We start from the raw sequence: 72,089 nt of genomic DNA on the forward strand, positions 1-72,089 counted from the left end.
GAAGTGGAAGTATGACTACTAAGAAAATGTTAACACGATGATTATTTAACTCGCATGAAGATTGTGAAAGAGATTCATGAACACAATGAAGTTTTGAGTTTTTATTCATACACTTGTTAGTTTATTTGGGTTATATGTTTGATCATTAGACTTAGATCGACACTTATTAGACATTTGGAATCTTTGGAATATTGATTGAACTTTTAATTGAAGTGATTATTTTGTGATTTCTACATTATACAATTTTGTTTTTATTTTTTAATGTAAATAAATGATACTTGTAATTAATTAAAGGTAATATGATAAACGTCAATGGCATTTAATTTGATGTGATTTTTGTGGCAAAAAATATGTGTCACTAAAGCTCAAAAGTTTGTACTGGCAGATAAAAAAGTGCCACTAAAAACCTAAAAACATTGTGTGACACATTGAAAAAGTGCCACTAAAAGGCTTTAGCGTCAGCGCTTCTTGTGGCACTTTTTTTGTGTGCCGCTCATTCTTAAAAGGTTCTTTAGTGGCACTTTCTTGTTTTTCTGTGGCACTTTTTGCATGCCTCTAGATGGCATTTTTTTGTAGTGTTTGCAGGATCTATACACTGAACAATGGCAAGACTCTTACCAAACCGTTCCCTTAACCCCCGACCAGGTAGCCAACATACCTCCATATAGACCATGGAGATATGAATGGTGAAAATCTTTTATTTTATATAGACAGTAAAATAATGCCAAGACACCACGGACAAACGATAAGGAAGAATCACCTTCAACATAAGAAACTAGTAATTAAATTCATTAATACAAAACCAATTAAAAGTGCAAAAGATTAAAAATAAAAATTATTACACTAAACACTTGTCTTCACCAAGTGATGTAAGAGACTTAGGCAAACATGGCCATTGATTGTCAAGAACTCTTACGATCAATCTTGGATCCCGAGACGACTCACACACTCTACGATGGACAATGGATGATGGTGGTGGATGATGGTGTTATGGTGGTGGTGGGTGGTGGGCGGTGGGTGAAGTGTGAGAGAGGTGGTGTGCCAAGGGATGAGTTGCAAGAGCTCCAAACACTCCTATTTATAGGCTGAACAGAAGCTCGGGCACGGCCCCGTGTCCATCCGAATCTCTCTCTTCATTAATTGCAATTCACAATTCCAATAAATGCGCCTGCAGGAAGTTGACCACGGCCCCGTGTCCGCTGGGCACGGCCCCGTGGTGGGCAACAGAAGCTTCTATGGGTTTGTCTTTTCTGCTGGCACTTGGGCACGGCCCCGTGCTCGCTGAGCACGGGGTGTGTTCAGTCTTTTGTCTTCTTTGTTTTGCTTGGGAAGATGCTGTCGGGAGGTCGGGCATGCTACTTTTGTTCCTTTTCTTGTATTTATGTTAGATTTACCTGTCTTTTTGCTTCTTTTGTTAATTTGAGCTCATTTAATCCTGAAAATACAAAAGGAAGACAAAAGCACACTTTTTCCAACATTAGTACTAAAAAGGGTTAGTTTTATGCCACAATTGATGTAATTTATATGTTGCATTTTGTGCTAATCAAATACCCTCACACTTGAATCTTTGCTTGTCCTCAAGCAAAACTCTTTATAATGTGGATTTTTTCACTCCCAAATGGAATGGGTAGAAGAGAAGGTTTTTGGGCTTGTCATAGAGTGTCGGGATTTCCAAGATTCTTTATTTAGGTTTTATTTTTATTTATTTACAATCCTATTCGTCATGATTTATTGAAAACGTTTCACAAGATAAATTACTTATTATGGCATAACATACATTTTTTAAAATTTCATTTATATACAAGTTCACATACCTCACGGGGGATCACTCAACACTCGGCCGAATGTGTATTTTTAGTGAGTCACTCGAGAGCGGCATGGAACTTACTCCTACCATAAACTTGCCAAGCAATCAATCCTCCTCCTTTTTAACTATATACCTTTGTAAATATCAAGAGGACTTTTTGGGTGAAGGGTTAGGCTTGGGCCAAAGGTGGGTGGTTGGGTTAGTGGTTAGTAAAAGGGCGAAAAGCGTAACAAACGTCGGTTTTTGAAAGACTTTTCATTTTTCACATTTTTCCATTTGTTTCAAACAAAGTTATTTTTGATGAACTTATTTGTTTGTTTAGTTTCATTAAAATATATTTATATATATATATATATATGTATATATTTTCAAGTCATAAGAAAACCGAACGTTGTTACTAAAAGAAAGGGGTAAAATAAAAAGGTTTAGGTGGGTAAAAAGGGTGATTGTTTTGGGTTAAGAAATGAAAAGGTTTAGGCTCAAAGGGGTTAACTAGGGGGATTTGGGGTAGGTGGTAAAAAAAATGAAAAATAATGGTGTAGAAAGAAATAGGGTCGCACCTTGAGTTGAAAGTGAAGGTGCTGTAGAACTCCATAGTGCACTCGTGTACCGATCGAAGTCGAGTGGTTAGGGCAACCCTTAGTGGGCCGGTAACGAGGTTGTTAAACCGGTCAAGTTGGTTCACCATGGCTAAGAGGTCCGTGCATGCTTGCCTTGGGTATTCTTCCGGTCTTGTTTGAAGTGTGTCATATCTAGCCCTAGCATCGAGCTCATTCGTGTTGAATCTTGTGAACTTCTTCGACATCTGAAAGAATACACCAAAAGTTAGCACGAAACAGTGAGATTTTCGGAAAAAACTGCAAACAGTGGGCTGGACACGGCCCCGTGCTCAGCGGGCACGACCCCGTGTCCAGGCGTCTGTTACTCTAAAATTTTATTTTTCGATCCGGTCCTGAAAATCTGAAAATTTTTGGCCAAGTAGGTGCGGTTTCCCGCGAAAATGAAACCCCAAGTGCCGTTTTTCCCAAAACAAACCGTTTACCCCTTCAATTTTATCTTTTTCGGTTCAAAAACAAGGGTTTGGGTTTTTTTGTGAGAAATCGGGCAAATCTATCAACAATACAAGTGGATTTACTTCCCATAACACTAATCTAAACTAATGCTAACAGATTTAAGCAAAAATTTGAGGTTTGATCCGGATGAACTTCAAGAACCCTAGATTTTTCCCCAAATTTTGATGTTTTAACTACATGCAAGTGAATAATCTAACTACTAATGATGATAGAATCATACCTTGATGTTGTTAGAGTGAAAGGAGACGTCGAAAATCTGCGGAAAATCTCCTGGACCAGAGCGTTTTTCGGGGAAACGGGGCGTGTGGAATGATGTAACTGTTATGAAAAACGGGTTTTATCCCGACAGTTGCGCGGACACGGCCCCGTGCCGAGCAAAATATATTTTTTTAGTGCTCGTGTGAGTGCCCTGTTTTCCCAAAAACTTGGTTAGAAGACTTACCGGTTTCGATGTTTACCTGCTTGTTCGTAACGTACCAGGTATGATGTTGATGCCTTTACTCGTCGACCGTTTGAAGCGAGATCTCTTCCTCCTCATCCTCAATGGATCCTTGATAGAGTTTCAGCCATTGGCCATTGACTTTGAATGGAATTTCATTCCAAAATTTAATTTCTACTGCACCGTGAGGAAAAATATGGGTGATGGAAAAAGGTCCTGACCACCTAGATTTTAGTTTTCCCGAAAATAATCGAAGTCGTGAATTAAACAATAGAACTTGATCTCCCACTCGAAATTCATTAGATTTAATGTGTTTGTCGTGTAAATTTTTCATTCTTTCCTTATAAATTCAGAGTTAGAGTATGCATAATTTCTTAATTCGTCTAATTCATTTATTTGACAAAATCAATTTTTTACCTGCAATTTCTAAATCCAAGTTTACATTTTTTTTGCCCAGTAGGCCTTGTGGGCTATTTCTACCAGCAAATGACAACTTTTTCCATAGACGAGCTTATATCGGGTTGTGCCTATAGTGGTTTTATAAGCAGTTCGAAAAGCCCATAAAGCATCATCTAATTTATCGGCCCATTCCTTTTTATTTAAACCTATGTTTTTTTCAAGTATTCGTTTTAAACCTCTATTAGTCACTTCGGCTTGTCCGTTTGTTTGAGAGTGATATGCTGTTGAGACCCGGTGATAGACCCCATATCTTGTTAAGATTTTTTCGGGTTGATGGTACAAAAATGGGTACCTCTATCACTTATTAATGCTTTAGGTGATCCAAAATGAGAGAATAATTTTTTCAGAAATCTTACCACGACTCTTCCATCATTTGTTGGAAGTGCCTCGGCCTCGGCCCATTTAGACAAGTAATCGAGTGCCACAAGTATATATTTGTTTTCCTTTTGACGGTGGGAAAGGTCCCATGAAATCGAGTCCCCACACATCAAAAATTTCACAAATAAGATGCCATTTTGTGGCATTTCATTTTTGGAAGAAATGTTACCTGATCTTTGGCAAGCATCAAATGTCTTGACAAGACTTTGCGCGTCTTTGTAAATGGTCGGCCAATAAAATCCTGAATCAAATACCTTTCGTGCGGTACTTGCGGCACCATGATGTCCTCCATATGGACCTTCATGACAATGGTGGAGAATCCTTCGTGCTTCGTTGCCATGTACGCACCTTTGGATGAGTTGGTCGGCACACATTTTGAAAAGATAAGGATCTTCCCAAAAGTAATGCTTCACATCAGCAAGAATTTCTTTCTTTGGTGATGTGGCCATCCTTTGGTGACTATACCACTAGGTAAGTAGTTAGCGTAGTCGGCATACCATGGTTCTTGTCTATATTCCACCATTTCCAGGGACTCTGTTGGAAATTTTTCGTTGATTTGCTCGTGCCTGGTTGCCTCCAAAGCTGGGTCCTCTAAGCGTGAAAAATGATCAGCTGCTGTGTTTTCTGCTCCTCTTTTGTCTTTGATTTCAATATCAAATTCTTGGAGGAGTAGAATCCACCTGATCAAACGGGGTTTTGCGTCTTATTTCTTGAAGAGGTATCGGATGGCTGCATGTTCTGTATAGACTACAGTTTTAGAAAGAACAAGGTAAGAACGAAATTTATCAAAAGCAAAAACCACAGCTAGTAATTCTTTTTCAGTGGTTTTGTAATTCTCTTGTGCATCGTTAAGTGTTTTACTAGCATAATAAATCGGGTGGAAATGCTTTTCTTTTCTTTGTCCCAAGACTCCTCCAACGGCAAAGTCACTTGCATCACACATGATTTCGAAAGGTAATTTCCAATCAGGCGCTATCGTGATGGGTGCATTGACTAGCATTTCCTTAAGGGTTAGAAATCCTTGATTGCAATCCTTGTCAAAGATGAAAGTCGCATCTTTTTCAAGCAATTTTGTTAGAGGTCTTGAAATTTTCAAAAAGTCTTTGATAAACCGTCTATAAAATCCGGCATGCCCTAAGAAACTTCTGATTGCTCTAACAGAGGATGGTGGAGGTAATCGAGAAATTGTGTCTATTTTTGCTCGATCAACTTCCATTCCTTCGCTTGAGATTTTGTGACCAAGTACTATTCCCACTGTTACCATGAAATGACATTTTTCCCAGTTAAGGGCGAGGTTAGTTTCCTCACATCGGGATAGCATTCGTTCAAGGTTATCGAGGTATTGGTCTTATGAATCTCCAAAGATAGAAAAGTCGTCCATGAAGACTTCCATTGTCTTTTCTATCATGTCATGGAAGATGGCCACCATGCAACGTTGGAATGTTGTAGGGGCATTACATAGGCCGAATGGCATGCGTCGATAAGCAAAAGTTCCGTAGGGGCATGTGAAAGTTGTCTTTTCTTGGTCTTCAGGTGCTATTGGAATTTGAAAGTAACCTGAAAAACCATCCAAGAAACAGTAAAATTTATGACCGGATAGTCGTTCTAACATTTGATCAATGAAGGGCAAAGGAAAGTGATCTTTCCTTGTTGCTTCATTTAACCGTCTATAGTCTATGCATACTCTCCATCCTGTGACGGTTCTCGTTGGTATTAATTCATTCTTTTCATTAGTTATTACCGTCATACCTCCTTTCTTTGGGACTACTTGGACGGGACTTACCCATGGACTATCGGAGATAGGATAAATAAGTCCGGCGTCAAGTAGTTTGATGACCTCATTTTTAACCACTTCTTGGACATTTGGATTTACTCTTCGTTGTGGTTGTATTACTGATTTGTAGTCATCGTTCATTAGAATTTTGTGCGTGCACATGGAAGAGCTTATTCCTTTTATATCTACAAGCTTCCAAGCAATCACATTTTTATGTTTTTTCAAAAGTTTAATTAATTTTTCTTTTTCTACACTATTTAACTTAGACGAAATAATAACAGGTGAATTACCATCTTTGTCTAGAAAAGCATATTCCAAACCTTTCGGAAGTTCTTTGAGCTCAAGGGGTGAGTCTTTAGGAGACTCCTTACTTTGGGGCTCATTTTGATCAAGAACTTTAAATGTTTGTTCTATGGCGACCTCTTCTTCAACAAAGTGGTCAATCTTTTCACTTATATCGGGTGGCTCATCTTCATCTTCAATTAGGGGGTCATTGTTGCCAAAAGGATATTTCATTGAACGCTCAAGATCTATGCTCCTTTTAAATGCCCCTAATTGAAGAGGTAGATTATTAAACTTCCGGTTTTTCAAAGCTTCGTGAGTTTTTACAAATGGTCTTCCCAACACTAGAGGAGCGTCATCGAGGATGACAAAGTCGGTTGGAATAACTATTTGATTTGTTTGAACCAAGACGCCCTCAACTACACCGATTGATTTTATTACTCTCCGATTGGATAGAAAAATGGGTATTTGAAGTGGAGCAAAATCACTAATACTTAATTTTTCGAAAATGTAATTAGGCATTATGTTAACACAAAGATCCTTATCAATGGTGACGTTACTAATAAATGAATTTTGAAAAAAAACATGGAACCGGTGTAATGTTAATTTCAAAAGGGTCTTCTTTTGTTAGCGAAGTTTGATCATTAGTTAACTTAACACTTACCATTTCGTCAATTTTTGTGTTAGTGTTTAGCTCTTTTAAAAACTTAGCATGAGTTGATACTAAACAATTATTTTCAAAAGAAGGTGACTGAAGATTAATTTCTTCAAAATTAGACTCTTCTTGAGTTTTAACGTTATCGGCCTCACCTCTTTCGTTGTTTAACTCATGTGTCGGTTTTTCACTTATTTGTTCTTCCATTTTTAACTTTTCAACTATCATTTCTTTGTTTAATTCTTCTTTTGCGCGGGACTCCTCTTCCCTTGCGCGAGATTCTTTTATATATCTTTCGATAGTTTTAAGTTTTTCTATTATCCTATCGGCCACTTCGGTGATAGAGAAAGGATCGGGATCCTCAAAGCTTGAATCCGGTTGTTTGATCCTTGGTTCCTCATAGTACCCATATAAAGTAGATGGTTCGCACCATTGTCCTTCATTGTAAGCATATAATGGATAAGGGTCGAAATTTTGTTCTTCATAGTACTCATATGAGGTGGGTTGTTCACGCCATGGTTCGTCATAATGAGTATATGAAGGTGGTGGCTCATATCTTGACTCCTCAAAGTATGAGTATGAAGGTTCATACCTTGGCTCATCAAAATATGAGTATGAGGGATAAGGTTCATACCTTTGGTCTTCATAGGATGTGTATGAAGTTGATGGCTCGTACCTGGATTCCTCATAATAGTTGTATGAATTGGATGGTTGAAATAAGTTACAACATTGTACCGAGTGCGGGTTACCACAATTAGTGCAATAGTCTCTCATGTAATCATCCTCCTCATAGGTGTAGTTGTAGTCTCCTGAGTATTGATCCATAGGGATCACTCAACAGACCACAACCGAGTCTCGGGACCAGAAAACAAAAATAAAGGCGGAAACAGAGGCTGGACACGGCCCCGTGTTCAGGGTCTGTATCTCGGCGTTTTTAATAAAAGTTACTAGTCTCGTTGAGCACGGGGGCGTGTTCAGTGAGCACGGCCCCGTGTTCAGACTCTGTATCTGGACGTTTAACTAAAAATATGCAGCACGGCCCCGTGTTCAGGCTACTGTAAATGCAAACTAAACTAAAATGCAGAAAAATGTGCGCGCGTTTTGAAAAAGTTTTGAAAAACTGATTAGGCCGTCGATTTTAAGCTTTCTTAAAATCCTTGTGTCCCCTGCAGCGGCGCCAAAAAACTTGATGTGCGTGAAGTTTGTTATGTTTTAGGTATATATTTTAAGCCATTTTTACACTTTTTAGCCAAATTTTAAATTTATAAAACACAATATTTACTAACACTAAACACACATATGGGCAAGTGCACCCATCATGGACGTAGTATAGTGTTGGTAAGATACCGAGGTCGTCTAAGGACACAAGAGCTTTTAGTACCGGTTTATCCTCAACGTCTAATCAAATCAAAAAATGTTAGAAAAGGTTTTTAAACTAAGAAAATAAAACTAACTAAAATGCTGAAAAATAAAATAAAAATAAAAACAGATAGACAAGATGAATCACTTGGATCCGACTCGTGTGTAGTGTAACCTTTGATTATTTTCGCACTTTTGCACTTGTTTAAGAGATTATCTTAGTTATTGTAGTAGGCCCCTCTTTTGAAGGCGACGTTACCCTCAACCCAGTAGTTTGAGTCAGCAAGGATACAATCCTAAAGGGTCGGATTATTGAAAGATAATTAATTAAGTTATTAATGCATAATGTGGTAGGCCCCTCTTTTGCAGGCGAGGTTACCCTCAGCTAAGTAGTCTGAGTCAGCAGGGATACAGTCCTAAGTAGCTGGGTTAAAGTTTTAATAGTAGTTTAACTTATGAGGGGATCAAAGAGTTTGGACCCCCGCCATCCAATACCTTTGGGTACTGAAGGAGGTCCTAGTAAATTTGACCCAGGTCCTTTGCCGGATCTATACACTGAATAATGGCAAGACTCTTACCAAACCGTTCCCTTAACCCCCCGACCAGGTAGCCAACATACCTCCATATAGACCGTGGAGATACGAATGGTGAAAATCTTTTATTTTATATAGACAGTAAAATAATGCCAAGACACCACGGACAAATGATAAGGAAGAATCACCTTCAACATAAGAAACTAGTAATTAAAGTTATTAATACAAAACCAATTAAAAAGTGCAAAAGATTAAAAATAAAAAGTATTACACTAAACACTTGTCTTCACCAAGTGATGTAAGAGACTTAGGCAAACATGGCATTTGATTGTCAAGAACTCTTACGATTAATCTTGGATCCCGAGACGTCTCACACACTCTACGATGGACAATGGATGATGGTGGTGGATGATGGTGTTATGGTGGTGGTGGGTGGTGGGTGAAGTGTGTAAGAGGTGGTGTGCCAAGGGATGAGTTGCATGAGCTCCAAACACTCCTATTTATAGGCTGAACAGAAGCTCGGTCATGGCCCCGTGTCCGCTGGGCACGGCCCCGTGTCCATCCGAATCTCTCTCTTCATTAATTGCAATTCGCAATTCCAATAAATGCGCCTACAGGAAGTTGACCACGACCCCGTGTCCGCTGGGCACGGCCCCGTGGTGTGCAACAGAAGCTTCTATGAGTTTGTCTTTTCTGCTGGCACTTGGGCAAGGCCCCGTGCTCGCTGAGCACGGGGCGTGTTCAGTCTTCTGTCTTCTTTGTTTTGCTTGGGAAGATGCTGTCGGGAGGTCGGGCATGCTACTTTTGTTCCTTTTCTTGTATTTATGTTAGATTTAGCTGTCTTTTTGCTTCTTTTGTTAATTTGAGCTCATTTAATCCTGAAAATACAAAAGGAAGACAAAAGCACACTTTTTCCAACATTAGTACTAAAAAAGGTTTGGTTTTATGCCACAATTGATGTAATTTATATGTTGCATTTTGTGCACATCAAACACCTACGAAATATTGGACATTCTTCGTGATGTCTAAAATCAACGAAGAACCATAGCTGAAGTATGTTCTTCGTATACATTCCATTTCATTTCTCACGAAGAACTTGGCCCAAAACAAGATACTAAGCCCAATATGCATGAAATCTCTAGAAATTTGCATGGTAGATTCATGCATTTCATCATTCATGCACACATGTAGTTTAAAGATCATGACATCATCATGGTGATGACGTTTTGTGGCTCTTTGTGCTTCGTGTGTCGATCTCTGGGGTGCACGACGGAGGAATGTCGCGACGTCGGTCTTGAGCTGAATCAAACCGAGCCACATCCACACAAAACTGTATTAACAAACTCCCCCTTGAATGTTGCTGGTGAAGGTTCGCTCTTCATGTTGTAGGATCTTCAAAGTCTTCACATTTCACAAACAGGGATTGTATCAACAAACTCCCCCTTGAATGATGCTCGTGAATCTTTTGATCTTCAATACTTCAGATCCTTTTGGTGTTGATGAGTGGTCAGCTGCAACTCGATCATTTTGATCCTCTGATTGCATCAATGTCATGTCTTCATTCCATAGTCTGTCATCTAACATGTTCTCTTTGCCTTTAGCTAGCTTGGATGCTGCATCTGCACACACAACAAAGCTAAACGCTGGTGTGTACAAGGTATAATATACTTTTATTGATGTTTTAAGCCCATTTTACACAATATTCAAGTTTTAAATTTATAAAACACGATATTCTACTAACACTAAACACACACTTGGGCAAGTACACCCATCGTGAGCGTAGTATAGCGTTAGTAAGATACCGAGGTCGTCCAAGGACACAAGAGCTTTTAGTACCGGTTTATCCTCAACGTCTAATCAATCTAAAATTTTTGAGAAAAGGTTTTAAACATGAAAAATAAAACTAAAATTGCAGAAATAAAAATAAAATAAAAACAGATAGACAAGATGAATCACTTGGATCCGACTCGCCTTTTAAGTATCCTTTGATGATTTTTGCACTTTCGGACTTTTTAAGAGATTATCTTAGTTATAGTAGTAGGCCCCTCTTTTGAAGGTGACGTTACCCTCAACCCAGTGGTTTGAGTCAGCAAGGATACAATCTCAAAGGGTCAGAATATTGAAAGATAATTAATTAAGTTATTAATGCAAAAAGTGGTAGGCCCCTATTTTGAAGGTGACGTTACCCTCGGCTAAGTGGTTTGAGTCAGCAGGGATACAATCCCAAGTAGCCGGTTTAATGTATTAAAAGTAGTTTACATATGAGGGGATCAAGCCATTCGCACCCCCGCCATCCAATACCAGTGGGTATTGAAGGAGGTCCTAGTAAGCATAACCCAGGTCCTTGCAGGATCTATACACTGAACAAGGCAAGAACCTTAATAAGACATTCCCTTAACTCCCGACCAGGTAGCCAACATATCTCTATATAGACCGTAGAGATATAAATGGTGTAAATCTTTTACTTTATATAGACAGTAAAGTAATGCCAAGACACCACGGACAAATGATAAAGAAAATTCACCTTCAACATAAGAAACTAGTTATTAAAGTCATTAATACAAAACCAAATAAAAAGTGCGGAAAGATTAAAAATCAAAAGTAATACATAAAAGACTTGTCTTCACCAAGTGATGTAAGAGGCTTAGCCAAACATGGCCTTTGATTGGCAAGAACTCTTACTATCAATCTTGGATCCCGAGACTACTACACACTCTAAAGGTGGATGATGGATGATGGCGTTGGGTGTTGGTGTAGTGGTGGCAAAGTGGGAGAGTAGTGGTTTGCCAAGGGATGCCTTTGAAGTGAGCCAAGCACCCCTATTTATAGCCTGCACAACCCCGGCCACGGCCCCGTGTCCAGCGGACACGCCCCCGTGGCCATCCTTTTCTCTTCCTTCATTAAATGCATTTGTTAGCATTGGGCTCCACACTGCCCGTGTTCAGCGGACACGGCCCCGCGGGCAGAAGCGTATCTGTACTACCAAGATTTTGCAAGATTCTGCGTATCTTAGCATTGACCACGCCCCATGCTGAACTGGGTACGCCCCCGTGGTGGGCGTAGAAGCTTCCACAGCTTTGTCTTTTCTGCAGACACCTGACCACGCCACCGTGTCCAGTGGGCACGACCCTGTGGTCAGTCTTCTGTTTCTTTGTTTTTGCTTTTGCTTTGGGGATGCTTCCGAGGGGTCGGGCATGTCACGTTTATTCCTTTTCTTTGTATTTATGTTGGTTTTGGCTGTATATTTGTTCCGTTTGCTCGTTTAAGCTCATTTGGTCCTTTTCCAACATTAGTACTAAAAAGGGTTAGTTTTATGCCTTATTTGATGTAATTTATATGTTACATCATGCACACATCAACGCGTAATGAGAACAACCGCTTGGAATATAGTCAAACAACGTATGACACACATGAGACCAACTCTCAATCAAACACCGACCGACAACAGTTTGAAAGATTAAAAACTTATCAATTTTAGTCTTTAACTTTTAAAACTTGTTAACTTCGACCATTTATGAAGATGCAATTGTTTTCAGCTTACAATCAGGATTTTAGATAGGATAGAACTCGAGTTCCAACATCGGTCAATCAAAAATAAAATAAAAATAAAATCTTTTTGGCTTTTATAAAATTTATATTAAAAATCACCTAAAATCTTTTTGGTATTTTTGAATATTTCAAATGTAAAGACGGAAAGCAGTAAATAAATATTTACAGACATTCTTTTTGCGAGTTTCGAGGGTAAGAGAATCATGTCAGTGAATGGTCACGCCAAAACACTCTTGTTGTTCAATTAGTTTATATTTAGATAAGCATCCTATAACGATTATCGGTATTGTTGTCCACTTAAGCTCAACTTATCAGATGTACTCGTGGTTAGGGGATACGTTAAGGTATGATTTATACTTACCGACCGGTGTTCATCCACACACGACACATTCCTGTATCAAGGTATGCATGAGAGTTCATCTTACTGGTGAGTATACCATTTATCATCTGCTTTCAACGTATATGATGTGAGATACTCACTTATTTGAGGATGAATACAACCCTATGTGATTAAATCACTTATTAATGAGGAACACTATATTCGATGCATGCAGGGCACGAGAGCAAGTCCGTGAACAGGTTAGTACCATCGTACCGACAAAGAGACGTACTTGACTCTCGGATGATAGATGTGATTTAAAATCACTTATTCGGGGGTGACTGTGATATTTTTATCACTTATTGATGGTCGTATGCTTCATGTATTATATACATGTTGGTATGATATGTACACGTATGTATGGTATCATGGAAGATCTTGATTTGTGTCCCCTTTATTTTTCAGTAAAAGAAACAACCATGATACCCAGATGATAAACAACATAAAGACCACATATCTCAGAAACTCGACAATTTATCAAACGAAATCTCGGTACCAAGACCATATGCCAATGAGTGGTTCCCACATAGTCCTCAGTCGATTTAGGTTTATATCACCCTGCACACTTTAAAATGATTGTGAGCCTACCGATACATCTTATATAGAGCTGCTTATGTACTATCATTTTCTCTTTTTCTCGCCAGGAAACTCATTTTTGTTTTTCTATTGTTTTTGTATTTTTCTGATTTGGAAATTACTCCCTCTAAAATTCAAAAAGTAAATTTAAAATTTTAAAAACATCTTTTTGGATTTTCTCAAGAAAAATATTCACAAAAACGATTTTCCGATGTGAATTAACTCATGTTTTACCTCGATGTCGTTTACCAAAGTTAATTTAATAAAAAATGATTTATCGAATTTTGGAAAAATCAGTTGGCACGTTGGTAATTGGTGTGGACCAAAACAACATTGACGAGTTTCATATTGAAACAATCACGTGTGAGGTGATATTTGAGATCAACGCGTTTGGTCAAAGAGTGTTGTGTGAGATGTTAGTAATTCATAAAGCAGCTTAAATATCGACAAAGATATGAGAGATTAGAAATTCAAAACCGTAATCCTGCTACTACTTCGTGCATTGACAGGAATCTAAGTGCTCTCCCAAACTGGATATCCACCCGGTGTGGATTTCAAGGTCGATTTTGTAGCTACTTCAACTAAATGAGAATATCTTTACAACAACAAGATTAGAAACCTCCGGGTCTGGCTAGTAAGTGGCATGGGAGCATGTGGGAAAGCTTGTACACATTATCATTGGTCGGTCCATACATGATGGCTTCCAGATGCTTTTGCACCAGCAAAAGTCTTCGTCTTTCTCCTTTAGAAGTAGTGTGCGGTTGTTCAATCCACTCCAAAGTATCCGCATACCTGGTTGATTTGATCAACAAACACATTTTCTTCAATCACACCGTGGAGAAATGCACACTGCATGTTTATCTTGTAGACTTTGAACTTCTTGTGGAAGAAAAAGCCATGAAACTTCGAAAAGCTTCAGACGTGCGGCAGGCGCGTACATTTCATTTGAATCTATCCTCTTGACCCGATCAAAGCCTTCAACAATCAAACTTTGGCATGTTTTTCATTTTGTCGAAGTTTTTCAAATTCTTTCATTATCATTCAATCACCAGACATTTTTTCTTCTTTTCTTTTTCTCTCTCTATCAAAGGCAACAATAACCTTCCCTAATGCTTTTCACATCATACAGGAGCCTTAAATCGCCGATTTTGTGCATGGACGCTCCACTATCAACAATCCTAAGACTATCAATAGTTCCTCCTGGAACATTCTGCACACTTACTCAGAGATTAGTTGGAGAGGGGGACCTAAGCCTTCATAGACTTGGGTCGTCTGTCATCATCGAGGATTGTGACTTCCATTTCCCGATAATTCGGAATTGATGTAACTCCCCCTGAAACAGTTACCGATTTTGGTTTCCAAATATGTGTCAGTTTTTCATTTTTAACTTCTAATTTAATAGACTGTTTTTGGATAACATCTGGTTTTAAAGCCTTCTCAACTTCTTTCCTTTGTTTCTTTTCCTGTTTCATTTCTCATTGTTTTAAAAGACGAGGGTCCTGTTTTGGTGAAACAGATCTTGTATGGTAACTGTTACCACGGGGGGCATCAACTTTTGCCATTCCTTTCGTGAGATATGGACAGTTTCTAACAATGTGCCCATACTTACCACATTTAAAACATGATCTCTGCTCAACAAACCTCGGAGTATCATAATTGTAAGAGCTTGATGATGAAATTCAAGATCTTGAGGTACTTGGTCCTACATCACAACAGTTTGTGTGTTGTGTGTAGTTGTTTTGACTGTTTCTTTTCAAAATTTGTCTTTGAATAACAAAATCCGTGTTGGATTTGTTTTCAAAAGATTCAATTTTATCAGTCCCTCAGGATTTTACGAAGTTCACCTTCTGAACCTTCTTCTTGTTTTGGCTTTGCTTGCCTTTTCCCTTTCCTTGCGTAGCGTGATTTTGCTTTTGTTGATTGTTTTGTGGTTGCAATTTTTGATTCCCGTATTTCTTTCTAATTTCGGATTTTAGGATAAGAGCACACTGAGTTACTATAACTCCTGGGCTCGACTTTCCCAAAAACTTACTAGTAGAATCCTCGAAAACTTTATTAATCAAGGATTTATTGACATTTTTTATTGGGAAATCTTTATCTGAGTATATTTTATCAGAACAATCAACGTGTAAAGCAAGTTCACGCTTTCACAAATCTCAGTAGAAGATTCAATTGGTTTGACTGTAGCAGTCACAAATGGTTTTGCAGGTGGATCACAAAGAATGTGATTTTCGAGAGGTATGTTTTCCTCTTTTGTTACCATTTCTGACTGTTCAGGTGTGTCCTCATCCGACTCGTCATCCGAACTATCATAATCCTTAATAATGGGGGGACTTTGATCAGTAACAAATGACGAATTTTCTGTCTTTATAGATGTGACACCCCAGGAAAACCAGGAAACCATGCAACCTAACTAGCTTCCTCAGTAACTACATGCTAAATTTCGGGACGAAATTTCTTTCAAGTTGGGGATGATGTGACAACCCGAAGTTTCAAGGTTTGTGCCTTCAGTTTTGTGATTAGCCCGTTCTTGTTTTAATCAATCTGTTCAACCTGTGACTTTGTTAAACGTGCTAATGTATATTTTAGTTGGGTAGTGTGTGTGTATAACGAGCCAATCTCTATGTCGTGTGTATGATTGGGCCGCGATATGTGTGTGTGTTTGTTTGAAACCCATCAATGTAATTGAACTTGGCCCAAACCTGTTATGTGAACCCTTAGTCTCGGCCCAATCCACTTGTAGGTTAGCAAACATAATTGGCCCAACCTCTCCTCCCTATATGTTCATGTATACGTAAATTATATGCACACAAGATATTACAAACCCTGTTCCCCCTACTTGTTGTGCGACGGCAGGAGATAAGACCCCCCCCTTGTCGAAACCCTTCCTCTTGAAGGTCGTTCTTGGAGTCTTGCGTAGCCTGGTTAGTTATAGCATCTCGTTTTCTTATGTGTGTATTGATTGTTTGCATATCTTGTTAGGGGTGATAATACTTGTTGATAGCAGTGAATTATATGACAATCTGATATGTGATTAGCTAATGTTTAGCATGAATGTATATTTGAATAAATGGTTGTAATCATCGACTAACATGAGGAACTAATAAGATGAATGGATTTAGGTTATTGAATGCTAGTAAATGGATGTGCATGGGTTAGAAATATTCATGATTAAATGTGTTACATGATCTTGTCGACTGACTAGAGGAACAGTTAATAACTAATTTATATGATTAAAGTTTGTGAAATCCAGATAATAACTAATTTATTAGGATGTTTGGTTATGAAACAGAATTCAAATCTCTTGATATTAGTTTGTATAAGGATCGCCAGTTGTTACTCAATTTCTAAACCATAACCTCATACATTGAATCTGGGCCGAAGGCTTTAATGGACCACGCCAAACAGCAGTCCACTCTCACATGTTTGGGCTCCTCGTTGTGGGTTAAACCGTGGCAGCAAACCAGTCCACACACTCGGGTGGGCCTGGGGTGCAGCGGGGCTGAAGATCCAGTTCCTATCGAGTGGGCTTCGGACTATTATAGTTGGGCTACTTGGGGGTTAAGGGTTTAGGGGACACGGTTGGAATGGACATAATGTGTTGGGCCGGGTAGTGGTTGTATGTTAATAAGAGAATAACACAAACCCTTATGTTGGGCCGTAGGTGACTGGGCCGCACATGGATTAGAATATTTTAGTTGGGCTTAGTTATGCATCGGGCCAACTCCTTTTCATACATTGGGCCGATCTAGAGGATGCTCATCAAAAGGCTTTGCTTATGTATTCATGAAACGTGTTGAGTAAATGTGTATCACTGACTTGTATGTTGTACAATTTGGGCATCAAAGGATTTACTGTTAATTGATTTATACATATGCATGAATAAGGTGTATTGGCTTATGAACTAATTACATGTTAAGAAACTGAGTGGTGATGTTTTCATGAACTATATGGGTGTTATTTATACAATAAATCATGTAATATGTGAAAAGTATGCGACTCGAATGTTCATTATGTGACTACGTGATAATAGATGCAAATTGTTACATGTGTGGTTTGATACGTGAATTGCAAATTCATGAAACTGACTGTCTCTGGTAACCACGATAGGGTTTGATTGATCAACTGTAAACACGTAGCTAATCTTACCGAGCAAACCAAGGTGAGTTCACACTTTTATAAGGCATGGGATTCCCGGTGGGTTGGGAATGGGTTAAGAAGCTAAAACGAAACCTACATATTCACCTCTAACAGAATATGTACCTTCGTTCTCGGTTGGGAAGGATGACTTATGTACCTTCGTTCTCGGTTGGGAAGGAAGACTTATGTACCTTCGTTCTCGGTTGGGAAGGACGACCACATTTAACCTGCGTATTCTCGGTTGGGTAGAGTACGTACCTCCGTCCTCGGTTGGGAAGGACGACAACCTATAAGTGGTTTACAACATGGGGTAGCCCCCACTGGTTATGGTTTGGAAACAAGGAATTGATTAACTATTAGTTTTCTAATGAACATATGGGCTTGAAACAACTTTAAACTGAACAACCAAATGTGAACTCGCTCAACTTTGTTGTTGACTCGTGGTTACATGCCTTGCAGGTCGTTAGGTATCTATGGAGCTTGCACGAGTAAGAGGAGTCGTTGTGGGACATGGATCGTTGGGTGCCATGTTAAACTCTATGAACTTATGACTTATGTTTTGGTTTTACATTTTATGCTTCCGCTGTTTAACTTGAATTTGGTTAACTTGTTTTTGAACACCAATTATATTGCGTGGTTGAACTTTTATTTAATTTACTATATTGTTCAATATGATTGGTGGCTTGATCCTGGTCAATCACGCCTCCTGCGATGATACTCCGCTTGTGGATTTTGGGGGTGTGACAATAGATTCCTTTGAGAAAATGTCAGGTTTGAACCCTAATCCTGCTGCAAACTCTTCGGGATTAAAAGGTACAGATGGTTCAAAACGTGGCATTTCCTCCTCGTCAGGCAATTTGGTATAATTGTGTCTCAACGGTGGTGGACACGATTTATAACCAATGCACTTGACATCCCCTTTTAGCTTTTGAACTTCGATGATGTGATCAAGCACTTATCGTGAGTTAGAATAACTCTCCAATTTGAGCTTGATAGCATCATGCTTGCATTTGGCAATGGCTAACTCCTTTTTTGTTTCCACAATGATATTAATGTAATTATTAATACTCGTTTGTTTGTTCAAAACTGTTTTTGTTAACTCAGACACACTTTTCTTAAGAGTTTCAATTACAAATTTGAATTCTTTTTCATTCCGAGTTAAAGCCATATTTGCCTCCTTGCATTTTGAAAGATCAACTACCAGTAGGGCTGTAAATGAACCGAACGTTCAGCGAACAGTTCGTGAACCGTTTGGCGGGAAGTTCGTTTATGTTCGTTCGATTAGCTTAACGAACAAACACGAACAAAAAATCTCGTTCGGTTAGCTTAGCAAACGAACACGAACATAGGTCTCATTCGTTCGACTGTGTTCGTGAACGTTCGGTAATATGTTCGGTTACGTTCGTACGTGTTCATTTGATTATATTAAAAAAATAAATAATAAACCTTTTATCTAAACATATTGAAAACTTGAAACCCTATTTTTTTTCTAAGTTAGCTAAAATTTGGACATGCTAAGACATTTTTGGGGATAATTATGTCTAAGTTAGTTAAATTTGATTCATCGTTTGGTGGTGTATTAGACTTCTTGTGTTTTGATTTATCATTTGATGGTTGTATTTACTACTTATATCCAATGTTTAATGATAGCAATATTTTTATTTTTTTTTATTTTCAAGTTAAATGTTCGTTTGCGTTCTTTTTTATTTGCTTGCGTTCATTTGTGTTCAAGACCAGTGTTCACGAACTTTTCGTGAACAACTGAATTTCCTTAATGAACAAACATGAACATAAACTTATGTTCGGTATGCGTTTGTGAACAGTTCGCGAACACGTTAATTTCCTTAACGAACGAACACGGACATGGCCTTGTTCGGGTTCGTTCGGTTCGTTTACAGCCCTAACTACCAGCCCTTGATTGTGACTAGTAAACTACTTCAAGCTTATGTTTCAACTCTACACAATCATTGCATATACTAGGAGTTTCAGTGTGTACCTGACTTGTCGAAGCTGCAACATTTGCCATAAAGGCAGTTTGATAAGAAAAAGATCTATCCTCGGTGAAGAACTTTTCCATCTCCTTGGATGTAACCTCAGCTTTCTTTATCAGCACAGATTTCTGGCTTTTTAGCTCCTTAGCTTCTCTGTGCTCCTCAGCTTCTTTCAGTAAGTTGTCAACCTCAGCATCAATGTTTTCCTTTACCTCCGAATCCGAACCATAACCACCCGCACTTGAGCTTTCCTCATCAAAACTACCGCTATACCTAGAACTATCATCATCTTCAGAAAATTCCTCTCTGTGGACATGTTTGATGTGATTGATGATCTTAGCATAACAAACAGTTCCTCCATTTCCCAGTTGAGAGGCTGGTTGAGAAGCGTGTTGATGGGTTTGTTGTGGAACAGCTTGTGGGAAAGGAAGATAGGCTTTTGGATTATGATCCGCCATAAGGGTTTGTAAGATAACCAAACGATTGAGCTGGCTTGGGTGGTGGTAGAAAGGCTTTTGGATCAAATGGTTGTCCTTAAGGATTTATATTCTACGTAAACACAGTTTGAAGCTTCGGTTGCTGATTGGTACTAACAGCGGTGTTAATACCTCCAAAGTACATCTCAGGGTTTTGTGGAACTGGAATTCGTTTTGCCTTTCAAATTTCTTCCTCATCCTTGTTCTCAAGCTTTTGAACGAATTCATAAATACTAAGCGTATCTAAAACACCGGTATGCTTTAGCAACTCAATGAATTGACTCCACTTAGGTGGTAAAGCATCAGCAAAACGCATGACCATCTCTTGTTGTGTAGCATTAACCTTGTATGAGTGTATCTCACTAAGAAAATGATAGAACCGAGTAGCCATGTCGTTTAATGTTTCATTCTCCATGAACAAAAATCCTTCAAACTCCTTCTTTAAAAGATCATGACGGATCTTTCTTGTTGCAACATTTCCTTCTCCTCTAGCTTCCAAGACGTCCCACAAACTCTTTATAGTTGTACAATACGCGAATTGATGATAAATATCCCTATGAAGTGCTTGAGTAAGAATGACAAAGGCTTTCTTCTCAAGATCATAAGCCTTCTTATCACTTTCACCCATTCCTGCCAAAGTAAGTGGATTGGGACCTGCTTCTTCGAGAGCTTCATTATATGGTGTAGTAAAGCATGTCCACAACTCGGTATTTTGACCTACATACGTATGAAAGTGAATTTTCCATGATGGATAATCTTCAGGTGATTTAACATTGGTGGACGATTGTTGCTTCCAGTTTCACTCTCGCTTAAGAGAAGATTTTGAATACTCTGATTTTGATTAACAACACATGCCCATCGACTAGCGGTAATCCATTATTTAGGCATTAACCTCTTGATCCATTGTGAAGGATCTTGGCTTGTACTCGAGCTATCACTCCAATCCTAAGGACTTGTACTCGTATTGATTGAACAAACAACTATGAACCAACTGTGATGTTACTGTGAAACACAAACTTTCAAAAACCACGAAAGGCTAATTCCACGACAAACTCATGTCTACGAAAAAAAAAGATTTACACGAAAGACCTTGGCCCAGTAACACTAACGAAAAATATGATTGTCACAAACATCCCACAAAAAAAAAAAAATTGATACCCACGAAACATTAAATATCCACCATACTTATGTTTACAAAGAAATTATGTTCACATGAAAAACCTTCCATCGAAAGAAAGCTAATGTCCACCAAATATTTGTTTAAAATAAACAATAAGGCCCATGAAAAATAACAAAGCTAATGTTTTGTTAGCTCCTTAATACTCACGAAGAATTAGTAATTGTCCCAAGATTAACAATCTGTGAAATATACAATCCACGAAAGATGTTTAATTAATTCCACGAAATCCAATTCCCAAAATCCAATTCGTGAAATGTATTTTACACTAGTCCACGAAGAATAAAGCTTAAATGAGTGATTGTTTCTCAGCCCAATATCACGAAAAAAATGAATGGCCCAAAAGATTTATTAGGCCCAACCTACAAAAGACTTTAGCCCAAGGAGGTCCACGAAGAATAAATGATGGTTATTGGATACCAGCCCACTAATAACAGATCAGATATAAAGCCTGCGAATAATTGAAACTGGCCTAATTTAAACTCACGAAAAATGTCAAGTCTTTCGTGGAAAATAAAGATTAAAAAGCAGGTTTTCGTTGGATGTCTTTTGTGTGTGAATGATAAAAGACAAAAAAACCAAATGGTTTTTTTTCCCCCACTGAATAGGACAAAATTTTAATGTTTCGTGAGATTGAAAAGCTGATGAAAAATGTTTTTTCGTGATGAAGAGACAAAACAAGTAAGATAATTGGCCAAAATAGGTTCTTCGTTAAATGGTTGGTGAGACCTTTCCTTTTAAAGCAGAATATGGTTCCTGAATTTTAAAGCAAAATGCTGGTATACCAAAGATAGTTATCACTTCCGGTGACTTTTCCGGTGAGCTTGTTAACGAAACTCTACACTTCGTAGAAAAGCCAGTAGAAATCATGGACCGAGAGACCAAGAAACTCCGACGCTCTCGCATCCCTATAGTGAAGGTTCGCTGGGAAGGCAAACACATTTATCCGAAAAACAACATAAAAAACTAACGATTTTCGAGTTTAAATTCAGAATTTTATAAAAGGAATTTGAGTTTCTGAAATTTTATACATAACACACTCAAAACCTACTCGAAAATCACACCGGAAACTCGGTTTTCAACAAGAAATCGAACCTTACGCTCTGATACCACTTGTAGGTCCCGATATAGATCGTCAGACTACGATGACTTCTTGTTTCGGGTGCCGTAACAAGTGCGGAATCCTCGTTGCAACACAAACCGAGCGAGAGAACAAACACAAAACAAAGATTCAACGTTTAAAGCTTAAATGTGTATAGATCTGGAAGAGTTTGGTTACAAGAATGATACAAGATATAATACTCTCAAATTCTTAGATGTGTGCTCTCTTCCCTAACTGTGTTACAAGAGATGTTTATATACCCACAATGTCTGCAACCTTACGAAAAAGGTACTGGGCCAAAACAAGGCCCAAGAAGAACCAAAACCTACGAAAGACTGGACATTCTTCGTGATGTCTAAATCTTCGTATACATTCCATTTCATTTCTCACGAAGAACTTAACCCAAAACAAAATACTAAGCCCAATATATATGAAATCTCTTGACATTTGCATCGTAGTTTAAAGGTCATGACATCATCATGACATCATCATGGTGATGTCATGGTGATGACGGTTCGCATCTTTTCGTGCTTCGTGTGTCGATCTCTAGGGCGCACGGCGGAGGAATGTCGTGACGTCGGTCTTGAGCCGATCCGAAATGAGCCACATCCACACAAAACTGTATCAACAGGAGGTTAGATCTTGACACAGTTCTTTTTTCCTTGAATCATATCTAGGGCATTTGAGTTGCTGTGGATATTTAGGGTACATATTGGCGACGAAAATATTGACCTTAGTAACGGAGCATTAATATAATCTGTTTTGAGACAATCCGTATAACACATGAGGACTTAAACTAGTGTGTAATTAAAGGTATACGAATAAAATGTGTTTATATATAAGCAACCGGCCGCTCCTATAATAGGAAACTAATAAAATCGTGTAGTATGTAAGAAACCAAACTATATCTCCATGTATTTATTTTTATAAAGCAGGTATTACTAATAATCTCAGGTCCCTTGTTACGACATTTTGTTAATTATCTTGAGATGGTTAATAATTTTGCTTTTTCATAAAACGATCTTATCTTGAGATGGTTAATGTTAAAGTCATATCTGTATTTTTGCAGTTGGGTAAACCATTACATTTCGAATCAAGTTTTCTTAAAACGAATTATCTAAACAAAAATATATATAAATGGTATGTCTAATTTTAAAAATCAACACAAATAAATAAATAGATATAAATATTGGAAAGTCGTAGACGCTAAATAAAAGAAGGATCAAAAGCATGTGTAGCATAATCAACAGCATAAACAAGCGTAACGAACAACGTACGACAACGGAATGAGAACACTATGTGAAATTCGGCAAAGCATATTCTAGTTTCCAACTTTTAGGCCCCATTCGTTATAAATAATTCTCTTCTTGAAAAAGGCCGCAAAAGATAATATTCCAACCGTCTAATTAAATATATATATTTTCAAACAATAAACAATGTCAGCAAGCAACTAGAAGTCCGAAAAGAAAGCAAAACAAAAAAAAAATCAAAAAAAAAAAATAATTAATTAAATTAAATTAAATTAAATTATTAATTAATTATTATTATTAAATATATATATAATATCTATCTTGACAAATAGTATCATCAAATTATTACCCCTATATTAATCATCAAATTTTCAAACCCTCACAAAAATACTATTCAACTTTCTACAATCATTCAATGCACATGATAATCTCATACTATCATTCTATGCCTATATTAAATCTCATTAGAAAACTTACTTTGTTTTTATTAAATAATTTACTTCTTCACAACCTTCCTCTTCTTCTTAGTCTATTTTTCTTTTTCTTTTTTTTTATTAAAAAAAATTAATATTTGCAACAATATATTTTTGTATAACAGTAAGTTCTATCATTTGAATATGCATTTAGTATAAAGACTCATTAAATTGATTATTGATCAATGAAATTACCCATTCTTTACTAACTTGAAGAAAAAAAAAGTGTTCTCACATAACACTATTTAATTTAAGTATTCGATGGCGGATGTCACGTAGTATTTACTAATCTTTTTTTTTTTTTTGTTTTTGTACAATTTTACAAGATATATTTTACTTTTTTCCTGAGATAATTGAGTAAAGTTGATGAAATAAAAGAAATATATTTTTACTATTAATCATAGCATTTACTTATCGATTTTTACTTCTATTTTTTTGGTTTTACAAACTTTCAGATTATTAAAATTCCGTTTAGTATATGTTTGTATTTGCGAGTTAACATGATACAACGTGCGAGCGTCGTTCAACGCGTTTACATCTTTTTTTGTTTTGGATAATGGTTCCGCCGCAATCCGCGGGTCCTATAAACTTGTTTGAATTAAAATCAAATATTGAAATTACACTAAAGAAAAAACACTTGCAACCCATTTAAAAAACGTAACTAACACGTCTATAAACATCTTCATATACTACTGTAAATGCAAGCGACATTAAATTTTTTTATTTAAGTCTAGTTAATTACATTGCCAACAAATTCAACCATTCCAGTTTCTATTTTGAAATTCACCTAGAATATTTAGATCTTAAAATTTACTTTCCTTAAGATATCCCGTTTTTTTCTTATAGTTAATTTAAAATTGTTTTGAATAATATTTAAAAGAAAAAAAAGGGGCTAAATAACATTTAATTACACAAAATGAATTAACTAATTATTGGGATATTGATTTAAAGTTGGCTTTTTCGTGAAGCACCCTAAGAAAGAATTGGACTTGTAGACGCCATCTGGTTCACATTTTGCCGCTATATAATTACTTGCAGCTGCCATACATTTATGAACCCATATATAAAATTCCCACCACAATCTTCAATGTGGATTACATTTTTCTTATCTTGTTTGCTTTCTTTTTTGCATCATGGATCATCATCATCTTCTTCGGTTTCTCCAGTAATGTCCACGAATAATTTGTTGGACACCTTGGACGGGTTTCAGAACTATACTGGAATATCTCATTTTCGATTGCTAAACAGGCGCAAACTTGGAGATTGCTTGAACCCAAACCCGTATATTGAAATAGATGTAAGTCCAAAATCTGCACTTGAAGATGACCAGATGGTCACAGTCACGGTTAGCGGGGTGTTGCTTCCGTCTAAGAGCGATTGGGTTGGTATGATTTCGCCATCGCATGCCGAGTAAGTATACATGTGTTGATATGTGTTGTATATGTATGTATAGTTTGAAGAAATAATTAGGTTATTGAAATGGCATGCAGTGTTGATGTTTGCCCTCAAAACCTTCTTCTTTATAAGCAGACTGGTGATTTCAGTGACCTACCTCTTCTCTGCCATTATCCTGTAAAGGTAAACCTTTATTACTCGATATATAATCATGTGAGTATCTTAATTATTATTCATCCTTTCTAAAATATGCATATCTCATGGGATAATAATAACAATAATAACAACAACAACATACGCCTTCTCCCAGTCTCACAAACTTGATGAGTCATCTCCCTATTAGAGAAATTAATATCTCTCTCGTATGGGAAGTACGTTTTGTATAAGAGAGACACGTTTAGCTCACTAATTAATAATAATAACTGTTAATAACTCTACTTAGTTTGTTGACTTTTCTTTAATTCCCGGTTATCTTTTTCTCCATCTTTATCTTTGTACTATGTTTTTATTTTTTCTTTTTCTTTTTCTTTTAGAGCATCCACAATAAGGGTATTTTTTGTGAATGTTTTTATTTGACACATGTCACTTGCCCCACCAATAAATTTGTTTCTCTCTCTTATCCTACACACAATACATAAAAATATCAATTTCTTTTTCATCTATTCTCTCTCTTAATCATACTTACATGTATGTTTTTTCATGTTTTTGTGGAAGAACAAAATACCTACCTCTCTCCTCCACCTCAACACTCTCTCTCATCCATGTCACCAAAAACATCTAAAAACATCCTTATTGTGGATGCTCTAATAATAATCTTAACTACTTTAGGTGTTGATATGTAGCATTTCGGGTTATTTATTGGTATTTATCAGAGCCGTCTCCAATGACTTTCAAAAAAATTTAACCTCGTTCGAAAAAACAATTGGGTCCAAAATTGTTGTTAAGAGGAAATGAATTAATAAAATAAAATTATGGTGGTGGAGCATTTAGCTTTTAGCATTTAGGTTTTTGTTTTTAGAGGGGTAGGTTTTTTAGGTTTTTGGGGTGTTTTGTATTCACATTGGTTCCCGCAATAAAAGTGGTTTTCGTATGAACCCTATCCTTCCCTATATATATATAAACACCTTTTGGGACCTTTGAAAATTTGGGCCTCAAACGATGACAAGAGTTGACTGACCCAAGAGATGGCCCTGGTATTTATCTAAAAAATATAAGAATTACTATTTTAAGTACGTTTTTTTATTTATTAAATAACAAGTTAGGCTATTTTATCATGTAACATGAATTGTTGAAAGAGTGACTTAGCTCTGTTTGGTATGAGGTAATGGAAGAGATGAGGTAATGAAATAGTCAATGGAATGGAATGGATCATTCCATTCAGTTGTCTTGTTTGATTACCATATTGTAATGAAATGAATCATTACCTTGTAGAGTTTGGTAGGCTAGGCAAAGAAGAATGAATAAAATCGTCGATGGGTGGCGGTGGTCGGCAACTGCGTCAGTGTTCAGTTGCAGAGGGTGGCGGCATCGATGGGTGGTAGCAGCGGATGGCGGAGGTTGTGGGTTGTGGTGGTGCTCGGTAGCGGGGATGGTGGCGTCGGTGCTCTATGGTGGTAGCGGTGGATGGAAATGGTCGGCCGTGGCGGATGGCGATGACGGGGGCAGCAACATGGTCGGTGCCGACGCTTGTGGTCGATGACGTAGGTTGGTGGTGGCAGCACCTGGTGGTGGCAGCGCTAGTAGGTGGTGGTGGTGTTCAGTTGTGGTGGCGATGGCGCTGGTGTTCGGTGACAGAGGGTAGCAGTTGGTGGCGGGCGACGACAGCATGGTCGACGACGGTGCCAGTAGTGGTCGACGGTGTAGGGTGGCAGCGGTGTGTTGTGGTGGTGGCGGGCGTGGGTGGGTGGCTACTTGTGTAGTTGGTGGGAAGTGTTTGTGTTGAAGGTGGGACTGGGAATGGAATAAAAAAAAAGCAAGCGGTTTCATCGAATAAATTTGAGAGAATGAAATGCCCTATGTAGTAGGTGATTCCATTACCTTAACCAACCAAACACATTTTTTTTCATTCACTCGTAATTGCCTATTTCATTCCGCCTCCCATTTCTGTATTACAAAACACTACCTTAGGGTATGTTTGGTATAGGGTAATGGAATGAACGAGGGAATACAATGGACGAGGGAATGCAATGAATCATTACCATTCCATGTCTTGTTTAGTTCACATGTGTCAACAAAATGAATTATCATTGTGCATTGTTTATTAGTCAAGAAAAACGAAGGAATAAAATCAGCGGTGAGTGGTAGTGGTTGTCTGTGGTAGTGATTGTGGGTGGTTATAGGTGGTAGTGATTTGGGTGGTTATAGATGGTGCTGGTGGGTGGCGACAGCGACGGCGATGGCTATTGGTGGCGACGACGATGGGTATGGATGGCGGGTGGCGGTGGCAAAGACGGCCGTCGGTGGTGGTTGGTGGCGGTAGAGGAGGTGGCGATGGGTGGCGGCGGCAGTGGTGGTTGGTGGCGTTGACGGTAGTGGTAGGTGGCGGCGGCCAGTGGCGTTGTCGGTTGGTGGCGGTGGTGAGTGGCAACAGTGGCGGGTGGGTGGCAGCGGTGGTTGTCGGGGTGGCGACGGAGGCGGTGGCGGGTTGTGGGTGGCGGCGATGACATGGATGGAATGATTTTGAGAGAATGAAATGCGTTATGGAACGAGTAATTCCATTTTATCGACCAACTAAACACCATTTTCTTTATTATCACGTAATCATCAGTTCTATTCCACATCTCATTCCTATATACTAAACACTAACTTAATCTTTTAGTTGTATATTGGTAAATATTTGTTTATACTAGTATGTAAGAAAGTTGATTTTATCCAAATCTACAGCTTGAGTACTTTTTAAACTCGTGCTCACTCATTTATATTTGGAAAGTAAAATATATAATATTTTATAACTATACAATTTAGTTTATACTAAGTTAGAATTCCATGTATTACACGAGTTGAATAAATGTAATTTTATATATTAAATAATAAAAAGTTATATCTTTATGAACTCTGTATCTTGTACGAGTTAAATAAATATAATTTTATATATCAAATAATAAAAAAAGTTTTATCTTTAAAACCAAGTGTATTACACAGATTAAATAAATGTAATTTTGTATACTAAATACTAAAAACGTCGTATCTTTAAAAAACCTGTGTATAATCGGGTTGAATAAATCTAACAAATAATAAAATATTACATTCTTAAAAACCTCGTATATTACACATGTTTAATAGATCTAAAAAAGAGTTATATCTTTAAAAATCATGTGTATTACACAGATTAAATAAATGTAATTTTGTATATTAAATACTAAAAACGTCGTATCTTTAAAAAACCCGTGTATAGTCGGGTTGAAAAATCTACCAAATAATAAAAAAATTATATCCTAAATAAATGTAATTTTGTATATTAAATACTAAAAACGTCGTATCTTTAAAAAACTCGTGTATAGTCGAGTTGAAAAATCTACCAAATAATAAAAAAGATTTATATCCTTAAAAACCTCGCGTTTTACACGAGTTGAATAAACAACATTTTGTATACCAAATAATACAAAAGTTATATTTTTAATAAATTAGGATAACAATTAATATTAATTTATTATTTACATATTTAATATAAGATAAGTAGATAAACAAACTTAGTTTTATAGGATAGAGCTTGGGCATCGGTTCATTTAGGTTCACTTTGATTTGAACTTTTAGATGGTTAATTTTTAGTAACTCGCAAGCAGCTTGGCTTGTTTAGACCAGAATATTAGTAATGTGATGTTGCTAGTGTCAATAATGCTAAAACCAAACGTTCAAGGGAAGGAATTCCGAATTTATACACAATGGTAATACACTTTTTTTAATTATTGAAGTGCTTAATTTCACTTCGGATGTAACGTTTGTGTCTTTCTTATTGGATGTTAAAACCAAAAATAGTAACATATGGTATGATGGTTATGGCGCATATTTGTCATGGGTAGGTAACGAGGACCTAAAAAGGAAAGTTGGGAAATTACCGTATATATATGTAGGCATACAAGTAGGGTTGCTGTGAGGCCAGTTGACTCCACACAATACGCAATTACAGTTTCCTTGCATGATATGAAAGATGTCACAATATTGTATGGTTCAGTAATGTTTTGTGTCACTAAGGCTGCACGGTATGGAGGACCATCCTCCACCGTCTCGGACCGGCGACGAACTGCCCTCTACGCCGCCCCCCTCCGTCCTCGTCCTCGGCGTCTTCTGCTCGACGTTGGGGACGATCCTCCCATTTCATAAGAAGACAAAAATTATTCCCCCTCCCTCTCACACACCCATATACATACAATATATACATACACATTTTAAATCCATCCTCCCATTTCCACACCTCCATCCTCTTAGCCCCATCCTCATGCCTATCCTACGTATCGCTTACGTGGCGAACCATTCATCCTTCAAGGGAGGACCATCACCATAACTTATAGCCTAATACCTTTAGAAAACTCAGATTATAATTTAATGTTTTGATGAGATTAATAGTTTTGAGTAATGATACACCGTGTTTTTCGAAAATCAAGTCTTAAATGAATACGGTAATTAACACCGGATTAAACAACTTGTTCGACTCTTTATAATTATTATAAAACAAAACACACAATTTACATTTACCCTAACCATCTCAAACCTTATAATTTTAAATAATAAAATAAATCAGCTAGATAAATATCTAATAAAAACCCCGATAAACCAAAATATTAAATAAATAAACCAAACCACCTAAATAAAAGTAACCCAATATTAGTATATGGCGGCTAGACATACTTTCAAACACCTTAAATCATTTTTAATGGTTTTGTACTATAGTATATTATACGTACGATACACCAACAATTTCTTGAACCCTTTTAATATCCATTTAAATACGAGTAAATGTGACTAGTATACTCCGCCGAGAGAGATTTCTCTTAAATGGTATACCAAACGTTGTCATTTTCTTGTAGTTAGACTTCCAAATTTCCAACAGCAAATTAGTTGAAGTAAATTAAACCAACGGTCCCAAGCGTGTTTATTGCCGATGAAATACAAGTACGGCATCCTAGCCGCTTTATAGATGTGAACGTTTGAGGGTCAAATTCTTTTGATCACATTTGATGTTTATAAATGGGAACGTATGAGAGTCATGTATGAACAAACACTTTTGGTTGCATATGTGTTTGTGGTGAGAGCGTGAATCTAAAGATGGAAAGGGTCAGTTGATGCATGCAAAATCCGTTGATGGAGGCACATGGATGGTTGGCATTGAAGTTACAGCTGCCTAGTGCGATTGGTGGTGGAAAGAAAAGCTAGGTAGGATAACATGAAATAACTGATAAAGATGAGAAAGTGCATAAAGTTGTAGTACAAAAACTTTTGAATTCTATGCTTTGATTTCCTTTTGAAAAAAAAAAAAAAAACTAACAATTATATAGCGTTGATTCGGTAACGTTTTCTGAATTGTGATGTTTGATAAAATTGGTAAAAAAAAAACCAAGATTCTAAGGTTGGATGAAAAGTTATTATATAAGAAAACATGAATGGAAAAGGATAAACTTGAAATTTATAATATTAGTTTCTTTTGGTAGTATTAAAATGTAAGGCTTCATCACCTATATATAGTATTCCATAAGAACTTCTACATATATATTTCGGTGGATAATTTCTACTAATATTGATTAATTCTTATCTAGAAAGTTTATAAGCATGATTCTTGAAATTGCAACTTTTATAAATATATTTGTCTAGATATATATCTATAAACATTCTACTTAGTTTTTTTAGTGAAACAATTTGAGATTGTTCCGAATCCTCTCTTTCAACTTTTCAAAATCCCCTAAAGATTTTCGTGGCACCTTTCTAATGATATGAATTTAAAGAATTTCTCATGCTTTCTTCAATTGTTGCCTACGGAACCTTTATTCTTGCTTTATGGAATTTTCTCTTTAAATTTAGGTGGCACTTAATAAAATTTAGTAACCTTTTTCAACCAAAACCCTTCATTGGTTGAATAAGCCACATACCCTGTAGTTTATAGGTTTTGTATTTCATATGAGTTAGTTATCTTTCTGAATCATGTAATTTGTTTTCAGATTAAAGAAGTTCGTATATGAATTCATTAATCAGATAAGATAAGATGGAACGTTTTTTTCAGGAACGAGAGGTTTTTTCTGTAAAACAAAGTATGAAAATTGGTGATATCTATTTATATGAGGTCAAAACATCACACAATATTTCAGTTGGTGGTTATACAATTATGGGCATAATAGTTACCGAGGTTAAAAGTTGGTACCGAAGTACAAGGGTGCCATCCAAGTAGCAGCGCGGTAACAACCTTCATTTCCATATTATTTTCCTTGGTTACATGCAAATTTGATGCATTTCGATATAGAACCCCACCACTGTAGTTACATCAGTGAGACTCCCACTTGGACACTGACCCAAGACCTCTCCTCGGTGTTGCCCATAAATTCCCCACAAAGAGGCACAACTCCCTTGGCCCTACCAAGGGAGCAATGTCTCTATCTCGAACCTACAGGTTCTTGCTTCCTGAAATTACAATAGTCTTGCACAAGTGCACACTCCACACCTGAACGCAGAACCAAGACCTCAACTCGGCGTTGCCTCTAAATTCCCCACAAAGAGGCCCAACTCCCTTGGATCCTACCAAGAGAACGAGACCCTTCGACCTACAAGTTCCTTGCTTCCTGAAATTACAATAGTCATGCACAAAATACAACAAAGTCTTGCACAAGTGCATACTCAACACCTAAGCGCATACTCCACACATTCTTAGTAATTCCAATTACCCAAAGTGGTTTGATGATACTAAAGCACCAAGTCACCAACATAGTTGTCTTTTGTAGGAGATATAATTAATATCAATTAGAACAAAATACAACATGGAAGGAAATAACTTTTAAAGCTAGTCTAGATACGAGAGTTATAGTTGTAATGAAAAAAGTAGAAGAAAAAGAATGATTAAGCTATAATGTATGATATGGTCCTGTAAAACAAATTTCATCTCTTTCTTTGTCTTAGTGTATAACAAACAATCAAAGAAGTTAGTTGTATTACCATGGGCAAACGAACTAGCCTCGAGTATCACCACTGACACATACTGACACATACGTTGACTTTTTTTTACATTTTTTTAGTGGCAAAACAACAGCAAACTAACCAACATAGTAAGATACTATGAAGGATTGTTACATATTACTACTACATACACCAAAGTAACATTACTTTAATATACACATATAACATAAAACTGAATTTCTCCATTGGCTCCATGATATGCACATAAGCTTTGATCTATTCGTTACCCATCTGAATGCCTTCTCTTTTATTTCTTCAACGACTTTGAACGGACTATAACTTTCTGTTAAAAACTTTCCGTTACGCACATTCCAGATGCTCCAAAGGGTTTATGAAAATAGCCCACGTATGAGTTTTTTTGACTATCCATTCCACCCATTCTCTTTATGTTGTGCAGCATATCCTGGACCGTACTCCAATGCTGATCTGTTGTTTGTTTCATCCACCATAGAATTTAACCCCATATTAATTTAGCCACTGTGCACCAAACTAAATATGTGTTGCGTCCTCATCTGAGATGCCTCAAACTACACATGTTGTTTGCAAGCCCACCCTATATTAACTAGTGCCATTGTAGAAGGTACTTTCCCGTCCTGTGCCCTCCACACAAACATGTTTATTTTTGGCGGAACCATTTTATTCCACCAAAAATCGCATATCGTATCAATTAAATCTAGCTACAAAGATAGTAACTTTCTTACCTCTTTAACCATAAAACATGGCTCCTTGCTTCTCATCAAAAAGTCACTGTTTTTTCTGGTCTTGAATCTTTTGTTTAGCGAGTAAACTGTTTAACTTTTCCATGTCTTCCATTTGGACACTGTCACCTTCTTTTTGCCATTTGGAACATTAACGAGAAACTATCTTTTCACGTGCCCTCGTCCGCCCATGCATCGATCCAGAAAAGTTTGTCATCACCCGTCCCACCACACTATACATAGTTTTTTTTTTTTTTTTCCGAGACCCCATATCTTTCAAACTCTTTTTCGATTTCAGCTATATTTTTCCATACTCCCGTATTGGATTTGATAACCGGTATCGATGTAACGTTTTAGTATTATGATAGATGGCGTCTATGACCTTTTACCCACAGCCAACTCGGATTTGACTTCATACACCACCGCCATTTCAATAATAAGGTGATATTCAACTCTTTTATAATTCCTACTCCAAGCCCTCCCGTTTTTCTCGACGCCAATACTTTCTCCCATTTTACCCAACTTATCTTTTTCGCCCCACTGCATCCGGCCCCAAAGAAACTTTCTACGGATACCTTCAAGTGTTCTAACTACCGCCATTGGTGCTTTACAAAGTGGCATATAATAATTAGGTAAGCTACCAAGTACCGATTTTATCAAAATGATTCTCCCGGCAAAGGATAACAACTTCGCCTTCCATTTTGTTAGCTTTTTATTGAATGTGTTTATCACATCCTTCCTATTCACCACCCTATTCATATTTGCCCCTACTTTTAGCCCCAAATAACCAAATGGAAATTTCCCAAGCTTGCATTTTAACTCTTTTTCCATAAGAATCAATTCTGGTTCTTCGACACCTATACCATATAGATTACTTTTTCTTTGATTTACCTTCAAACCAAGACCATATAGAAGCATCTTAAGATCTACCTAAGATTACCCAAATTTTCCTTTGGCCATTCGCCCATAAAAACGGCATCGTCCGCATAAACCATATGTGAAAATACGATCCATTCTTTGGAAGTTTTACTCCCTTGAAAACCCCTTTTAATCGCTTTCGACATGCAACGCTTCCATTACTATGATAAATAGGAAAGGTAAGAAGGGGTTTCTTTATCGAAGGCCTCTCTTATATTAAAACTCCCCTGATGGTGATCCGCTTATTATTATGACAGATGCCCTACCCAAAAAAAGAATACCCATTATCCATTGACACCATCTTGATGGCATGCGCATGTAGCCGAGGACCGAAATTAGAAACTTCCAATTGACAGAGTCATATGCGTTGGCGATGTCGGCCATAAAATAAAGTGTTTTTTTTTTTTTTGCTTTTCTTGACCATGACACCAACTCATTTTTTACTAACGGTCCATCCACAATGTTTCTATTTGCTATGAAGGCTGATTGTACATTCGAGACAACACTCGACACCACTTTATTTAAACGATTTACCAACGTTTTGGAAACAATTTGGCTAACCACACCCACTAGCAAAATGGGTTGAAAATCTTAGAAAGTAAGCGGGCCCGTCACCTTCGGTATTAACACAATGAAGGAAGAACCCACCTTACGATGGATTGAACCGTGCTTGTTAAACTGCTCCATGATGTCCATGATTTGTTTCTCCAACTCCTTCCGGTACTTCTTTATTAGTGCAAAGTTAATCTCGTTCGGACGCGGTGATTTATCCGAACCACAATCCCATATGGCCACTTTCACCTCTTCATTACTAAAAGCCTCCACTAGTTCTCTACTATGTATATCGCTTAGCTTCTCGAAGCCTTCCAAAGACATTTTCGGTCTACATTCCCATGCTTCATGAAACTGCTTTTCAAAGGCTAGCCGAAACTTTTCTTTTATCTCTTTTGGGTATCACAACCATACCCCACCTGTCCATATGCCAACCAATTCAAGGTTTATTCATCTTCGTATGTGGGACATCTCATAGTTTTTTTTTTACCAATTCAAGATCGTAAAGGATATCTAATTATCATATATGTACCATTTGTTACAAAGTTAGTAATAATAGTTTGCTCATCATTTTTTCCAATAAATACATATCCTTCTCATCACCTGGAAATTGAAAGGAATCCATCACATTGGGTATATTGATCTTCTAGATCCTAGACCACATTTCTAGAAAAAGGGCCGGCTTATGTTGATGAAGTGTTTTTTTTTTTCTTTTGTAAATATAGACGGTGAAAAAAGATAAACATAGTAGACAAGTATACTTGAATTTGTAATGTCTTGAAATTATTTTTCTTTGCTTGGATTACTATACCACATATCTATAGTTCCCAGTCTCTACTTTCCTATATATATTCATTGATAGTTTGAAAACTATTAGCTATAAACATTCGAGTGCAATCTCTTATATGCTATAGGCTTTTCTAGATACTTTTTTTTTTTTTATAAATTTGGAAGTAGATAATTCACACGGGCATTCCAGTATTCATTACATAAAATTTAGTATTATCCAACACTATTATTGATTCATGAATTCGGATCACTAAAATGAGAGAGAAATACTTTATATTCATGTGTTTTATGCGATAATCCACATTGCATAGATAGTCATTTGCTGATTTCCTGATATAGAGTCTACGATTATTTGTAGTTGTTTAGCATTGTTATGGTCATGTCGCAGTGATGTAACTGGGAGGCTTGGGATAATATATATGACTTCCATGAAAGTAAAACTACATGAATCCAAGAAATGTACTCTTTACAGAAAGTTTAATATTTCACTTAATGAGACACGAGTTACGCTGTAAAACTAATACTAGGATGCTAACAATATTATGATTAAATGCAGGCACAATATGTTAGCAACGATCCGGGCTATATTGGTTGTAAGAAGAAGGAATGTAAAAAATTTGATCAGAGGGGCAAATGTTTGGTGACAACATGCAGTGCATCAATCACATTTCATGTTATCAACATTAGAACTAGTATCCAGTTTGTTTTCTTTGGTGCTGGATTTCAGGCACCTTGTGTTTTAGCAAAATCTAGCATACTCGAGTTTGCAAATCCACACAAGCCATTGTATGGACATCTCTCTAGTGTTGACTCCACAGGAACATCAGTAAGCACCTTTTATTATCTACAATTTTCCTGTATGGTGTTACATTATATTAGGTTATATTAATTAAGAGCCACATGTGATTAAACTGATTCCCTTTTAAAATAGAATCACATAGAATCTCAAAATCAAAAGAATATGTAGTAATAATAGTTAAAATTTCAGACAAAGATTGCTTGCTTTTGTAGCATTTAACTGATGGGTTGATGTGCAGATGAGATTAACGTGGGTTAGCGGCGACAAAAATCCACAACAAGTTCAATACATGAATGGGAAATCAGAAACATCCCGTGTTACTACATTTTCCCAAGATAACATGTGCAGTATGTTCTCAATTTAAGATATATCCAACTTTCTCCATGTGTTTTCATCTTCCGATGATCGTGAATAAGAGACAACCGGTCATCATTTATTAGATACCTTCTCTTTTATTTTTATCTAGAGATTGACTGCATATAGTCTTTAAATTGTGTTGATTTTTCTTTACTAACAAGTATATACGGGATATCTTATATGCTTAGCAATAAAGTTGAACTGACTAATCTATTTTTTCATGTTTTATAAAATCAAGCTTCTGGGCTACCAAGCCCTGCAAAAGATTTTGGCTGGCATGATCCAGGATACATTCATTCCGCGATAATGACTGGCCTCAAGCCTTTAACAGGGTTCTCCTATAGATATGGAAGGTAAACAAATGCTTTCATCAAATATACAAAAAGGGTTACCAATGCTAAGTTAATATAAGAGATGAGGGATGAGATGTAGCTGGTATTTTAAATTATCTGTATTTTCATTTTGTAGCAATTCGGCGGGTTGGAGTGCAAGAATCAACTTTAAGACTCCGCCTAGTGGTGGATCAGACGAACTAAAGTTTCTCGCATTTGGCGATATGGGCAAGGCCCCACGTGATGCTTCTGTTGAACATTATATTCAGGTAAAATGTCATTTTGGATAAGAAGCAAAGCCCAGAAAACAAACACCTTAGGGGGACAGAGGCAACCAAATAAGAAAACAAATAACAAATTATAGGAATCTGAACATGGATCCAAACAAACACTTATGACTTTTGTGTAACTATGTTTATAGCCTGGATCAATAACGGTCGTTCAAGCCATGGCTGATGAAGTCTCGTCTGGGAATGCAGATTCCATATTCCACATTGGCGACATAAGTTATGCCACAGGTTTTCTGGTAGAATGGGATTTCTTCCTTAACCTTATTAGTCCTGTGGCTTCAAAACTATCTTACATGACTGCAATCGGAAATCATGAAAGGTATGGACAATATAACTGCTATTATGCTTGAATTCAGACATAACATGATTCATATTCACTTACATACCCAGATTTCAATAGAAACTAGTAATGGAATTACTGTTGGATAACCGGTTTCATATCAGCGGAAACATTACCGGTATTCGATGAATTGATTTTCATTGTGTATTATGATTGACCACAATAACAGAGTATGAATGAGGGAACAAGGAGAAACTGATCTAATGGACAATTCGTATGAAACGAAAATGTCTTGGTACCGGACATAACTGCCGGTCATTACATATATATGCAGAGGTTTTGGCGGTTAAAGATGGAGGGAACAACTGTCATTTGAACCGATGTGTTCCCTCAACCGTCGCATCCCTACCATAATAAGTCATCATACATATTGAGTATAAGTATCACACTAAACTATATAATAATCGTACATATACTAACATAATTAAGATTATATATATATCTAACACATCCCCCTAAACTTAATTATGTTTAGAAGCATGCATGAGGACACTCTGGTTAGCTTCGTCCATGGCCTTGATAGCTTGCTTGAAATCGAACCGACACCGTTTTGCCTGCATCTTCTTCATCCCTTCCCAGTCATTACTGGAAAACAAAGCATAGTGATGGATCGCCTCTTCATCTTGAATATCTCCGTCGCTTTTCCTTCTTTCATGGCAGAGATCCGATGAACCTTTGTCTTGTTCCACCATTTCCTTATCTATCGCTTTTCCTTGCACAGTCTTGAACTTGTAATAATAGACTAATACGTCCAGATACATGGCATTCATTATCCTCATCAGTTCACCATCATCATGTTCATAACCCATGGCATTCATTATCCTCATCAGTTCACCATCATCATATTCATAACCCATATCTTTTTCCACTACTGCCCAGTGGTTGTTGGTCGACACATTCTTATACCCTGCATCACGTTTTTGTTTGTCTTTCATTCCTGATTCATCTTCCTTCGATAATCCGTTGATTTCATTTTTTGTGTTTCTTCGTCTTGAATGTGCAATCATGTCCCTTTTGAATTTCATCCTTGCTCGTTTGGCCTGCTGTTTGGTTAGCCTTCTACCGTCTTTATACATCAGCCTGTCATCACTGATTGTAAGACCCGCAAAGTTCGCTTTGATTACCTTCTTCGATCGAACGTCTTCTTCGTCATCTGCACGTGTTGCGAAATTCACGCTTGGTACTTCATCTTTTCCCCGTTTGGTGTTGTTGAACGATTCACCGTCTGCGTGAATACCACGGCCCTCACCATAACCGTCTTCAGCCCTCACATGGCTGGAACTTCGGACACTTCCTTGTCCGTTTTTTAAATTCTAGGAATCCTTATCGATTCCGTTCGCTATTCCATGGTTCTTCTTGCAGTCGTAATTCATTGTTGGAACAACATCTTGTTACAATCACATCCTCCTTCGTCTTTCATTCATTTCATCTTCTTTAGTGAGACCCTTTTTTTATTCTTAGTATTGAAAACAGGGGTAGTAAACATTGGGTATATCTGACACTTATCACCATTGATTTTGATAGTGTAACCTTGCAGTATTAGTTGATCCATACTTAACATATTTCGATTCAATTCTGGGATGTAAAACACGCTTTAATTCGCATGGTTTCACTCCCGGTTTGAATCTCTACAACACCCAGACCCCTGATGAATAAAAATTCATCTTCCCCTGTTCTAGTCTCTACTCCACACGAATTTCGTATTCGTTTAAAAACATTTAAATTACCCGCATAATGATGCTTAAACGCTGTACTTATATGCCACATATCTGCCCATAATCCATGTTCTGTGCCGGCGACGATCAGTTCTTCGAAAAAATCGTACTCTGCCCTAGTTCGTTAAATTCCGGTGTTGATTGCATACCGGATTAATTGTGTCGCTCCATGGTTTTCTTTTGTTTTGCACGAACTGATTCGGTGACCGGTTTCATGACAGTAATAACACCGTCCATTGAATTTGTCCGTGTTGCTTTGAACACGTATAGTTTCATTCCCACTTTTAATTTCTGCATTCTCTATACCTCTAATGAACAGAAAATTGTTTTCCCCTATTCTAGTAATTCAATTTCGCGTTCTAATTTCATCAAAATCTCTCGCTTCACTCTTGCGAACATTTGTGATCGCGGAGTTGTGCGATCGGGGTTGAATTCGTCTCCGTCTCCATATCCTCTGTTTTTGTTCTTCATCCGGTTGTGCCCGGAATTGTATAATATCGATCGGTTTTATTTGATTTCCCACCGTGGCTCTGATACCACTATGTTGGATAACCGGTTCATATCAGCGGAAGCATTACCGGTATTCGATGAATTGATTTTCATTGTGTATTATGATTGAACACAATAACAGAGTATGAATGAGGGAACAAGGAGAAACTGATTTAATGGACAATTCGTATGAAACGAAAATGTCTTGGTACTGGACATAACTGCCGGTCATTACATATATATGCAGAGGTTTTGGCGGTTAAAGATGGAGGGAACAACTGTCATTTGAACCGGTGTGTTCCCTCAACCGTCGCATCCCTACCATAATAAGTCATCATACATATTGAGTATAAGTATCACAATAAACTATATAATAATCGTACATATACTAACATAATTAAGATTATATATAGATCTAACAATTACTAGTCTAAAGAACGAGTTTCTAAATTACGAGAATATTATTTATATTTCATTACAAATATGGTAAAACTAATAATTAAGTGGAAACTTTTAGGGATTATGTGAATTCAGGCTCTATTTACATCACACCAGACTCTGGAGGAGAATGTGGTGTACCTTATGAGAGTTATTTCCCAATGCCAACACCAGCAAAAGATAAGCCATGGTACTCCATTGAACAAGGAAGTGTGCATTTTGTAGTTATTTCAACTGAGCATGATTGGTCTAAAAGTTCAGAGCAGGTTCAATACCAATCCTTTAAGAATCAAAACAAGTATAATTATTGTGTGTGATTTTTGAGATATACGTTACCCATGATAGTATCAATGGATGAGCAAAGACATGGCATCGGTGGATCGATCAAGAACTCCATGGGTGATATTTACAGGGTAAATATGAGTATATATGTATACAAAAGATTAATATACTTAGAAATATCATTTCTCCTCGATTCTTATTTCAGCTAATTGTTTATAGTTAATATCTTTTCCAGACATAGACCAATGTATTCTAGCTGTGGAAGTGTTGATCCAAGATTTCTCCTACAAGTTGAGCCCTTGCTATTGACAAACAAGGTATCATCAAGTGAAATGATCGTTCTTCAACATGCAAATAAAATGCTAAGACTATTTTTTTTTATCACAATATATGTCTTCTAAATCCATAGCTTGCTAAATTAATAACTTTAAATATTGTTTGGGTTCACATGTTAGATTGGACATATGCTTTCTTTTGGACCAATGTTACGCAATAAAAAAAATACCAAAATAAAGTAGCCAAGATAGATGGCAAAGTTTCACATATGGTGTGTGTGATGTATATTGTAATGAGCAAATGGAATAACCAACACTTCTATAGAAAACCTGATTTTACCATCGTTTTAATCTTCTTGCAAAACAGGCAAAATTCCCTTGCTAAATTAAATTGTATGTATTTTAAGTATTTTTCCAACTCTTGGTGCATTTACCAGGTTGACTTGGTTTTGTTTGGGCATGTCCATAACTATGAAAGGACGTGTGCGGTTTATAGAAACCAATGTAAGGCAATGCCGAAGAAAGGTGCAGATGGGGTGGACACATATGACAACAACAATTATGAAGCACCTGTTCATGCAATTATCGGGATGGCTGGATTTAAACTAGACAGCTTCCCTCCCAAGGTGAATACATGACTTATTGACTTGTTATCTGTTTTTTAAGAAGCTCATTAACATGAATGTCATTTATTTCAGGCTGGTAGATGGAGCATATCAAGAATAAGTGAATTTGGATACGCGAGAGTCCATACAACAAAGACACAATTAGATTTTGAGGTATTTAACAAAACCATGGTCCAAAACTTCAAACTGTGCATATTTATATTCAACAGATATTCATAATCTTTTTTCTTTGAAAACTAGTAAGCCTAATGGATTTATGTTGCGCTTAAACTTTAATCAACATTCATGTTTTCAAAATCTCTTACTTTATGTACTTGAGGTTTGTGAAATTTTAATTAACTATAGGCATAAATTTCTCTGCTCTTTTTGCAGTTTGTAAATGCATATACGAAGAAGGTTGAAGACCGGTTTCGAATCATCAGAAGCTGATATTCATGAATATGTGAGATATTTGTTTATCTGATCATGTATACCAAAGAAGAAAAGGGACATATGATGTTTGAAATACATTGAGAATCATATGATCATCACCAACTATAAACTTTGACCAGTTGAGTGTTTTGATATATGTATTGTAGCAGTGTTATAGGAACAATATAAGTTAGACACATGAAATAAGTGACCATGCCAAACAGTGATTTTTAAAAGTGTGTGTATTATTTCTACTTGTTTGACTCTTAATACGTGGTTTTCCTGTTTGCACAAGAAGTTTGTTCCATTATGGTCAACTCATTTGTGGTCAACCTATTATAATGTGAAATAAAATGGAAGTGTTTTGCATAATTTTATTAGACTATAAGCCCACGGGTTTAGTTAGGTTTCTAGGATTACTTGTAATCCCTATATGTTGTAACCTACTCATGCAACAATGCTCATTCAGTCTTTTATAATTCTTACATGGTATCATATGGTACAATGATTCGATGTCTATTATTGATTATGGACACCCTATATATAGGGAAGAATACAAGCTACAAATCAGGAATAGGTATCCAAATAATTACATCAAGATTATCTCCAAATAAACTGTAAATATCTATTCCTAAAATATAATAGGTAATCGGTTGGCTAAGACACCCCCTCAGTTTGAGCGGACGGAGGACAAACGCTCAAGCTGGAAAGAAACGACTGGAATAGCTCACGAGATAACCCCTTCGTGAAAATGCCCGCATACTGTAAAGACGACGGGACATGAAGAACCCTGATATGTCCGAGGCGAACCTTCTCTCTTACGAAATGTATATCAATCTCTATGTGCTTGGTTCTTTGATGTTGTACCAGGTTATTTGACAAATAGACCGCTGAAACTTTATCAAAGAAAACAACATTGGCTTGCCGTAAAGGAGTGTGGAGCTCAAGAAGTAAATTTCGTATCCATGTGGTTTCGGCAATCGCATTGGCAACCCTCTGTACTCGGCCTCTGCACTTGATCTAGAGACGATTGGCTGACATTTAGCAGACCACGATACTAGGTTGTCACCGAGAAAAATACAATAACCCGAGGTGGAACGTCTAGAACCTGGGCAGCCACCCCAATCGGCATCAGAATAAGCAACCAGATCACGAGAAGCTGACCGAACTATACGAAGCCCGCAGTTGACCGTGCCTTATAAATATCTAACGATGCGCTTCATAAAAGAAAAATGAGGATCACGAGGCTCATGCATGAAGAGACAGACCTGTTGAACTGCATATGACAAATCTGGTCGTGTGAATGTTAGATATTGAAGAGTACCCCGCGAGACTGCGATACAAGCTAGGATCTGAAAATAACGACCCATCTGTTGCACTGAGTTTGGATGATAGATCAACCGGTGTGGTGCACGGTTTACATGTCGATATAGAAGCTCGAGCAATTATATCCTTAGCATATTGAACCTAAGACAGAAAAAGACCCTGTTTTTGCTGAGTAACCTGGATCCCCAAAAAGTGATGTAAGCGGCCCAAATCAGTCATGGCAAACTCTGATGAGAGGGTGCCAATAATATCGTTCAAAAGACGATCATTAGAAGCCGTAAGAACTATATCGTCAACGTATAGTAATAAATATGCAATGCTAGACGCATCCTTATTATAAACACATAACGATTGATCACAAGTGCTACTGCGAAAACCCATTTGATGTAATAAAAGTGGCAAATCGTGTAAACCACGCTCGTGGAGCCTGTTTGAGGCCATAAAGTGATTTCCTCAGTCGACAAACATGATTGGGAAACCGTTTATCCTACCCGGTGGCTGATGCATAAAGGCTGTGACACTTCGGGTTTCCGGCGCGTTTCTTTTACGTTTGTAACTGTGTGGAATTAATAAATGAAACTTTGTTTGATAACTAACTGAATTATTATGTGTTAGTTATTTGTAAAATTGTAAACTAAAAATATATAAGTATTATGTATTAAATGTGCACATCATGTCTGTTTAGTATGTGAGTCGAAACCATCGGTTTCGACTCGAGACCGCCTGGTCTCGACTCCGGATTTGCTGACTCGAAACAAGTGGGCACTCGAAACCACCCCAAACCCTAGAAACCACCCTCAAAACCACCCCCAAAACCTACACTAAATCTGGCCCAACTCACCAAGCCCACTCGAAACCACCCTCAAACCCTAGAAGGGTGCACGGTCTCAACAAGGGTATAAAACCCTCAAATTCAGCCAACATTTCAATTGTTTGGAGCATCAATCATTTTCCACACATTTCCCAGAAAAAATTCTTTTATCCACTCCCTCTCTCTCTCCTCTCATCCTTTCTCTCACTAAAAACCCTAACACACTCCAAGATCCTCCTCCCTCCTTCTTAAATCCGACAGTAGCTTCAAGACTATCAGCATCACTTGTTCCCGGGAGCTTGTTTCTTCGATTCTCCTACACACCTTTGTATTTGGACAATACCTGGTTAGTGTACTAATTATTACTCGATGTATATGTATGATAAAATTGTCTACTTGTTTGATATTAACAATGCTTTTCCTTTTTATGATGATATGCAAACCGTTTTGATACTAATAATGTGCATTATGGCTGTTTAATGAAGCTGATTCATGTTAGGATGGTGAATGATAAATGTTGTTTTGATGATAGTATATAAGGATGTTCCTGATATAAAGGTTATATATACATGTTCCTGATCCGTGAAATTCATGTTATGTGTTATGGAACAGTAATGAGCCGATGGTATTCATGATGTATGATTGTGAATAAGTTAAGGTATTGATGGGTCTGTTTTGATGAATGATAAACCTGATGTTTATGCATGATAAAACAGTGACGAACTGGTTGAATGTTTTAAGAATGTTTGAATTAATGTGCATTTGATCTGATTTTAGGAGTGTACGGTATTGGAAACTTGTTAATGAAATCTGATTGGCTCATACAAAGTTGGATAAGGTTCTAGAAAGATTCCATCAGTGGTTGCGAGTCGAGATCGTATGGTGTCGACTCAAGACCACTTAGTGACAACTCGAAACCTAGGTTGCGACTATAGATCTCATTATTTCGAGTCAAAGCCTGTCTCGAGGCTTCAAGGTTGCGACTCAGAAATGCATAACTCGAGACCCTTTGATTGCGACTCTGTTGGTGCACTTGTGTCTGTACTTTGTCTGTATTCGGTCTGTATGTAACGGTGTCCTGATTTGTGTTGTAAGTTGACCAAGTCAACCATCCTCCGGTTTGACTTGGACAACAGTTTGTATATTGAAAGATGTTCTGATCGAAGGATGATATAGAGATCGAAGGATGATTTGGATCCTTCGATCTCATCGAAAGATATGCTTCGAATGATAAACCTCGAAAGACTATCCTTCGAGGTCCTTGCTAATCCTTCGAAAGCATTGTATCCGAAAGATGATCCTTCGGACCATCTTTCGGATCCTTCGAGCAGACCTGCTGTGTATGGGTATATATACCCATGCAGTGTATGTGTGAGTTAGTTCTGAAGTTCTGCCATTTACACACCCGAGAGATAGAGAGCTTTGAGAGCATTCTGTCCAGGACTCACACACACACACTTAGAGAGTTTATAGAACATTTCTGTAAACATTGAGCTTGTAACCGAACCCTCATTGCATTAATACAAGTTGTGTTAATCGGTGAACTTGTGTGTTTGTTTCTCTACTTGCTACTAACTCGGTTTGCTTGCTAGCTTGGATTCCGCACTCGCTAGTAGGTTTGTATAACAAGGTTTAGGTTCGTAATCCTCCGCGAAAAGGGACCTACAGACTCGAAACCTATGATTGCGACTCGAAACCTCTATTTCGAGTCAAGACCACAGGGTTTTGACTGACCTTATTTCACTTAGTTATTGGGTTGTTAATTATTAGGCCGCACAATCTGATGTTATGTTATGAGCTGATTGGATGTTATGTTTTTGGGCTACATGTTACTGTTGATTGTTCATATGCTAGGCTAGGCCCAATACTTTATATGCTAGTTAGACATGCCTGCTATGTGTTACGTACGTGTAGGATATACGTCAATTATTTGTCCCCAAACCTGACCTACACTGGTAACTATAATAGGACGTGGTTGACCAGCAAACCTAACCAAGTAAACTGCATGCCGAGCAAACCGAGGTGAGTTCATACATACACACTTGAAGCATGTATAAGTCCCGAAACCGAGATCACAATGATATCGCACAACTCGTAAGGTGGCGGAATCACACAAACAAGTTGCAAAGAAATAAATAGATGAAGAAGGATGATTATCTATTCCAAACGCTTCAAATCTTGCATACAAAGCTTGTCAAATACAAGATCTATCAACAATCACCAACCATGCACCTATGACAACACTTGTTATTTATAGAAAAGGATTAGGGAGGATGCTCCCTAAACCCTAGGCCCAAAACTACCTATTAAGCCCGAATACAACCATTAGTCCAACACTCCTACTAATCCACTAATTCAGTTATCCATAAACCTTTAAGGGCCTAACAATCCCCCCTAGGTTTATTGGATAAGTAGACGCATCAAACCTCAGGACCACCTTCGCCTTAATCTGGAGCAAACAGATGATGATTTAGAATGTTTAAAGCAGCACTCATCCAGGATTTAGCACATTCCTCATATTTTTCATTTGTTCTGATCTGATGTGCGCTGAGAATCAGAATATCTTCCTTATGAAAACTCATTAAATCATATGAGTTTGGGATCCGGATGGATTGTTCTTCAGTGACTATAACCGCTTCTACCATCTTTGGATCATAAGCCCAGAACTTAAAATTCTTCAGAATTCCCTTCTCAAACTTCCTGGTGAGTGGAATGATCTTCTCCTTTTCAGTGGGAGGCCAGATAACTGATTTGATGGTGCATTTTGTGTGAGGATCACGCACTTCGGGGTTTCTTCGTACTGTTGGCTCAGCAATCTTCATAGTAGCAAAATTTGTTCTCACATCTCTTTCAAGACGTGAGTGGAATGCCCAACCCTTGCCTCTCTTGCTTAGATCTGGATCAAAGTAAGGAGCGCGTAACAGACTTTTCAAATCAATTGGGGTCCATGATTCAAATTGGCTTTCCTTTCCGTAATACTCCATATGCCCGCTCTTTCGAGTAACCAGCCACATTTGTTTGTTAGGCTCATACCTCCAACATGCCACTTCTGACTTGTTTCCAACTTCATCGTAATGAGAAGATCCTAATTCCATCACCAATCTGTCTGGTCTTTGTGAGGGATCCTTTAGTTGAAAGTTTTCATCAAGAGGATTCATATCTTGATTTTTCATCACTAGCAACTGTTTCTTTCTTTGCTTCTCTTTTTCTTTCTCTTTCTTCTCTCGCCTCTTCTTGGACTTGCTGCTTAGCTTCTTTGGTTTTGCGGCCAGATAAGCTTCTAGAGCTGCTGTACGCTCAGCTTCAGCTGCTGCATGTGTTGCTGCTCTTTGTTCTGGAGTCTGTTCTGTTCTGCCCACATAGAACTGCTCATCTTCTTTATCCACAAATTCATTTCCAAATTTATTCTCAAGCTTTGCCTTCAGATCGTAGACAGTTGACAACATCCATCACCTTGCAGTTGATCTATTGTGAGATCTCTGTTGGTGATTTGTGATTGTAGTGATGAGATCTGGGCTTCTTTCAGTTCAGCATCTTGTTGAAGAGAAATAATCTGAGCATTCTTCAGTTCTGCATCCTGTTCTAATATGACCACACGTCTTTTCAATCTTTTAACATATTCACCTTCATCACTGTCGCTTTCACTTTCAAAGATCTGTTGTTTTTCAGTTGCATAACGGAAAGCTGCTTCATCATGCTCAGTTGCTCGTGCACCACTTGAACTTCCTGCTTCAAATTGAACACCACCGCTAGAACTACCAGGCTGTGAGGGGGTGGTTTCAAAATCGAAATTGAAATCATACAGGTCTGGGTCCTCAAGGTTTGTTTTCTTCGATGCATCAGTTGTTGGTGGATCAGGTTGAGGATCAATGATAGGAGTGGACTCAAGGGCATTCGAAGGCCCAGAAAGAGTGTCATCAGGTGCGGTGTCGGTTCTTTGTTTCTTTTGAGCTGATTCTTCAGTAACATCAGTAGTTGTCTCTTGACCTTCAGTAGTTGAGACGGATGGAGGGTTTCCATCACCACCCTGTAAGCTTTGAAGTAAAGCTGCTAGATTATCAGAGGTCATTGGCACAGGCTGACGAACGGCATCTTTTTCCTTATCAGACATTATTATCTCTATCTCGCTTCCAGAATCAGTTTCTTCACTTGAGTTTGTTTCGGATCCAGAATCAACTAAAAGAACCTCATCTTCATCATCAGCTGCCTGTTGTACATGCTGCATGAGTTGTACATCATGCTCTTCCGATATTTGTGCATTGATTGGAGGTGGAACTGGAGCAACATGGACGACTGGAGGAGCTGGTGCAACAGGAGCTCCTTTCACAACATCGACAAACCTCCCATGCTTCTCAAGCGGAAACCTCACCTCAAAGTTATGATGCTTGGCTCTTTTGTTTCTACATGCGTTCTCAAAACATCCTGGCCCCATTGGCTTTAAATTGATGAAATTTGGGCCCTTGACTAACGTAGGGTATCGTTCGTCGAGAATCATCTGGATGAACCTTGGGTATAGCATAAAAATCTTCTTCTTTGGATCATCTAACATTTTCTTCATATTATCAAAAATGAAGGCTGAAAAGTTGTAATCCCACTCATTCACTAACGCCACTATCGCTGATGTCTGCGTCTTATTTAACTGATCAAATCCTCCTTTGTTCTCAGCTATGCATTGAAGGAAGAAGTGAACTAAGAGCCTCCAGTATGGCGGGAATAGTTTCTTCAGAAAAGTAGGATATCCACCTTCATAACTCATTCTTTTGAGTGCAGCTTGAACTCTTGACTGATCGTACAACGTTGGATGATGCGGTTGATCTCCCAATCTTAACACTTCTCGAATTACTGCTTCAGACACAATAATCTTTGTCTTTTGCACTGTAGCTTTAATCGATCCTGCTCCTTGCCTGTTTATCTTCGCGGTATTCCAAAACATATTAATGCAGCTATTGTACATGACAGGATTTGCTCTTATAGCGTGCGTGAGACGACAATTGTTCAGTCCCCTGATTAAGGATCCAAATAACTCCACTTGATTTGCCGGAGGTTCTGATAAGAATCCTGCTTGATTATGAGATTCGTTAACTTCCAATTGCCATTGGTTCCTGTCACACCCCCAAAATACCACATGCGGAATCACCGCGGGGCGTGTGACATACCAGGATCTAGCCACCAATCACATTGAACTCATAAGTATATTTAAATAAAACTTTCATTCATTAACATTAGTGTCACAACGTTACAAATAATTCACAGTATACAACAGAAGCATAATTCATTCGTTAAGTGTTTATAAACCACTTGTAAAAATCATTAGTCTCGTGTTGCGATTCCATGTATCTCGACCCATGACCACTCCAGCCTCCCAGACAGCAAGTTCCAATCAATATGCAACTAAAGGCCTGTAAGTCAACAGTGATCCTTCGAACACTGTTGATCATTCGAACAAGTGTGATCCTTCGGAAGTTAGCTATTCGAAAGATAAGTGTCCGAAAGATAGGGATTTGACTCGAAAGATAAGGATCTTTCAAAAGGGAATCCTTCGAGTTCTTGAATCTTTCGAAATTATTGTTCAAGACTCAACAGTAACCTTTCGAGTACTGTTGATCCTTCGAACAGTAGTTGATCTTTCGATTGTGGTCTGTTTATTGTTAACAAGTTTCTGTGATTTCAGATCTTTCGAACAGGATCGTTCGGCTGTGTGATCTCTCGGATTATTCACTTAGCATTTATTTTGTTTATCAATCATGAATCCGAGTTGGTGGAATCCTGCTCCTGATAGTGGTAAATATACAAGTTCAGGAGTTACTCCCTCATGGTGGGGTACACCTGCTCCTGATAGTGGAAAGTACACGTGTACAAGTCTATCACCATCATGGGCCGAATCTCCAGTATCTACATCTTCACAAGCAAATGCTTTACCATCAAATCAATGGGCATTAGTAACGGGTCAAACTCCGAGTGTACAAAGTATCTTATTAAGCGAAAGCGAAACAGGAAGTTTGAATCGACCCCCAAAACTGATGAGTTTGAATGAATATCCAGGATGGGCTGAGAGGTTTAAAACATATGTTCTTGGTAAAAATACGGAACTGTGGATACGTTTCACCACAGATTTCGATCAAGCCATAGAGGTTGCTGCTTCAGAGACTGCGTCATTTGCTGATCTTCCCGAAGATAAAAAGAAAACGTATGATCTGGAAAAGAAAGCATACGCCATTCTCACCCAGGCTTTGAGCAAGGATATTTATCACCAGTTTGTCAGCTTCAAGACAACTAAGAAGTTGTGGGACGGGTTGAAAACAAGAGGAGTAGGGAATGAAGCAACACGTCAGCTGCGTCATGATCTACTCAAGAAAGAATTTGACAGCTTCGCTTGCATGGATAAGGAGTCTCTGGGAGACATGACAAGTCGTTTCTATCATCTGCTTACTGAGTTGAACAATTTTGGAGTTACAACAACTCAAGCAGAGGTGGTAAAGAAGTTTGCTGATGCCTTACCTCCTCAATGGAGTAGTTTCTTGGAAATCCTTAAGTATAACGGAGCGTTGAGAACTACAAGTTTTAACGACTTCGTGCAGCTTTTGGAAAACAAGGATCAGGAGGAAACCTTGAAGGCGAAGAGAGTTCCATTGCCACAGAATCCAGAAGTGTATTATGGAACTTCCAGCTCTTCGTCTGCAAGAACTGGTTCACATGCTCCAATTCAAACGGCGTTTGTCACAAGTACAGATTGTTTTGGCAATCCAATACAAGTTCCTGTTAAGCCGCCTCCCACCACAGACATATTTGGAAATCCAATCCAACCACCTCCACCTCCTCCTGCTCAACAACAACGTGCATGTTATGGAGGAACATCATCTGCTGGTCAACAATCAAAGCCAAATACAGTACAGCTCGACACTTCAAGCTTTTCCAAAGTCAGTGTAGAAGTAGCCAAGGAACACATGGAGCTACTTAACACAATAGTGAGCGCGTACTGTGGGTTGATAGAAGGTCAGATTGGTAACATTAATCTGACACAGGAAGACTATCGGCAGATAGATAAAGAAGAGATGGACTTGATGGATATCAAGTGGGCCTTTGCTAGTGCTGTGAGAAGAGCAAAGGATTGGATGGAAAGTACTGGCAGAACCAGCTTGGAAAGTAAGAGAGACACCAAGTATGGTTTCGATAAACAAGCAGTAAGGTGCTTCAACTGTGGTGAACGGGGTCACTTCAAGAGGGAATGTGCAAAGCCAGCACAGCATGGAAACCAGAACCCCTTCAGAAACCAGGGCAACCAGCAGAACCAGAACAGAAATAATGAACGTACATTAGTGCCTGTCAACAATCAAGCCAACCGGGCACTTGTAGTTCAGATGGATGAAGGTTGTGACTGGTCAATCCAGTTTGGTGGTGATGCTCCTAATGGTACAGCTTGCTTTGCTAGAGTTGTGAAGGATGTAGTTAACACCAGTGGTGGGGAATCTTCCGCCAGTGGTGGGGAATCTTCTGAGGATGAAGACTCTTCTGGGTACAGCAGGAGTGTTGATGAAGATTCATCTGGGTCAGGCGATGAGAATGTGGGTGAGACATCTGGTGTCTCGAATGATGTTGACTTTGATGAACTTTTGGAGGAAGCTGCAGCAGAAACTCAAAGAAGATCTGTTCTGATGGATCAAGCTGCTTGTACTTCGTCTTCTCTCCATTCAGCCTTTATGGCTAATGTCGACAGTTCTTCAAGTCAGGTATGTGTCGATGAACCCATTGCTGTAAACTGTGATAACTGTGATAGCTTGCAGGCTAAATGTGCTGAGTTAGAGGCAAACATGTCTGAGTTGCAAGCCAAACATGATGCTTTACAAGCTAGTTTGTTTGACTTGCAAGACAAACATGATTCCTTGAATGATGAGTGGTGTGCATTGCAAAGCAAACATGAGGCTTTGCAAGAAAAATATGATGTGACATTCATCCACAATCAGAAGTTGACTGTGGATCTTTCAAAATGCACAGAAGCCAATATGTTTTATGAAAACCATGAAAAAGAATTTAAGTCAATGATTGAGACTTTAAAGAAAGATAAAACTGAATTGACTAAAATGGTTTCCAGAAAACAAACGGACATTAATTTGTATATATCTCGCCTTGAGATGATGCAAAAGGAAATGGCTTGTGTCAAAACTGAAAGTGATGCGATCCAGCTTAAGCTAGACAGTTATTTGAGCTCTAGCTATGTGTTGGATCACATCATTGACGTTCAGAAAGAAAAACGGGATGTCACATGCATAGGATACAAAAAATGTCCACCACCAGTCAGACACAATTATGATGCCATGCCTGATGAGGAGGATAGAGTGTTCTTCGAACCATCTGTTCCTCTTGATGTGAAGGAGTTTGCAGCAGGACTCGGATACCAGAAAGAAGTATCCTCAGATTCGGATGTGTCAGCAGATACATCTGTAACTGCTGAACAGAAACAGGATCCTCCAGTTGAGGTTGAGGATGCTGATTCTTCAGATGATGAATCTGATGATGCTGCTCCAGCAAAGTCTGATGCGGTAGTCAAAAATGAGGACATACCTCTTGAGAATCACATTCTATGTGATCCCCCTGCCACACCCGCTAAGACTGTTGCAACTGAGTCCTCGTCTGAGAAGGAGTCGGAGAGTGTGACCTTGCTGTACACTTTGGTTGGTGATGATAAAATTTACTCAGACAAAGATTTTCCTATTAAGAACGTTAATCAATCCTTAATCGATAAAGTCTTTGAAAATTCGACAAGTAAGTTTCTGGGGAAGAAAGGACCACATGTTACAGTTACACAGTGTCCTCCAATCCCAAGGGCTGAAGTTCGAAAACAATTTGGCAACAAGAAATTACCAGCAATGCCAAAACAGCAAAATCACACCAAGCCCAAAGGAAAGGCACCGGCTCAAGTCCAGAAGAAGCCGAATCAAAAGAAGAAGAAAAATGTTAACTTTGTGAAATCGACGGGAACGGACAAAATTGAAACGTTTGAAAATAAATCTAACTTAGATTTTGTCAAGAAAGCTACTGTTTTGAAAAGAAATGAACAAAACAGTTCACAGCCTAGTACCTCGGGTTCACAAAGTTCAACATCATCGGCTAAGAGAACACATGATTCTTCGAAGTATGTTGAACGAAGATCATGTTTTGAGTGTGGAACCATTGGGCATATAATTCGAAATTGCCCTTATCTTCATAAGCAGAAAGAAAAGGTTGATGCTCCCCGTGATCACAATGACCGTAAGCGATCTGCTTCTGTCAGACAAGATCCCCGCCTTGTAAAAGAAAGGGAAAAGAAGCAGAAACGCCAACAGGTCAAAAAGATTGAAAAAGCAATTAAAACCGATGTGGTTCAAAAACAATCTGTTTCTGTAAAATCAGCAAATTCAAAAACTTCAAACTGTAATGAAGTTAAAATCTTAAAGAATGACACTGATAAAACAAAATAGACATGGAAACCTAAATCGGTTACTAAATCAGGGGGACCATCACAATTTACAAACCATCAAAGACAAGAAGTTATTGTCATTGATGAAAATGGAAGACCCAAGACCACAATGGCTTGGGTCCCTCTCTCCAACTAATCTCTGAATGAGTGTGCAGGAAGTTCCAGGAGGAACTATTGATAGTCTTAGGATTGTTGATAGTGGAATGTCCTTGCACAAGATAGGTGACAGAAGAAATTGTTGCCTTTGATGGAGAGAGAGGAAAGAAAAAGAAAATGTGGCTGAATGAAGTTGCAAAATTCGACCAAATGAAGAACGTGCCAAAAACTTGGTCATTCTGGTTTTTGATCGGGTCCACAGGAACGAATGAAGTGAAATGTGTGTCGATGCCTTGGCGTGGATTGAACATCAGCACACCATTTCTGAAAGAGAAAGTCAAAGACCTTCGCTGGTGAAATGTGGAAGACCAGCCGGACCCGGAGGTTTATGAGCTTGTTGCTGTCAAGAGATTTCTCAGTAGCTGCACATTCGACCTTGAAGTTCACACCGGGTGAATATTAAGTTGGGGGAGTGCTTAGATTCCTTGCAACGCACGGAACAGTTGCAGGATACGCCTTTAAATTCTTAATCTCTCCTATACTTGTCGATATTTAAGCTACTTTGTGAACTATTATTATCTCGAACAGCACTCTTTGACCTGACACGTTGATCTCGGATATCACCTCACACGTGATTGTTTCAATATGAAACTCATCAATGTTGTCATGGTCCGCACCGCTTACCGACATGCCAACTCACTTTTCCAAAATTTGTTAAACCTTTTCTGATAAAACTTAATTTTGGTAAACGGCATTAAGGTCAAGCACAAGAGTAAACCAACATCGGAAAATCATTTTTGTAAATATCTTTGTGTTTTTAAATTTATCTTAGTTTATTGATTTTAGGGGGAGTAAATCCAAAAATCTGAAAATCCAAAAACATCGAAAAATTTCAAAAACACAAAAACAATAGAAAACCAAAAATGAGTTTCCTGGCGAGCAAAAGAGAAAATGATAGTACATCAGTGGTCTATCCAAACCTCTTTAAACCTTAAATGCAAAACGATAAGCAGCTCTATATAAGATGTATCGGTAGGCTCACAATCATTTTAAAGTGTGCAGGGTGATATAAATCTTAATCGACTGAAGACCAGGTGGGAACCATTCATTGGCATATGGTCTTAGTACCGAAATTTCGTTTGATAGATTGCCGAGGTTCTGAGATATTCGGTCTTTATGCTGCTTATCATCTGGGTATCTGTCACACCCCCAAAATCCACCTGCGGAGTATCACCGCTTGGGAGCGTGACTGACCAGGATCAAGCCACCAATCATACAGAACATTGTATAAAGTAAAAACCAACACATTATAATCCAAACCATTCCCATATGAAAGGTGTTTCCAAAACATAAGTAAGTTAGCATTGTTTAGCGGAAGCGTATTATTGTAAAACCCAAGCAAATAAGTATCAAACAACAAAAGTGTTTAGCAAGGTGATCACGATCCAAGCCCACAACGACCAGCTCCTCCGTGTGCAAGCTCCAGGTACCTAACGATCTGCAAGGCATGTAACAGAATGATCAACAAACTAGTTGAGCGAGTTCACAATAAGTAAATGTGTAACAGTAAGTAACAGGTGGCTCTACAGGGCCGATAGTAAGTTATGCTGGTGGGGGCTTCCCATGTTAAGTGACCACTAGACTATTCGTATTATTATCCCTGTTCTTCGTCCGAGAACAGAAGTGTGTATAAAGTGTGCGTAGGTTTTACGCACGTATCCTTCGTAACCTGAGGATAGAAGTAAGTAATGCGTACACGTAGGTTTTACGTGCGTATCCTTCGTAACCGAGGATAGAATGGCATGTGAACCCGTAGGTGTTATCCCAACCTACGTAACCGTCCTGACATCCGAGGACATGATAGGTGATAGTCTAGTGAAGCATATGTACGTTCCTTTCAATAATAACCTTTAACCCATTCCCACGACCCGGGAATCCCATGCCTTAGTAGGAGTGTGAACTCACCTTGGTTTGCTCGGTATGCTAAGTTATGCACTCACAAGTAATTAATCACGTCCTAGTGTATGCACGTATAACGAATCAGTTCATGTTCACAATTGTACGCATGCAGTTAATTGTTCACATAGCAGTCAGTTTGCATATCGGCACAACACGTAGTATTACACGAATATGTTCATCACCAAGCATGGCATGACTATTAATACAACATATGTTCTACTGTTCAAAGCATTATCAAAACCCTAATATCTTTCGATTCATAATTCATCCTTCGACAGTCCATTATCACCATTTTCCTTCGGACCGAAGGTTATGCTTCGGACCATGTCTATCTTTCGGTCCAACTATCTTTCGGTCCAACTATCTTTCGGTCAAACTATGGTTCGGTCAACAAGTATCCTTCGGTCAAATAATGGTTCGAACAGCTAATATCTTTCAGTCAATATCAGTTATGTTTATCCATTAACACAATTTTCACAATTTAGTAAATATCAACCAGATCAAACAAGCATGATTCCCACGTTTATCAAGAACCCTAATCTGATTAACAAGCATAACACTTTATCCTATACGATTCCGTTTTCAAGAACAGTGAACAATAACAATCCGTAGTGTATACATCACAACCAATCCACAAGCTTTATCATTAACCCTAATCACAACAGATCCAATTTGCATACAAATCCGATGAACATCCAAATCCTACCAATCATGCACAACCGATTAACATACAACCCTAGCATCTTCCAAAACATCCATACTAACCGATCACGATATGAACAATTCGATTAACATATATCCGATTAGTATACGTATCCGGTTAATCATACAGTCAACATATTGCAAGTAAATTGGTAAATCATGAAATCACATACACCTTAAATACTAACCGGAATTGAAAGTAAAAAGGGAATCGTTCAGCAAGAAATCTCCGGTTGGTTGTGATTGCCGTCACACACACAATGAAAACTAGGGTTCTTAGAAAAACTGCCGACTTGCATGTAATACTCGTATATAAACATTTTACATGAATGGGCCAAGCCCATTAGAATAACTGGGCCGAAGGATATGTTTCGAGATTCATCATTCCGAAACATGATCTTTCGGATCGAAGGATGTGTTTCGACATCCTTCGATTCATGCATCATGTTTCGTGGGACATCCTTCGAAAGTTGGGCCATGTTTCACACTAACTAGTTAACACATAATACAGGTTTCACAATATGGCAATCAAATGTGCAATTAAACAATTAGTCAATACATGTTCGTGTAATACATATGAAATCAAATCTTGGAATTTCGAGTTGTCACATTATCCCCAACTTAAAAGAAATTTCGTCCCGAAATTTGGTACGCACTTACTGAGGAAGCTAGGTAAGTTACATCGTTCACTGGTTTTCCTGGGGTGTCACATCATCCCCCCGTTGATTTGGAATTTCGTCCCGAAATTCAGTAGTAGTAGCTTCAGCCTCAGAAGTGGATGCATTGGTTTCGAATAACTGAGGATACTTTTCTTGCATCTGATCTTCGCGTTCCCAGGTATACTCTGGACCACGCTGGGAGTTCCAACGAATTCGAACAAGAGGGATTCTCTTGTGCTTGAGGACCTTAACATCCCGGTCCGTGATTTCAACTGGTTCCTCGACGAACTGCAACCGCTCGTCGATAGTGAGTTCCTTAAAAGGAATTATAAGGGTCTCATCTGATAGGCATTTCTTCAGATTGGACACGTGAAATACATTGTGAACTGCACCGAGTTCAGGAGGTAGGTTTAATCTGTAGGCTACCTTGCCAATCTTTTCTAAGATTTCGAATGGTCCGACGTACCGCGGATTCAATTTGCCTCTTTTACCAAAACGAACCACACCCTTCCAGGGTGAAACTTTCAATAAAACCCGGTCCCCGACCTCAAATTCCAATGGCTTTCTACGCTTGTCCGCGTAGGCTTTCTGACGGTCGCGTGCTGCCGCCATGCGTTGTCGTATCTGTGCTATCTTTTCTGTGGCGTCCACAACAATATCTGGACCCGTAATCTGACTATCCCCCACCTCTGCCCAACAGAGAGGTGACCGGCATTTACGTCCGTACAATGCCTCGAATGGAGCGGCTTGAATGCTGGTATGGTAACTGTTATTATACGAGAACTCCACCAAAGGGAGGTGCTTTTCCCAGCCGTTGCCGAAATCGATGACACACGCTCGAAGCATGTCTTCTAGAGTTTGAATAGTTCGCTCAGACTGCCCATCCGTCTGAGGATGATATGCTGTGCTCATGTCTAATCGTGAGCCGAAAGATTTGTGCATCGCTTGCCAAAGTTCTGACGTGAATCGTGCATCGCGATCCGAAATAATAGAGATGGGCACTCCGTGCCTCGAAACAACTTCTTTCATGTAGATGTCTGCTAGGGTAGAAAACTTATCCTTTTCTTTGATAGCCAAGAAGTGAGCAGACTTTGTGAGCCGATCAACGACCACCCAGATAGTGTCATTCCCACGCTGGGATCTAGGTAGGCCAGTAACAAAATCCATGGAAATTTGCTCCCATTTCCATTGTGGTATTTCTGGTTGCTGAAGTAGGCCTGATGGTTTCTGGTACTCGATTTTAACCCTTGCACAAGTTAAACACTTGCCGACGTAAGTTGCGATAAGAGCTTTCATGTTTGGCCACCAATAAGTTGTTCTGATATCGTGGTACATCTTATCCGACCCTGGATGTACCGAGTAGCGAGACTTGTGCGCTTCATCCATCACAAGTTCGCGTAAACCGCCATAAAGTGGGACCCAAATACGCCCCGTTACATAGTAGGCGCCGTCTTCCTTTTGTTCCATTTGTTGCCTTGAACCGCGCAAGGCTTCAGCCTTGACGTTTTCGGGTTTTAGTGCTTCTATCTGAGCAGCTCGTATCTGTGCAGGAAGACTGGACTGAATGGTAAGCTGTAGCGCTCGCACGCGCTTAGGTAGAGTGTCTTTCCGACTGAGGGCATCAGCCACAACATTGGCCTTCCCTGGATGATACTTGATGGCACATTCGTAGTCGTTCAGAAGTTCAACCCATCTTCGTTGGCGCATATTCAAATCCTTTTGCTTAAGAATATGCTCGAGACTCCTGTGATCGGTGTAAATCGTGCACCTGGTACCGTACAGGTAGTGTCGCCATATCTTAAGCGCGAAAACAACAGCTCCCAGCTCTAAATCGTGCGTCGTGTAGTTCCGTTCATGAACCTTGAGTTGCCGAGAGGCGTATGCGATAACTTTATCCCGTTGCATCAATACACAACCAAGCCCTTGTATCGATGCGTCACAATAAACCACGAAGTCATCCGTGCCCTCGGGCAGTGAGAGAATAGGCGCGCTGCAAAGCCTATCCTTTAAGTACTGAAAAGCGGTCTCCTGTGTATTACCCCATCTGTAAACGACACCTTTCTGTGTAAGCATAGTGAGTGGTTGCGCGATCTTGGAGAAGTCTTTAATAAATCGCCTGTAGTAACCTGCCAAACCCAAGAATTGGCGTATTTCTGTCGGTGTACGCGGTGCTGGCCAGTTTCTGATCGAATCGACCTTGGATGGATCGACATGAATCCCATCCTTGTTCACCACATGGCCTAAGAAGTGGACTTCACGAAGCCAGAAGTCGCATTTAGAAAACTTTGCATACAGTTGCTCCTTTCGAAGAAGTTCCAAGATAAGGCGTAAGTGCTGCTCGTGCTCCTCCTGACTCTTGGAGTAGATCAAAATGTCGTCGATGAAGACGATAACAAACTTGTCGAGATAGGGTTTGCACACCCTGTTCATAAGATCCATGAAGACTGCTGGCGCGTTCGTAAGCCCGAATGGCATGACAAGAAACTCGTAGTGACCATAACGAGTTCTGAAAGCAGTTTTGGAGACGTCCTCATCCCGGACTCTCAGCTGATGATACCCTGACCTCAAATCGATCTTGGAATAGTAACACGACCCTTGCAACTGGTCGAATAGGTCATCTATGCGCGGAAGAGGATAACGGTTCTTCACCGTCACCTTGTTGAGTTCACGGTAGTCTATACACATTCTGAACGTACCGTCTTTCTTCTTCACAAATAACACTGGAGCTCCCCAAGGCGAAGAGCTTGGACGAATAAAGCCCTTTTCCAAGAGCTCTTGCAGCTGTTTCGACAGTTCTTCCAGTTCGGTTGGAGCTAAACGATATGGTGCGCGGGCTATTGGCGCTGCTCCAGGTGCCAATTCGATCTGAAACTCGACTTGACGATGAGGCGGTAAGCCTGGTAAATCTTCAGGAAACACCTGAGGGAAGTCACGTACAACTGGGATATCCTCCAGCTTCTTTTCCTTTGCTGATGCATCAGTAACGAGAGCCAGAATGGCAGTATGCCCCTTTCGTAAACATTTCTGCGCCTTCAAGTAAGAGATGATGCCAACCACAGCACCACTCTTGTCGCCCTGAACTTCGAGAGGTTCTTGACTGGAGCGAGGAATACGAATAACTTTTTCCTTGCATAAGATCTCTGCGTGATGTTGAGATAACCAATCCATGCCGATGACGACGTCGAAGCTACCCAAGACTATGGGTATAAGATCAATCGTGAAAGTCTGACCCGCTAGAACAATGCTACAACCCTTGACTACATGAGCGGCTTCTACACTTTTACCATTTGCTAGTTCTACGACGTGTTTAGTGTCTAGAGGTGTTGGTGTACGTTTTAATAAGTTACTCATTTTCATGGACATATAACTTGTATCAGCACCCGAATCAAATAAGACAGTAACGTAAATATCGTCGAGAAGGAACTTACCCATAACTACGTTAGGATCATTCACTGCATCTCCTCGACCCAACACAAATGCTCGACCACGAGCTTCATTGCCGTTGTTGTTGTTGTTGTTGTTGTTGTTGTTGCCCCCATTATTGTTGTTATGGTTCCCGTTGCCCTGATGGTTGTTGTTGCGGTTCTGGTTCAACTGTGGGCAATCGCGTTTGAAGTGACCTTCAGCCCCACACTTATAACACCCCCTGTTGCCCTGTTGCTGATTCTGCTGGTTCTGTGGAGCTGGTTGCTGAGGCTGCTGATTCTGATTTGCAGGGCGAGCGCTTCTACAATCTTTGGCCTCGTGACCCATCTTTAAACACCTTTGACAACGGCCCTTATTGCACTGGCCGCTGTGATGCCTGTTGCAGTTGTTACACTTTGGAAGGTTTCCTCGATACCCTCCCTGTCTGTGGCTGCTCGATGAGTGCTGACTGGGACTTTGGTAACTATCCGTCTTTCGCTGCTGAGACTGTGACTGTACCGATGCTGATCCCTTGCTAGAATCCCCCTCCCATTTTCTCTTACTTTCGCTGGGAGTGGCAAGTGTAGTAGTAGCAGTAGCGGTAGCGGTAGCACTGATACGCTTTGGCAGTTTGCCCTGGTCTACTGCCTGATCTGTGATGCGATGAGCGAGACGCTGGATTTCCTGGATGTTGTTGAGGTTAGCCGAGGTAACGTGGCTCTGTATTTCTGGTGCCAAACCTTTGAGATACAACTCGATTCGCTTGTATGGAGGGTCCACCATAGTTGGACATAACACAGCCAACTCATTCGATCTTTTGGTGTAAGCTTCGATTTCCGAACCAACCATTTTCAAGTTATACAACTCATCCTCCAACTTGTGGATGTCTTCTCTAGTGCAGTATTCCCTCTTGATCAATTCTTTGAAATCATTCCAGGGTGTGGCGTTAGCAGCTGCCAACCCTAAGATCTGCACTTGTGCGTTCCACCAAGTGAGCGCAATCCCTTCAAGTGTGCCAGTGGCGAACTTCACCCTGCGAGCCTCAGGGCATTCACACATTTCGAAAACCGACTCGAGCTTTTCAAACCAGTGGAGGAGTCCAACTGCCCCCTCCGTGCCACTGAACGAGCTAGGACGACAGTCCATGAAATTCTTGAATGTGCACCCAGGTTGTTGCTGAGCGGGTTGACCTATTGTGTACGAATAGGGCAAAGTTAAGTACGAGAATTAATGTAGGATCTAAAGATCCTAGTGTCTATACTGCAGGGTATACTACCTGCTTGGGCGGCTGCAACTGCCGCAGCAACGAGAGCCTCTAGCTGGGCTTGAGTCATGGTAATTCGTGCGGCCATTGATCTTCACATCAAAGGCAACATAAGTGAGAAAGGTTCGCGAATAGTGCGATGACAGAAGAGTGTAAGCACATAAGTATTCTCATGCAATGTCAAGTTGTGAGCAAGTAATGTAAGCATACTACGAGCAAAGTTCTATGCAAATTCTAGCATGTAGGCAATAAACATAAACCTTATTACCTAGGGAGTTGAGTCTTGCACGTGGAGCGAAGCGTCGTTGTGGATCGTTGAGAGCACTGTTCTGGTTATAGTCTGGTTTTAATAAAAACGTTTTCCCATATTAAAACCAAGTTCTCTATAACCAATGGCTCTGATACCAATCTGTCACACCCCCAAAATCCACCTGCGGAGTATCACCGCTTGGGAGCGTGACTGACCAGGATCAAGCCACCAATCATACAGAACATTGTATAAAGTAAAAACCAACACATTATAATCCAAACCATTCCCATATGAAAGGTGTTTCCAAAACATAAGTAAGTTAGCATTGTTTAGCGGAAGCGTATTATTGTAAAACCCAAGCAAATAAGTATCAAACAACAAAAGTGTTTAGCAAGGTGATCACGATCCAAGCCCACAACGACCAGCTCCTCCGTGTGCAAGCTCCAGGTACCTAACGATCTGCAAGGCATGTAACAGAATGATCAACAAACTAGTTGAGCGAGTTCACAATAAGTAAATGTGTAACAGTAAGTAACAGGTGGCTCTACAGGGCCGATAGTAAGTTATGCTGGTGGGGGCTTCCCATGTTAAGTGACCACTAGACTATTCGTATTATTATCCCTGTTCTTCGTCCGAGAACAGAAGTGTGTATAAAGTGTGCGTAGGTTTTACGCACGTATCCTTCGTAACCTGAGGATAGAAGTAAGTAATGCGTACACGTAGGTTTTACGTGCGTATCCTTCGTAACCGAGGATAGAATGGCATGTGAACCCGTAGGTGTTATCCCAACCTACGTAACCGTCCTGACATCCGAGGACATGATAGGTGATAGTCTAGTGAAGCATATGTACGTTCCTTTCAATAATAACCTTTAACCCATTCCCACGACCCGGGAATCCCATGCCTTAGTAGGAGTGTGAACTCACCTTGGTTTGCTCGGTATGCTAAGTTATGCACTCACAAGTAATTAATCACGTCCTAGTGTATGCACGTATAACGAATCAGTTCATGTTCACAATTGTACGCATGCAGTTAATTGTTCACATAGCAGTCAGTTTGCATATCGGCACAACACGTAGTATTACACGAATATGTTCATCACCAAGCATGGCATGACTATTAATACAACATATGTTCTACTGTTCAAAGCATTATCAAAACCCTAATATCTTTCGATTCATAATTCATCCTTCGACAGTCCATTATCACCATTTTCCTTCGGACCGAAGGTTATGCTTCGGACCATGTCTATCTTTCGGTCCAACTATCTTTCGGTCCAACTATCTTTCGGTCAAACTATGGTTCGGTCAACAAGTATCCTTCGGTCAAATAATGGTTCGAACAGCTAATATCTTTCAGTCAATATCAGTTATGTTTATCCATTAACACAATTTTCACAATTTAGTAAATATCAACCAGATCAAACAAGCATGATTCCCACGTTTATCAAGAACCCTAATCTGATTAACAAGCATAACACTTTATCCTATACGATTCCGTTTTCAAGAACAGTGAACAATAACAATCCGTAGTGTATACATCACAACCAATCCACAAGCTTTATCATTAACCCTAATCACAACAGATCCAATTTGCATACAAATCCGATGAACATCCAAATCCTACCAATCATGCACAACCGATTAACATACAACCCTAGCATCTTCCAAAACATCCATACTAACCGATCACGATATGAACAATTCGATTAACATATATCCGATTAGTATACGTATCCGGTTAATCATACAGTCAACATATTGCAAGTAAATTGGTAAATCATGAAATCACATACACCTTAAATACTAACCGGAATTGAAAGTAAAAAGGGAATCGTTCAGCAAGAAATCTCCGGTTGGTTGTGATTGCCGTCACACACACAATGAAAACTAGGGTTCTTAGAAAAACTGCCGACTTGCATGTAATACTCGTATATAAACATTTTACATGAATGGGCCAAGCCCATTAGAATAACTGGGCCGAAGGATATGTTTCGAGATTCATCATTCCGAAACATGATCTTTCGGATCGAAGGATGTGTTTCGACATCCTTCGATTCATGCATCATGTTTCGTGGGACATCCTTCGAAAGTTGGGCCATGTTTCACACTAACTAGTTAACACATAATACAGGTTTCACAATATGGCAATCAAATGTGCAATTAAACAATTAGTCAATACATGTTCGTGTAATACATATGAAATCAAATCTTGGAATTTCGAGTTGTCACAGTATCATGGTTGTATCTTTTACCGAAAAATAACGGGGACGCAAGTCTAGATCTTCCATGATACTATACATACGTGTACATATTACATACTGCATTCGACCTCAATAAGTGATAAACAATCACATGTCCAAACAAATAAGTGATAAAATATCACATTTATCCGGGTGTCAAGTTCGTCTCTCTGCTGTACGGAAGTACTGACCTGTTCACGGACTTGCACCTGTGCCCTCATACATACGAAAATCAAGTTCCTCATCAATAAGTGATTATATCACATAGGGCTTGTTTTCAAATCAAAATAAGTGAGTATCTCACAATTTATACGGTCAAACAGATGATAATCGGTATACTCACCGGTAAGATGAACTCTCGTGCATACCTTGATACGGGAATGTGTCGTGATGTGGATGAACACCGGTCGGTAAGTATAAATCATACATTAACGTATCCCCTCGCCATGATTACATCTGATAAGTTGAGCTTAAGTGGACAACAATACCGATAATTGTTATAGGATGCTTATCTTAATGTTAACTAACTGAACAACAAGAGTGTTTTGGCATGACCGTACACTGATATGATTCTCTTACCCTCGAAACTCACAAAAAGAAAGTCTGTATATATTTATTTACTGCTTAACTTTTATTATTTCTTTTAAACAGTTTCGTCGTTTGGTGCATATCAGCACGACATTAGCGGTGATGTCGTTTGATAACACTCAAAGGATTTTAAATTGTTGTCTTTTACTTTCAAAAATACCAAAAAGATTTTAGGTGTGTTTTAATATAAACTTTATAAAAGCCAAAAAGATTTTATTTCTGCTTTATTTTCGATCGTACGATGTTGGAGCTCAAGTCTTCGTTACCTGAAACCTGACTGAAAACCTAACTGACTAAATCTTCATAAACGGTCAAAAAATTTGCATGTTTGAAAGTTAAAAAAAAAAATCTAAAATTGACAAATTTAAACTTTCAAACTGTCGGACGGTGTTTGTTTGTGACATGGTCATTCGTGTGTCACTTGTTTATACTATATTCCAAGCAGTTGTTCTCATTACGCGTTTAGATTTCTTGCATGTGCAGATTCTAAAGGCTAGGAGAACATGGTCGATGACAAGCTCTGGAATGAAGACACGACGAGAAGGCGCTCAAAAGATGAAGATGATCGAGTTGCCGCTGGCCATCATCAACACCACAAGGATCTCACTTCATAAAGATAAAGTCTTTTCACGAGCATAACTCAAGGGGGAGCTTATGTTAAGGGGGAGTTTGTCAACACACTTCCTACATGATACGGGTAGTTTGTTGATACACTCTCTGCTTTCAAGACGTGAAGACTTTGAAGATCCTCCGACATTGAAGACTTGAAAGGACATCAGAGTTTTGGTAACTCGAAGACCAAAGACCGTCGAAGTTCGAGACGAGTCTACAACTATAGAAGATAAAGACAAAGCTACAGCCAAGGGGGAGTTTGTTGGTGCACTTGTGTCTGTACTTTGTCTGTATTCGGTCTGTATGTAACGGTGTCCTGATTTGTGTTGTAAGTTGACCAAGTCAACCATCCTCCGGTTTGACTTGGACAACAGTTTGTATATTGAAAGATGTTCTGATCGAAGGATGATATAGAGATCGAAGGATGATTTGGATCCTTCGATCTCATCGAAAGATATGCTTCGAATGATAAACCTCGAAAGACTATCCTTCGAGGTCCTTGCTAATCCTTCGAAAGCATTGTATCCGAAAGATGATCCTTCGGACCATCTTTCGGATCCTTCGAGCAGACCTGCTGTGTATGGGTATATATACCCATGCAGTGTATGTGTGAGTTAGTTCTGAAGTTCTGCCATTTGCACACCCGAGAGATAGAGAGCTTTGAGAGCATTCTGTCCAGGACTCACACACACACACTTAGAGAGTTTATAGAACATTTCTGTAAACATTGAGCTTGTAACCGAACCCTCATTGCATTAATACAAGTTGTGTTAATCGGTGAACTTGTGTGTTTGTTTCTCTACTTGCTACTAACTCGGTTTGCTTGCTAGCTTGGATTCCGCACTCGCTAGTAGGTTTGTATAACAAGGTTTAGGTTCGTAATCCTCCGCGAAAAGGGACCTACAGACTCGAAACCTATGATTGCGACTCGAAACCTCTATTTCGAGTCAAGACCACAGGGTTTTGACTGACCTTATTTCACTTAGTTATTGGGTTGTTAATTATTAGGCCGCACAATCTGATGTTATGTTATGAGCTGATTGGATGTTATGTTTTTGGGCTACATGTTACTGTTGATTGTTCATATGCTAGGCTAGGCCCAATACTTTATATGCTAGTTAGACATGCCTGCTATGTGTTACGTACGTGTAGGATATACGTCAATTATTTGTCCCCAAACCTGACCTACACTGGTAACTATAATAGGACGTGGTTGACCAGCAAACCTAACCAAGTAAACTGCATGCCGAGCAAACCGAGGTGAGTTCATACACACTTGAAGCATGTATAAGTCCCGAAACCGAGATCACAATGATATCGCACAACTCGTAAGGTGGCGGAATCACACAAACAAGTTGCAAAGAAATAAATAGATGAAGAAGGATGATTATCTATTCCAAACGCTTCAAATCTTGCATACAAAGCTTGTCAAATACAAGATCTATCAACAATCACCAACCATGCACCTATGACAACACTTGTTATTTATAGAAAAGGATTAGGGAGGATGCTCCCTAAACCCTAGGCCCAAAACTACCTATTAAGCCCGAATACAACCATTAGTCCAACACTCCTACTAATCCACTAATTCAGTTATCCATAAACCTTTAAGGGCCTAACAATCCCCCCTAGGTTTATTGGATAAGTAGACGCATCAAACCTCAGGACCACCTTCGCCTTAATCTGGAGCAAACAGATGATGATTTAGAATGTTTAAAGCAGCACTCATCCAGGATTTAGCACATTCCTCATATTTTTCATTTGTTCTGATCTGATGTGCGCTGAGAATCAGAATATCTTCCTTATGAAAACTCATTAAATCATATGAGTTTGGGATCCGGATGGATTGTTCTTCAGTGACTATAACCGCTTCTACCATCTTTGGATCATAAGCCCAGAACTTAAAATTCTTCAGAATTCCCTTCTCAAACTTCCTGGTGAGTGGAATGATCTTCTCCTTTTCAGTGGGAGGCCAGATAACTGATTTGATGGTGCATTTTGTGTGAGGATCACGCACTTCGGGGTTTCTTCGTACTGTTGGCTCAGCAATCTTCATAGTAGCAAAATTTGTTCTCACATCTCTTTCAAGACGTGAGTGGAATGCCCAACCCTTGCCTCTCTTGCTTAGATCTGGATCAAAGTAAGGAGCGCGTAACAGACTTTTCAAATCAATTGGGGTCCATGATTCAAATTGGCTTTCCTTTCCGTAATACTCCATATGCCCGCTCTTTCGAGTAACCAGCCACATTTGTTTGTTAGGCTCATACCTCCAACATGCCACTTCTGACTTGTTTCCAACTTCATCGTAATGAGAAGATCCTAATTCCATCACCAATCTGTCTGGTCTTTGTGAGGGATCCTTTAGTTGAAAGTTTTCATCAAGAGGATTCATATCTTGATTTTTCATCACTAGCAACTGTTTCTTTCTTTGCTTCTCTTTTTCTTTCTCTTTCTTCTCTCGCCTCTTCTTGGACTTGCTGCTTAGCTTCTTTGGTTTTGCGGCCAGATAAGCTTCTAGAGCTGCTGTACGCTCAGCTTCAGCTGCTGCATGTGTTGCTGCTCTTTGTTCTGGAGTCTGTTCTGTTCTGCCCACATAGAACTGCTCATCTTCTTTATCCACAAATTCATTTCCAAATTTATTCTCAAGCTTTGCCTTCAGATCGTAGACAGTTGACAACATCCATCACCTTGCAGTTGATCTATTGTGAGATCTCTGTTGGTGATTTGTGATTGTAGTGATGAGATCTGGGCTTCTTTCAGTTCAGCATCTTGTTGAAGAGAAATAATCTGAGCATTCTTCAGTTCTGCATCCTGTTCTAATATGACCACACGTCTTTTCAATCTTTTAACATATTCACCTTCATCACTGTCGCTTTCACTTTCAAAGATCTGTTGTTTTTCAGTTGCATAACGGAAAGCTGCTTCATCATGCTCAGTTGCTCGTGCACCACTTGAACTTCCTGCTTCAAATTGAACACCACCGCTAGAACTACCAGGCTGTGAGGGGGTGGTTTCAAAATCGAAATTGAAATCATACAGGTCTGGGTCCTCAAGGTTTGTTTTCTTCGATGCATCAGTTGTTGGTGGATCAGGTTGAGGATCAATGATAGGAGTGGACTCAAGGGCATTCGAAGGCCCAGAAAGAGTGTCATCAGGTGCGGTGTCGGTTCTTTGTTTCTTTTGAGCTGATTCTTCAGTAACATCAGTAGTTGTCTCTTGACCTTCAGTAGTTGAGACGGATGGAGGGTTTCCATCACCACCCTGTAAGCTTTGAAGTAAAGCTGCTAGATTATCAGAGGTCATTGGCACAGGCTGACGAACGGCATCTTTTTCCTTATCAGACATTATTATCTCTATCTCGCTTCCAGAATCAGTTTCTTCACTTGAGTTTGTTTCGGATCCAGAATCAACTAAAAGAACCTCATCTTCATCATCAGCTGCCTGTTGTACATGCTGCATGAGTTGTACATCATGCTCTTCCGATATTTGTGCATTGATTGGAGGTGGAACTGGAGCAACATGGACGACTGGAGGAGCTGGTGCAACAGGAGCTCCTTTCACAACATCGACAAACCTCCCATGCTTCTCAAGCGGAAACCTCACCTCAAAGTTATGATGCTTGGCTCTTTTGTTTCTACATGCGTTCTCAAAACATCCTGGCCCCATTGGCTTTAAATTGATGAAATTTGGGCCCTTGACTAACGTAGGGTATCGTTCGTCGAGAATCATCTGGATGAACCTTGGGTATAGCATAAAAATCTTCTTCTTTGGATCATCTAACATTTTCTTCATATTATCAAAAATGAAGGCTGAAAAGTTGTAATCCCACTCATTCACTAACGCCACTATCGCTGATGTCTGCGTCTTATTTAACTGATCAAATCCTCCTTTGTTCTCAGCTATGCATTGAAGGAAGAAGTGAACTAAGAGCCTCCAGTATGGCGGGAATAGTTTCTTCAGAAAAGTAGGATATCCACCTTCATAACTCATTCTTTTGAGTGCAGCTTGAACTCTTGACTGATCGTACAACGTTGGATGATGCGGTTGATCTCCCAATCTTAACACTTCTCGAATTACTGCTTCAGACACAATAATCTTTGTCTTTTGCACTGTAGCTTTAATCGATCCTGCTCCTTGCCTGTTTATCTTCGCGGTATTCCAAAACATATTAATGCAGCTATTGTACATGACAGGATTTGCTCTTATAGCGTGCGTGAGACGACAATTGTTCAGTCCCCTGATTAAGGATCCAAATAACTCCACTTGATTTGCCGGAGGTTCTGATAAGAATCCTGCTTGATTATGAAATTCGTTAACTTCCAATTGCCATTGGTTCCTGTCACACCCCCAAAATACCACATGCGGAATCACCGCGGGGCGTGTGACATACCAGGATCTAGCCACCAATCACATTGAACTCATAAGTATATTTAAATAAAACTTTCATTCATTAACATTAGTGTCACAACGTTACAAATAATTCACAGTATACAACAGAAGCATAATTCATTCGTTAAGTGTTTATAAACCACTTGTAAAAATCATTAGTCTCGTGTTGCGATTCCATGTATCTCGACCCATGACCACTCCAGCCTCCCAGACAGCAAGTTCCAATCAATATGCAACTAAAGGCCTGTAAGGCATGTAACAAGGAATCAACAACAAAGTTGAGCGAGTTCACAGTTGGTTGTCCATTTTAAAGTTGTTCCAAAAACCATAAGTTCATTCGAAAACCAGTAGTTAATCAGTTCCTTGTTTCCCAAACCATAACCAGTGGGGGCTACCGCATGTTATCCACTAGACCCGTTACCATATCGATTACTGACTGAAGTAAGTTGGTGCCCTAGCGTCAATGTTTATCATCATTGACGTGCCCAGATCCATTAGTTCACGCCCGTCCTCTGCGGCACGGTGTGAGGCTTGTCAAACCTAAATAGCGCTATCTAACTAATGACCCGCTCGCCATTGGCCCGACGATTAAGTCGATATAAAAAGGAGGGACTTCATGATAGAGTTTTTGGTCTAGTATCAGTGTTATCATCCTTCAATAAAGAGGATGTGTACGTGTCCCCAAACCAGAAGATCACGCAGGTTCCGATTAAATCCTTAGTACATGTTATCACCCTTCAATTAAGAGGATGTGGTACTTGTTCCAAACCAGGAGGTCACGCAGTTTCTGATTAAATCCTTTATCCATTCCCAACCACCGGGAATCTCATGCCTTGTAGAAAGTGTGAACTCACCTTTGATTAGCTCAGCAGATAAATGGTCACTTGAGCTAATGTGGTCAACCACGTCCTAACATGGTTACCATACAAGTCAGGTTCATGTTCAAGTAATGCACAAAACTCCTACACGTATCTAACACGTAGCACATAAAATATTATAATATCTATATATGTACACATACATGCAAAGTGGCGCTATTCGAAATAGTGGCCACATTTTTGTCACAAATTACACAATAAATCTTGTCACAAAATTTCAGCTTTTTGGTGCATTTTCGGACAATTTGCGGTGCGTTAATCGGGACCGTTTGGACACTGGATAGTTTCCAAAAAATTACAGAACGTTTCAATCAACCCAAATATTATTGTATCAAAATCTCGGGATCCAATTCATCACCAATTATTTTATAAAATTCATTTACCGGACTGCAATCAGATTCGTCACTTTCTGACGGCAGTCCATAGAAAAATTCATTTAAAATTCATCGTAGGTCCGATTGACGAAATTCCAGTTGGAGAATTACAACGACATCAGTGGCCATCTACAGTAGAAATCTCATAGCAAAACTCCAATTACGCAGCAAGTTATGACCCAAAACATATGACCCATTTACTGCAGATTTTCGCAGCTTCAGTGTTGGCTCGTAAATAATTAGTTAAACATATCAAACGGTGTCGAAAAATTATGATTCCAGTTCCATATGATTCGTATTTCAAAATAACACGTTATAGACTCAAGAAAACCCAATTTCTGTTATATTATGACCTGGTTACAGCCTACCGTTTTTCGTTATTAATGTTCCTACGCGAGTTCTAACGGTTCCATTTACGCGTTTAGCGAACAACAGTGACACTTAACATCACCCACAGCAGGTCATCATCAAATCTCAGATTATTTATAAAATAATTTATCAAAAAAAAAAAACATATGATTAAACCCACAAACAATCCAACCATTATAACACATGATCTAAACAATTCGAACCACACGCATCATCATGAATATCAACATCAATAACAAATCCAAGAAAGCGCAGCCGATATATACATACCAACAATCGAAATTAGAAACTTAAAAATAATTATCAACAAAAAAAACAAGACATGTTACCTAGTTAAGAAGGGTGTTCGATCAAGCTGTGACACCAAGATTACTTAAAGTTTCATGGACTCCTGTTCTTCTTTGATTCACAGTGTAAAGGAGGGGGAACAAGTTTTGGGAATCGTGATATTAGGTCTAGAGGTTATGAACAGATTTTGAGTTAAATAGAAACTCATACAACTTTACGTAATATAAGAAAAAGGCTAGGGTGGTTTGGTGTATAATGGGCCGCAAGTAAAGGGTTAGGGATGGGTGGTTTGGGCTGCAACTAAAGTAATGAAATGGGATGGGGTGTTTGTGCCGTAAAGGGAACAAAGATGGCATATTATCAATTGTGGTTTATATATATGTATTTCCCTTTTTTTTTGAAAAATATAATCTAACAATTAATAACAATTATAATCAAATAGATTAATGCACGAAAATATATATATATATATATATGTGTACAATACCTATTTGTCCAGATGCGGCACGATGCGCTGCACAGAATGTAAAGGAAACGTAAATAAAATGCTCAAAGGAATTGAACGGTTTATACCACAAAATACAGGTTGTCACATTATCCCCATGTTAAAAGAATTTTCATCTCGAAAATTTAGCACGTAGTTACTGAGGAAGCTAGTTAGGTTGCATGGTTTCCTGGTTTTCTTGGGGT

The 72,089-nt window shown here is 38.9% G+C and overlaps 2 protein-coding genes across 2 annotated transcripts; one reads left to right on the forward strand and one right to left on the reverse strand.

Moving 5' to 3' along the window:
- Window positions 1–20,051: 20,051 nt before the first annotated feature.
- On the reverse strand, window positions 20,052–20,498 carry LOC110927875. Its single transcript, XM_022171227.1, has one exon. It carries the CDS (start codon window positions 20,496–20,498, stop codon window positions 20,052–20,054), a length of 447 nt encoding a protein of 148 aa, XP_022026919.1.
- Window positions 20,499–24,909: 4,411 nt separating this feature from the next.
- Window positions 24,910–42,027, forward strand: LOC110872745 (probable inactive purple acid phosphatase 27). The gene is made up of 13 exons (XM_022121616.2): window positions 24,910–25,282; window positions 25,363–25,450; window positions 35,936–36,205; window positions 36,417–36,525; window positions 36,774–36,888; window positions 37,004–37,136; window positions 37,289–37,476; window positions 40,219–40,405; window positions 40,485–40,552; window positions 40,657–40,738; window positions 41,134–41,322; window positions 41,395–41,475; window positions 41,695–42,027. The coding sequence occupies exons 1-13, from the start codon at window positions 24,924–24,926 to the stop codon at window positions 41,749–41,751; spliced, it is 1,926 nt and encodes a 641-aa protein (XP_021977308.1). The 5' UTR covers window positions 24,910–24,923; the 3' UTR covers window positions 41,752–42,027.
- The last annotated feature ends 30,062 nt before the right edge of the window (window positions 42,028–72,089 follow it).

The sequence above is a fragment of the Helianthus annuus genome, chromosome 1, assembly GCF_002127325.2.
Source record: "Helianthus annuus cultivar XRQ/B chromosome 1, HanXRQr2.0-SUNRISE, whole genome shotgun sequence".
Classification (NCBI taxonomy): Eukaryota; Viridiplantae; Streptophyta; class Magnoliopsida; order Asterales; family Asteraceae; genus Helianthus; species Helianthus annuus.

Coding starts and splice junctions, on each gene's coding strand:
- LOC110927875 (XM_022171227.1), bottom strand. CDS start 20,498: ATGGGTGAAAGTGATAAGAAGGCTTATGATCTTGAGAAGAAAGCCTTT.
- LOC110872745 (XM_022121616.2), top strand. CDS start 24,924: ATGAACCCATATATAAAATTCCCACCACAATCTTCAATGTGGATTACA. Junction 25,283..25,362: donor ATTTCGCCATCGCATGCCGA/GTAAGTATACAT, acceptor AATGGCATGCAG/TGTTGATGTTTGCCCTCAAA. Junction 36,206..36,416: donor TTGACTCCACAGGAACATCA/GTAAGCACCTTT, acceptor GTTGATGTGCAG/ATGAGATTAACGTGGGTTAG.